This window comes from Zingiber officinale, chromosome 11B, assembly GCF_018446385.1.
Source record: "Zingiber officinale cultivar Zhangliang chromosome 11B, Zo_v1.1, whole genome shotgun sequence".
In the NCBI taxonomy this organism is placed as follows: Eukaryota; Viridiplantae; Streptophyta; class Magnoliopsida; order Zingiberales; family Zingiberaceae; genus Zingiber; species Zingiber officinale.
The window spans coordinates 39,980,049-40,052,137 of NC_056007.1; the positions used below are offsets into that span (position 1 = coordinate 39,980,049).

Consider the following 72,089-nt stretch of genomic DNA (forward strand, 5'->3'; position numbering starts at 1 on the left):
CTTGGACCCGAGGGGCCACCAAGCTCCATGGAGGCATCTCGAACACTGTTCATCTGAGATGTGACTTGTTCCTTTGTTCCTACAAAATGTGTTAGTCCCAAACACATACCCTGCAAAACAAAGTTAGCATATAATAGTCATTGTAAATAAAGTATTGACAGTCTTCGGACTGTCCGGGTCTGACTTCGGATTTCTGACCGGAAACCCTAGGTCGACCCTACGCCTACTGTTCCCTCTGCAGGGAACGCGTCCTCACCTACTCCTCTCAGGAGAGTTACCTATTGCAGTGCGATCCTTCAAATCGATTGGACTTTTGCTCAGTGCTCAATGCTTCCGGACTTTCTGCTGGACGCCCACTCCCCGACCCGTCCAGTCTTCCAACTGGTTTGCGACACCAGGACTTTCCACCTAGGGTTACCACCCCCTAGGACTTTTTCCTGAAGCCCTCGACCTGTCAAGACTTTTCGCATAGGGTTACCACTCCCTATGACCTAGGGTTACCACTCCCTATGACCTAGGGTTACCACCCCCTAGGGTTTTCCACCTGCCTAACCATAGCTAGGACTTTTGCCTAAGTACACTTAGGACTTTCCTGCAATCTCATTCAAACTGTTAGATCACAAAATAATTTAACTTTGAACCCTTTGCCATTATCAAAACACAGGTTTGATCGTCGGATGCTTCCCGCACCAACATATCTTTCCTACAAAAAAGAGTTAGTCCAAACAACCATAATATGTTTATCCTATAAAATAAAGTTAGCACAATAAGGTAGTAGTATTAATTAGATCATATCTCTCTAAGACCAAAATCTAGTCACAGTTTCAGCTTAGGTTTCCCAAATGGACCTAAGCTAGATTGACAGCTACTATTTCCTCAATCGAGAATGGGTCCTCACTAGATCTCTATTCTCGAGTGACTTACCTCACTTACCATTTATAGACTTCCTTGATGTTAGGTCCTTTAACTCACCAGGACTTCATGCCAAATTTTAACAAATCTGGACTTTGTCTTACTAGATCTCAACCAATCTAGACTTCATACCAACTATCAACCTAGCTGGACTTCCTTTTGCCAAATCTCAACTAATCTAGAATTCATACGAGCTATCAACCTAGCTGGACTTCAGCCTGGTGTTTTAGTCCTCTGGACCATCAAGTCCTGCACACTTGATAAAAAGGTTAGACAAACAACACATCTAACTTTAATCTTTTTATCATACATCAAAACCTGATTATCAAAGCAACCTACACCAACAGTACCACCTTGGGATACTTCGATAATGATCGGATCAATGCTCAGATCCTATAACTTGTTGGAACTCCAAGGTTGTTTTGGTGTGATCAACAAGTTAAGTTAGGTCCTGTGTTGTTTTAACCTTGTGTCTAAGTGTTCAGGAGCTTAGGAGCACAGGTACTCGAGCGGAAGACACAGCTAGTGAGAAGGACGGTACGCGGTGCATCCGAGGGACGAGGTGCTGTGGAAGAGTACCCCGGTGGACGAGAAGGAAGCGTGCGGTGGTTTCGAGGGACGAAAGTCGGAGCGGAAGATTGCTCGGGGATTTTATGATAAGTGCACCATCTCCTTGGTGCCTCTGGCTGTATCTCCACGTGTTGTACGGCTTGTGGACAATATTCTGGTTGTCGGTGAGGGGTATGAGTTGCTCTAGGCCCTCTTGGTGGAGGAATAGGGGTCGGAGCTTTCTCCTTAACCTAGATAGGAGAAGAGGTAACACCTTCCTTTCTACGGGCGGCTTGAGATTCTTCCACATTAATGAATTCAGTAGCACGCTCAATCAAGGAATCAAAATTAATAGGAGGATTTCTCACTAAGTCTTTAAAGAAGTCATTATCATTTAAACCCTGAGAGAAAGCACTTACTAGAATTTCAGTGGTAGCATTAGGTACGTCGATAGCTACCTGATTGAACCTTTTGATGAGGCTCGGATGGACTCTTTGAATGCTTGTTTAATTGAAAATAGACTCCAAGGAGTCTTATGATACCTCTTATTGCTGGAGAAATGGTGTAGAAAAATTTTCTTGAAGTCTTTGAATTTTCGAATAGACTTCTCTGGTAATCTTTTGAACCAGTGTTGTGCAGCTCCTCCGAGGGTAGTAAGGAACATCCGACATTTCACCCCATCCGAGAATTGTTGTAATAATGCTACATTCTTAAATTTCAATAAATGATCTTCTGGATCTGTCGTTCCAGTATACTCACCGATCTGAAGATTTTGATACTGCTTAGGAAGCGGATCATCCAGTACACTCTGAGAGAATGGGGAGATGACTTTCTCTGGTGAGCTATCACTAGTTATTATTTTGACCTTACGCTTTTCTCTGTCTGGTGCTTCACCAGAGGATTCCTGAAACACAGGCCTCCTATCCCCTGCTCCATGGGAGTGCGAAGAAAGGCTCATGGACGTCTTGTTGGGGAAACAACAGCTGGGGGAAAATATGCATGTTCCTCCTCCTCCGGTTCCTTTCCTTTTCGATGCTCAGTAGTTGAGATCGCCGGATTATGAGCTGTTGGTAGAGTAGCTCCAGTGTGAGCTTGAAGTTGTTGTTGTTATTGTTGTAAGGCTTTTTGTACGTGAGAATTGATAAGGAAATCCAGATCCTCTCGACTAATGGTAAGTAGGTTTGATTTTCCAGCCTCTTCCATCTTGCAGTCTCAGATTCATGTGAAGTTCCCACAGAAGGCGTCAAATTTGATCCTGTCTGAGAAGCTGGACAAAACGGAGAGCCAGGAGAAACAACCCACTGTTGATGGAGAATAATACCTGTAGAAAAACGATATGAGAAACCCAAAGCGGATCAAAAAAAATAGAGTCACCAAATGCCCTCCTTGCCCAAAGACCCGATGATGAGAGAGCGATCCAATCACAAAGAAAACCAAATCCGGAGATTCTGAGACCTCCTGCGCACAAGAGACCAGCCAACACTATTGTCAGTGACCTAAGACCGGGGTGGGAATCCCTGGCTAGGCCCTCCGACGCTCAAGTTAGTGATCTCTCGTAATATGGAAGGAGGAAGAAGATGAACAGTAGTTGAAAATTAGGGTTACGGATGTGCGTGATGATGTGAACTTACCTAGCCAACGGAGAGGATTCCCCTTTTTATACCACTTCATATAACCTCTGTAGTCATGAAGTAGACCCCGGTTTGTTAAAGTTTGTTGTGAGATGACGTAAGCTGCGTACTTGTGGTGAATGACTTTTTAAGGAATCTTTCTTGTACCCCAGATGTACCTTTTTTGTCATTTAGCACCTGCAAAACAATCTAAAAATACATTTCCCGCCAAAATATATAATACCTGTCATATAGTCACACATTGCAGATATCTTCATTAATTATCTTATTTGAAATATTTACCTATCTTATGAGTCCCTTTAAAGTGTTTCTATCGTTTCTTCCCGCCCCTCCTGCTTCTATTATATCATGGATTGCTCAATGTACCAATGTTCCTTGTATCGGTCGAAGTTAATCATGACTAGGTTTAGTTAAATGATTATTATTCCTCATGAGGCTTTTATCGGCAACCTTCTATGTTATTTATCTTAACTAGCTCTAGGCTATATTTTTTCAAGTATTTTTCCAAGGAATTGGTCAACTGACCGGTCTTGCCTTTCCTCCTGGGAAACATATTTCGGTCGATTCAAACCTACCTCCTTTGGAGGTATATCCCGACCGATATTAACCTACCTCCTTTGAGGTATATGACAATGGATATGGGTCTCCCTCCTGGGAAGCATATTTCGGTCGATACAAACCTACCTCCTTTGGAGGTATATCCCGGTCGATATTAGCCTACCTCCTTTGATTATCTCCTTTCCCTTCCTTATCGGGGACCCATGAAACCTAACCCATATCAATCATGTTTGATTGCCTATCATATGTCATGACATCATGCGTTGCATTCATTTTTATTATGGAAAACACAAAACTATCATGTCAGGTCATATATACATCATGTAGCTATAGCATGCTTTTCTTCTGAAAATTATTTATTTTGATGTATGTCATTAATTATCATGCATTATTTAAATTTCCTTGTAATTAAGAATAAAAAGTAATTATTATGAATGGTAAATATCCCAACAAGTGGGACTATTCCAAATGACATCCTAGGTGGATGATCATAAATTTCATAATGCCTAGATAGATATGCATGATCCCCTAGTTTAGGACAAACAAAAATATACATCTCATAAAGAATCAAAAGGTGATATGTATGTGTTTTAATACACATTAGATGCAAGTGAGATGTTAGGATGGTGAATAAAACTCAAGATGTTGATTTGATACATCTTGTTGAGTTTTAGGTTCATCAAAGCACATAGTCCATGTGATTTTCAATCATTGGGAAAGCTAATGTACAAGTCATGTGCATTGAGCCCAAAGAACATGGTTGGATATTGGTTTTGAAAATATTTTTTAAATGCTTTTGAAAACCTTGGTGAAGACTATCTTTTGATAGCATTCATCATTGAAAAGCTAGACACAAACTAGGAGAAAACATTGAAGTTTTCAAGAGTTTCAAACTTGTGTCAATCTTTGAAAATATGAAGTATTTTCATAGAGAACTATTTTTCCTTGATAGACTATACCCTAAATAATGTCTACATGAGTTTTCATGATTTTTAGAAGTTTGTAGAATTTTTGAGAAGTCTCTGAAGTCTGCTGAAATTGAATTTCAGTGAAATCAGAAACCCAATCGATCAGTCGATCGATTGGGATGGTTTTAATCGATCAGTCGATCGATTGGGAAGCCAATTCCCGCGAACAGAAGGTCAGTGAATTGATCAGTCGATCGATTGACCCAGGCTAGATCGATCAGCCGATCGATTCAGAGGGAATTTCTACAAGCAGAAGCTTGCAGAATCGATCAATGGATCGATTGATGTAGCTTCAATCGGTTGAGTCCCAACTTCAATCGTTTGGGAAGTCTGATTATGGCTGGAAAAGCCTGATTTCAGCACACTAAGCCACTTCAAGTTCCAATAACCTTCCAAACTCCTTGGAATACATTTGTATACATTTAGGGAGAGTTTTCTTGATAAAAACAGGTATAGATTGGTTAAGATAAATCAAAGTGAAGTTTAGGATGGGGTTTAGTTTCAATTTCAAATTTTGGGACCTCAAAACTTCAAGTTTTGATTTTCAAAGGTCAATAAACATTCCTAACCCTTTGGAATGCACTTGTATATATTTAGGGGGAGCTTTCATGGTGAAAGCAAGTATGGATTTGTTAAGGTAGACTTTGGTAAAGTTTAGGTTGGGGTTTCGTTTCACTATTGAATTTTGAACCTCAAAACTTCAAGTTTTGATTTTTCTAATTATTTAGAAACTCCAAGTTATTGTTGGTGCAATGACAGAAGTTTGACCATATTTTTAGGGGGAGTTACTCCTTGAATGCATGAAAATTTATTTTCAAGGACCTTGGAAGGGGGTTAAACCTTCGTGATGGACAATACTTAGGGTTGAGTATTGGGGAACAATGGAAGATAAATGGTCTCGGATGAGCATTGTGGAATAAATTACTGCTCAAGGGGGAGCATTGGATTTATGAAGGGGATCGAACCTTCATTGGTAAAGTGAAAAATGCTCTTGGATGAGTATTGAGAAGAAGATTACTACTCTAGGGGAGCATTGAACACAATGAATGGGAGTTTCATTGGAAAGTTGATGCATGCTCTAGGATGAGTATTGTGAAGTGAAGTAGAGCTCAAGGGGGAGCTTTGGAGACAATGAAGAATATGAGATCTTCATTGTAGGGTTGTTAACAACATATGAGGTTGTAAACAACGTAGAGTTACCTCTTATGGAGAAGAGTTTGTTTTCAGTTTTTGATGTGTGACAAAGGGGGAGAATGGAAGGTTAAGTTATGCCTTTATCCCAAGCAGGGGGAGTTTGCCCTCTAGGAAAGAGAGAGAATGAAAGAAACCTTCATTCATGTCTTGTCATGAAAGGGTTAAGGCTATGGGATTTAGCCTTGGTGTAAAGAAGCGATTAAGGCTATGGGATTTAGCCTTGTGATTAAGAAGAAGTTAAGGCTATGAGATTTAGCCTTGTGATAAAGAGAAGGTTAAGGCTATGGGATTTAGCCTTGGTATAAAGAAGAAGGTAAGGCTATGGGATTTAGCCTTGTGATAAAGAAGAGATTAAGGCTATGGGATTTAACCTAATTAGAGGTATTGTCAAACATCAAAAAGGAGGAGATTGTTGGGGCAATTTTAATAGGTCAAGGTTGACCAGTTTGACTAAACTTGAGTTGAATCAAGCTTGAGTCGGGATTTGAGCTTTGATGTTTGACAATATTAGGAGATTGCTGGAGCAATCGTCCGGTTATGGAGATGGTCAAAGGATTCATCAGGTTGATGAGAATACAAGTCAAGTAGGTTAGGGTTGACAGGAGACTTAACTAGGTAAGTCCTAACAGGAGGTTAGGCATCCGGAAGTCCTAATTGGAGTTTAAGCATGGGTGAAGCCCTAACTGGAGGTTAGGAAATTTGGAAAGTCCAAGTGTGATCTTGGCAAAAGAGAAAGTCCTGGTGAGGAGCCAGGCAATTGGAAAGTCCAAGTGTGATCTTGGCAAAGGAGAAAGTCCTGGTACGGAGCCAGGCAACTGGAAAGTCCAAGTGTGATCTTGGTACGGGTTGTAAGTCCAAGCATGTGGTCTTGGCAAGGTAAGTCCTAATGCGACTTGGCAAGGAGAACCCGACAACTAGGATAAGGGCGAAGGAAGCTCCTGGAGGCAAGGCATGAAGGATGGGGTGATATCCGAGGGGCGCAAGGCTGATGGAGGAGGCTAAAAGGCTAGTTCAAGGTTGGTCGGGTGTGGCCAAATACTAGGAATGGAGACCCAACAAGTCACGGTTGACCGGGAGTTGGGTTGGAGACTTTGGACTTGAGTTTGAATCAAGTCCAAGCTGGTCAATCGATCGGGCGATCGATTGAATCAGAGTCCAATCAATCGGTCGATCGATTGGACTGTACTGCGATTGTGGGAAGTCCCAATCGATCGGTCGATCGATTGGGATATGAAATTGTGAGCACAGTGGCTTTACCAATCGATCAGGCGATCGATTGGGCAGCGAGAGTTCTCGCACAGACGCGAGAACATAGAAGGGGTCTGAATCGATCGTCCGATCGATTCAGATGTTCCCAATCGATCGGCCAATTGATTGGGAAGTGACCGTTGGGCAGGAAACAAGCGATGGACGGCTGCGATGAAGCGGTGCTAACGTGGCAATCGATTGGGGTTGGTTTGGATAGATTGGGAACATTGTTTAAAGCCTGGGTGGAGTGTTTTCTTCCGTAGAACTTTGCGTTCTTCTCCTGCGGTTTTCTGCAATTTTCACCAACGATCTCCTCCGAGATTCTTGCCAGTTCTTGAGGGTTCTTGGAGTGCATCTCCAAGATTCAAGAGACAACAACAACAAGCAACAAGTAAGCAAGAAGAAGGGTGTATTTCAGTTGTATTCTTGTATTTTCTTCTTGTGTGAGTGTTGTAATGTTGTGTGTGTTTGTACGAGGCTTCTCCGCCTCCGGCTGTGACCGAGAAGGAGTATTTCATAGTGGAGGAGTGAGTCGGTGTATGGATCCTTGGATTAGTCACCTCTTCTTGAGGTGGATACCAAGTAAATCTACTTGTTAGCGTTGTGTGAGTTTTGTCTTTGTATTCCGCTACATATCATCAAGACGAAGCAAGTACAAGTGCGCGACGAACCGATATTCACCCACCCTCTAGCAGGCACAAAGGTCCCAACATTTCCATCTGCCTAACTTCACTCACTAGGACTTTCCATCTGCCTAGCTTCACTCATTAGGGTTTTCACCTGGCTTCACTCACCAGGATTTCCCACTGCCCGGCTTCACTCACCAGAACTTTCACCTGCCTGGCTTCACTCACCAGGTCTTCCCACTGCTCGGCTTCACTCACCAGGACTTTCACCTGCCTAGCTTCACTCACCAGGACTTTCACCTAACTTCACCCACTAAGATTTTCCAACTACCTAGCTTCACTCACTAGGTCTTTCACCTGGCTTCACTCACCAGGATTTTCCATCTGCCTAACCTCCAGTTAGGACTTTCCCTGTCAAGTATCTAGTCAACCCTTTGATCTACATGACTCTTCTTCATATCTAACTAGTCAACGTTGACCAGAGGGGAATTGTATTAACAATCTCCCTAAATGGACGATTACATCTGCAATCTCCATCTATTGTCAAATATCGAAACCCAAACATCAAGACTCAAACTTTAGCTAACTCAAGCTTAGTCAACTAGGTCAACCTTGACCAAAAGGATATTGCACCAACACCCCCCAGCACCAAATAATTATTCAGAGGTCGCTCACACAGATATGGGCTAACACCTGAGCCCGTGCAGCCGTGATGCCTCCGAGGGCACTCGCGGATAGCCATACCCAGATGTCAACTGGGGTAAGTGTTGTGTTTTACTGATTTTCATAATTTATTCTCGGTCGACACTTATACTTTCCTGGTTATTTGCAGTATTGGATAGAGTGTCTGGCCATGTGCCAAAGGCTTACAGTTTTGGAGGAGGAAGTCAAGAAGCTGAAGGCGTCGAGCGGCCAATCATATCCGCCTCTCAGGAGCAGACAAATGCTGTGGTGACTAAGCTGAGGGTCGATCAGGCGAAGAGCACCGAGCTGCTAGAGGTCGAGCGGGGAAAGAGCGTAGAGCAGGCCTCTCTACTGGCTCGGCTTAACAAGCAAGTCAGCACTTTTGACACCAAGATTGAATCGACTAATGCGAGGAAACTCCGGGCCATTGAAGACCTTGACCTGAAGAATAAAGAGGCTCGGGCTCTCGCTAAGAAATTAAAAGAAGCCAAAGATTTTTTGGTTGTCGAACGGAAGAGTCGGTCGGCCGAAGAAACTACCCTTCTAGGCCAACTCTCCACAAAAAATGATGAGCTGGCCACCACAAAGGATGAGTTGGAGGCCTCCTGAGCGGCCTTGAAAACTTATCAAGATGTCGAGCCTAGCCGATTTAAGACTATGAAGAGGAACTACATCCACTCGGACGCTTTCAACGACAAGGTTACCGACCGGGCACTTCGCCTATTCGACCTAGCAATTGAAGGGGTGTTCGGCCAACTCCAGGCAAGCGGCTACATCTTTGCTGCCTTATCGATTAAAGTCATTAGTCAAGACAAGCTAACTGAAGCGTTGCCCGATGATGTCTTAGATTACCTTGAGTGAGGTTGCAAGTTTCGTCTTTGTAAAATTTTGAAGTTTCACATAACTTTCCTGTACAAAAATTAGTCAGAATTCCGTTTTACTTCCCCTGTACAAAAATTTGTACATGCACAGAACTTTCCTAACAACCTATGTGTTCCTCATGAGTTAAACTTGAATTGGAAACAGAACTTAACATTCTTACTTCAAGTTCAACTCATGTGTTCTTCAGTAGTTAAAAATTAGATTGCAAATGATACTTAACATTATTAATCCAAGTTTATCCTATGTTATAGAAGTTGATCAAATATCTATTTCAAGAATTGGCTTCTAGGTTAAACATGGCGAGACACTTGGCCTTCTTGGGTATGAGATCATCCACCACTTCCTAGACAAAGTCTTTCAAAGAAATTGGATATTTAAACTTCTTACAACAACCCTAGGTTTAACTACAAAGACCTCAATAGAAGCACAAGATCAAAACACTAAATTGAAACACAAAAATGAAACACGAAAACGCTAGCCTCTTGTGTTGGTATTTCAGAATCCATACAAAGAACACAAATTAATTAATTTGAAGCGGAAATAATTAATTAGTTATACCTTTCTTTGTAGCTAAAGACCTCTTGATCTTCTATTGTATTCCTCTCCTTCTCTTAGATGTCGTGTGGGCGACGATCTACCAAGATGAAATCCACCCGAACCACTTCTTCTCCTCCAAGACTCTCGAGCCACCAAGGGATGCCAAAATAGGAAATTTCCTTCTTCTTCTTCTCCTCCAAGCAACCAGCCACCAAGTGCTTCTCCTCTTCTTCTTCTTCCTCTCCAAGCAATCGGCCACAAGGACTTTCCAATCCTTGATGCCGCCAGCCCTAAGGAAGCAAAAGAGGAGACAAGATGAAAGGTGCAGCAGACCCTTATGGGAAAGAAAACAAAGAAAGAAGAAGAAGGGAGAGGGTCGGCCACAAGGAAGAGAGGAGAGGAGGTAAGGCTTAGGTTGTATGTCTCATGAGACACCCTCTCCTTCTCTTTTATAATCCTTGGTCATGACAAAAAAGGAAAGTTTTAAAACATAATTAAAGCTTCCTTATTTGTGGCCTCCTTAAAAAAGAAAATTTTAACAACAATTAAAATCTCTCTTTTCTAAATTTCCTATTGTACATGGCAATAAAGGAAAGTTTTAAAATTAATCTCTCTCTTTTAAAATATGTAGACAACTACAAAAAAATGAAAGATTAATTAAAACTTCTCTTTTTAAATCATGGTTACAAAAAAGGAATGTTTTATCAAAAATTAAAATCTCTCTTTTAAACATTATAGATAATTACAAATAAGGAAAGATTTTAACAAAATTAAAATCTCTCATTAATCCTTTGTAGATAGCTATAAAAGGAAAGATTTTAAAAATTTAAAACTCTCTTTTAAAACCATGTGGGTGGCTATAAAAGGAAATTTTAAAATTAAAATTTCTCTTTTAAATCCTTTCATGAATAGGCCACAAAAGGAAAATTTTAACAAAATAAAATCCCCCTTTAATCCTAGTGGTGTGGCCGGCCCCATGCTTGGACACCAAGCATGGTTTGGTCGGCCACCTCTTGGGTTCCAAGCTGATGCTTGGCCGACCCCCTTGCTCCAAGCAAGGATGTGTCCGGCCCATTACTTGGGCAAGAAGTGGACTTGGTGGATACAAGACTTAATAGAGGCTATAATAAGGACCGAGAGGAGGAATTGGTTTTGGTCTCCCGATGAGCTTGAGCTTCCTGTGTTCGCCCCGAACACTCAACTCAAGTTCATCAATAATAACTCATACCACTAAAGAGTTATTATTGAGCTACCGTACCAATCTCAAATTACATTATGGGCTCCTTCTTATCATGAGTGCATTAATCTCCCTGTGTTTAAGATATTGAATGTCCATTAATCAAATAAGTTACTGACACTCACTTAATTAACATCTAGCTCCAAGAGTAGTACCACTCAACTTCATTGTCATACCAGAGTAGGTCCACCTGCAGGGTTTACATGACAATCCTTATGAGCTCCTCAAAGGGACAACATCAACCTAGATTACTAGGACACAGTTTCCTTCTATAATCAACAACACACCATATAAATAATATTATTTTCCAACCTATCGGGCCTATTGATTCAACTGAATAAATCTCATCCATTGATAAATTAAAGAAATAAATACTAAGTATATGTGCTTGTTATTATATCGGGATTAAGAGCACACACTTTCATAATAACAGAGGTCCTGTTCTTTTATGCAGTCAGTATAAAAAGAATAACCTCAAATGTACCTGCTCAATACACTCATAGTGTACTAGTGTAATTTTATAGTCAAGATAAACTAATACCAAATTACACTACAACCATTCCAATGGTTTGTTCCACTCCATCTTGGTTGTGAGCTACTATTTATAATTTATAAGGAACTGATAACATGATCTTCTGTGTGACACCACCCACCATGTTATCTACAATATAAATTAAATGGACAACTACATTTAACATAAATGCAGACATTTGACCAATGTGATTCTTATTTCAAAATAAATATTCATACAAAAAGCTAGGCTTTTAGTATACATCCTAACAATAAGATCGTTGCTTGACCACTTATCGAGACGAGGGTTTAAGGTCGTCGTTCGACCGTTGGTGAAAACTAGCATTTAAGGTCGTCGCTCGACCATTGATGAAGACTGGGCGAAGACTTGGGTTTAAGGTCGCCGCTCAACCGTTGATGTAGACCAGGGTTTAAGGTCATCACTCGACCGTTGGGGAAGACAAGGGTTTAAGGTTGTCGCTCGACCGTTGATGTAGACTAGGGTTTAAGGTCCCCACTTGATCGTTGGGGAAGACGAGGGTTTAAGGTCGCCACTCAACTATTGATGTAGATCAGGGTTTAAGGTTGTTGTTCGACCGTTGGGGAAGACGAGGGTTTAAGGTCACCGCTCGATCGTCGATGTAGGTCAGGGTTTAAGATCGCTGCTTGACCGGTGGGGAAGACGAGGGGTTAAGTTCGTCGCTCGACCGTTGATGTAGACCAAGGTTTAAGGCCACCGCTCGACTGTTGGGGAAGACGAGGATTTAAGGTCACCGCTTGACTGTTGATGTAGGACAGGGTTAAGGCCGTCGCTCGACCATTGGGGAAGACGAGGATTTAAGGTCGTCGCTCGACTGTTGATGTAGACTAGGGTTTAAGGTCGTCGCTCGACTGGTTAGGAAGACACATCTCAAGAGTGGCATTCTTCGCTTTTATTCATATTTTCCCTGCGTTCAGGAAACATACAAAAATACATGTATTAACTCGCGCACCTCTCATCCGGCCCCATAGGGATGGAGATGATTCGCACTCCACGGCCTCTCGAGCTACCTTCCCCCCTCATCCTCCAAGTAGTAGGTGCCTGAACGGAGTTTTTGTACGATCTTGAAAGGTCTCGCCCATGGGGCTTCAAGTTTGGTGACATCGTCGACCGACTTCACTTTCTTCCATACGAGATCATCGACCTGGAAGGACCTCAGGATCACCCTCCGGTTGTAGTTCTGCTTCATACGTTGCCAGTACGCCGTTATCCGAACAGCTGCTTTCGTTCGTCCACCAAGTCGAGCTCCATGAGCCTCTGTTCGGCGTTTCCTTTATCGTAGTACTACACTTGATCAAATTCTACCCTGACCTCTACGGGGATGACTACTTCGCCACCATATACCAAGTGGAAGGGGGTTACACCGGTCCCCTCCTTCGGGATCGTATGAAGAGCCCACAACACACTGGGGATCTTGTCGACCTAGCTCCCTCCGGCGTGGTCGAGCCGAGCGCGTAGAACTCTGAGGATCTCCCGATTGGCGACTTCATCTTGTCCCTTGCCTTGGGGGTAGGCCATAGAGGTGAAGGCCTGTTGGATGTCATAGCCCTCACTGTTAGCTAGAGCCCTAGAGCCAATCATTTGATGATTGTATTTTGGACTTGTTGTATTATATTCTATATAAATAAAGACATTTGATTTTTGGTTATTATACTTACTTGTATTGGTGCCAAATATACTAAGTATAATAACGTCCTTGAGTAGACGGTTCTCACCTATATCAATCGGTTAGTTGAACCGATAGTGAGATGATATAGGGAACACTACTCTTAATCATTCCTAGTCGAGTATTAACATTCAGGGACAATGTTAATACAATAAGACTAGCATGTAGGTCAACTCGATGACTTGATCTCACAAGTCATGGATATAGAGATATCAAGTTGACACATGGGTATGCATTGGAGAATGTATACTGAATGACCCGCCATGAGAAAGTATCATGGATCGTTATATGAGTGTCATATACTTTTTCATGTGGCTATTAGTATGACTACTAGTCCTTAGACCTAAAGTCACCATGGATCTCTACATAAAGAGTTATGTACTTTGGTTTCGTCAAACGTCACCCGTAACTGGGTGGACTATAATGGCGATTACTGGGTATGTAACGAATTATGCAGAGGGATGTGAGTGATGTAGATGGGATCTATCCCTCCTATATGACGGGAGCGACATCGATATTCTTGATAGAGTAAGACCACGAAGTGCATGGTCATGCCCAAATGAGTCAATATAGGATATTGTGCTCATTTGATTGAGTGAGTCTACTTGGAGTACAAGATTTAGATTAATTAGAGGATGACACGGTCTATGCCTCACATTGATCAATCTAGATGTCTAGGATAGAAGGACACTTGTCATATTTTGTGAGGAGTCACAATTAGTAGTTACAAGGTGATGTTGAATCTCAACATTCTTGTAACTTGGGTAGTAATGATGTGTTGCTAGATACCGCTCATTACTTATGCTCCTAAATGGGTTTAGGGGCATTGCCAACGTTACAAGAACCTATAGGGTCACACACTAAGGGCAATTAGATGGAGATTAGGTTCATTAGATGAACCTAAATGATTACGTTCATATGATGAACCAAATTGGATTAAGAGTAATCCAAAGTAGGCTAATTGAGTTAGACTCAATTTGGTTAATGTGTTAAGTGAGTCTAATTTGGACTTAGACTCATTTAATTAATTTAATTCAATGAATAGAGATTCATTAAATTAAAATTGACTTGAACCAATGGTTAGATTAGATCAACCAAGGGAGAGAAGTGGTCAAGTTTGACTTGACTTAAGTAGGAAGATGAAGAGTCAAGTTTTGACTTGACTTTGACTTGACCAATGCCACATCATCAAGGCTTCTTCATTTGGTCAAGTTTGACTTGACCAAATGCCACCTCATGGATGAGATCAAGAGACTTGACTCTTGATATTCCATGGGGGTTACATGCCTTGAAGTGGCCGGCCACTTTTAGGTGGAATGAAATTTCATTCAAGTGGTTGTAACTTCATCTTCTTCTTCCTCTTGAGTTTTTCTTCTTGCTCTCCCTCTCCTCCCTACTGATCTCTAAGGTTGTAAGCACATCCTTAGAGATTTTTCTCTATCTCTTGCTTGTGTGGATACACATAGAGAAGTGTCTACTTTGACACTTTCGAGATCCGGCGAACCGAGGACATGCGGGATTGCGAAGGGCTTCGCATCAAGGGTATATTCTTTCTTCATGTAGATCTAGGAGTAGATCTAAGTTGTAAACTCGTATTTGTAAATTTTGTTCTATATTCTTCGTACGAGATCCGTTGGCTAGGGTGATTCGGGGTTTCCGCGACGCGAAAAAGCGGTTTTCGCGGCCCGATAACCCAACAGTGGTATCAGAGCCACGTGCGAAGCGAGTACGAGTTTAGATTCGTATTTTTATGAAAAATATAGATCTGTAAACTTTCTGTAAATTCATGTCTCTATAGTTTTAATGGGTATTTGTCTCGTAGAAGCGAAGCACAAGTGTTTAGACACTTGTAGGCTTCGACTACCGAGAAGAATTTTTCGAAAAAGCAATGTTTCGCCCCAAAAAAAATTTTGGGACATCGGGCTTAGGCACTATTAGATCGCAAAGGAACCCTCGCGATGGTTAGATCGCGGGTAGGGGCGCTGCCCCTGGCCCCGCAAGGGGATTCGTTCCGCGATTGCGCCCGAAAACGCTAAACGGGACCGCCGGGAAAAATTTACTCATAAAATTGTAAAAATTATGAAAAATATATAATTTAGAATTATATATTAATTTTGTGATAGTCATGTCTCAAAAAGACCCAATAAGATTGGAATTGTGTTGTAATTCATATTACGACCTGCGCGTCGTTAATTGTGATGTGTGTGCTGTATTTATTTTTATTTTTATTTTCACGACCTCCGCATCGTGCCTTTCTCTTATATTCTGGTTGTAAATTAGATTTAGACTCGAATGTAACTCGAGTTTCAAAATTGTAATGTAAATTTTGAAGCGGTGGAAGGTCCACACGAGACGGAGTTACGAGGAGGGCACGAGCAACACGAGGTGGTAAACGAAAGGAGCTTGAGAAGATGTTGACCTTAGGTTGACCATCCGATCTTCTCATTGGCTTGAGAAGATCGTAGTAGGGCCATGACTAAACCACAAATTAATTTAATTAATTTCTTTTGTGTGTATGTGATGCATGCTAGTTAATTAAGTAATTAATTAGTGTCTAACGATTAGATTAGATTTAAGTCGTGCACATGATGCACCCTTCGATTAGATTAGATCTATCGAGTATATGATACGCATCATCGTTTAGATTAGATCTAAATCACGTTAACTCGTAATGCCTACCATGCCGTGATGCCTACCACTACCTCGATCGCATGTAGTTGTTGAATCTGCCAAAGCAGAGCAACACATACTATCGTGGTAGGGTACGGAGGGACAATCTTGGTCCCGCCTATCAACGCATGGGTGAGTATAACTCAATTAGATTGAGTATTCCTAGTTAACTCGATTGGATCGAGTATAACTATAGGCATTCTTCCAACAGTTGGAAAGTTAGGTCAAAATCACATATATATTAACTCTCGGGCATATTAGCCAAAGCTAACTCGAGTTATAATATAAATGCGGATTTTGATTCTATAAACAAGAGTTGCATAGAGATGTAATTGGTAATCGTTACCTACCGATCATACTAAGTCTTGGGCGTATTAGCCAAAGCTAACTCAAGGGTTAGTATGATGTGGATCTTGTCCCACATGAATTATAGAATTCAGTGGGAGCATCATTTAGTTAAAGGCCTAATTAAATGATTAAGAATATGATATTTATTTCTGCTTTTATTTCTGTTGTAGATTACCATGACGTCGAATACGAACACCTTCTCCCTACGATCTGTCCTCGAGAAGGACAAGCTCAACGGAGCAAACTTCCTGGACTGGTACAGGAACCTGAGAATAGTTCTCACCCAAGAACATAAACTGTACTGGAGCACCCATTCAGGAGGCTCCTCCGCCATCTTGCCTGCATGAAGTGGACCGAGATGCTTTCAAAGCATCAAGATGGCGCGATAGATGTGTCTTGTCTAATGCTCGCGACCATGAACTCTGAGCTTCAGAAGCAACACGAGTTAATGAGCGCTTACGATATGGTTGAACATCTTCGTCAACTGTATCAAGGTCAAGCGAGGCATGAGAGATTTGAGATCTCAAGGGCACTGTTTCAGTGCAAGATGTCAGACGGGGCTCCAGTAGGCCCATATGTACTCAAAATGATTGGGTACATAGAGAACCTACAAAGGTTGGGGTTCCCTCTTGGCCAAGAGCTGGCTACTGACCTAATCTTGCAATCCTTGCCGGATAGCTACAGTCAATCACTACAACAAAATCGCTCATAGACATCAGTGGAACAACAACGGTTTTAGGCTAAAACCGATGTCTTTGAGTATTTTACACCGGTTTTTCTAAAAACCGGTGTCTATGAGTGCAGATTTTAGCTCATAGACATCGGTTTTTTAGGCGATGTCTATGAGCGCCCTTTTTTTCGTTAATAGACATCGATTTTAACATCGGTTTTTAAAATCCGATGTTAATGAACCCAAATAAAATATTTTAATTTTCCCCACAAGCCAAAATCTGCCTAAGTGTTTTCCCTCTAAACCTAAATCTTTATCCCGCCCCTTCCTCCGCGCGACCATCTCTCTCGCGATAACCTAAACCGAAACCTAAACCTCCGACCATCCGACCATCCGACCATCTCTCTCAGCCTAAACCTAAACCTTTGACCATCTCTCTCAACCTCATCTCCCTCTTCCCCTTCCTAGATCGATGCCCCTTCCTCTCTCGATCAGGATCAAGACACGATGCCCTTCCTCCGACCATCTCCTCCAACTCCTCCCTTTAGGTGAGAAGAGGAAGCCTTCTTCGCATTTTAGTATGTTTTTTTTCCACTACACTTGTTTTTATATTCCGCAGTCAAAGACTTAGCTCTCCTTCTTGCCTTCCCAAATCCGTCGGGTTTCTCCTTCTCGATCGCCATGTCCTCCTCCCTCCTCCTCCTCCTTTCTCTCTTCTTCCCTTCCTCCCTCCCGGCATCCTCCCCGACACCGTCAAGTCTTTCTCTGTCGCTTCCAACGGCTACTTCGTCATCGATCTCTACGGAGAGTGCTACGTCGACTTCGAGTACGTCGTCTACTACGCCCCGCGCGTGTCTGGCTTCCTCGGCTACGACTCCATCTCCAACCTCGAGGGTGTCCAGATCCGGAGCTATCTCATATGGTACGGCGTCAGCTACATCAAGGTCGACCTCCCCTACTCCGATTTCGTCTACATCCAGTTCGGCTAGGTCACTCGCAAGCTCGGCATTGACCAGTTCCAGCACATACACTCTTGCAAAGGGAATCTCTCTCTGTTTCAGCGCGCCAAGAAGGTTGTCCGTTTAGTATTCGAGGTAATGCCACTGTGTAGTTTCTGCGTTTACAATCGATTTACTTTAGTCCATGAGTCAGAGAGACTTTCCAACTAGCAAATTCTGGAGTCGGACCATAATAACATTGTTCTGTGAATCTCCATACGGTTACTTCATGGAAACATGATTTTATTGCTCAGCAGACCTTTAACGCCGCTTGGTGGAACTAAGCAACATCGCCCTGCATGCTTTGATAATATTGTCCGGCCATATTTATTCAGCCTTCGAGGAACTCAACTATATCGTTCGGAAGAATTTACTGCATCTTGAGATAAATCCGATCACCATAAATATGAAGATTTATGATTTGCATATTCCCACGTGGCCATAACTTGTCTTGCTCTTTTACAGCCAGAAATAAGTGTCCCTGCTGGTAGTGTTTCATTTACGGATTCTCATCCAGAAAGACATGACAGGATATGCCATCATTGGAAAAGTGCAATAGAATGCCAGATCAAGCTATCCTATGTGACCCCAGGTCAAGGTATCTGGAATACATGCTGCATTATCCTTTGATCATTCTCAACTATCACATAAGTTGATGATGAATGATGTTATCATGGACAATGAACAGCTAAAAAAATTGGTGAAAAAGACATCATCAAATTCCTGCAAAAGAGATTTAACAACACTAGGCAAAGAAGGGTTAAGATTGTTAGTGTTGAAATAAACCTCCTTATACAAAAGTATAATCATCGGCTGTTGAGAATAAAAGGCTCTCTTAACCTCTCTTTCTTTTGCATAAAAGCTCCCTTTTTTACTCTCTAGATTTTTTGTTTCTTTTTCATTTTTTTTTCACTCCTCTCATCCTCACTTTTTCTTTTCTCACATTCCTTTTCTTTTCCATTTTTTTTCTCTCACAATCTTTTCTTTTTTCACTCTCATTTTTTATCCTCAATTGATCTTCATATACTTGCTTAGGAGTTAATGGTACAAGAGTTACAAGTTTACCATGCATCTTAAAAGAATATTTATTTGTGAACCCATCATGTATGACCCTCCTATCAAATTGTCATGGTCTACCTAAAAGCAAATGACTTGCATGCATTGGTACTACATCACAAAGAACATCATCATGATACCTACCAATGGATAATGAAACCAATACTTGCTTAGTGACCTTAACCTCCCCGCAATCATTCAACCATTGTAGTTTATAAGGTCTAGGATGTTTAGTGGTTGGTAAGCATAATTTCTCAACCAAGATAGTACTAGCAACATTAGTGCAACTTCCTCCATCTATAATCATACTACATACCTTGTCTTTGATGTGGCAACGGGTATGAAATATGTTGTCTCGTTGTTCTTCATCTTCTTCCTTCACTTGCACATTTAGAGCACGCCTAGTGACAAGGGCTTCACCTTCAATGGCATACTCTTCTACATCACTTTCCATCAATGGTGGCAAGGCATTATCATCTTCAGATTCACTCTCAGTTTTAATATCACCATTTTCTTTCAAAAGCATACTTCTTTTGTTTGGACATTGTGAAGCGATATGTCCTCTTCCCAAACACTTAAAGCATTTAATATCTCTATTTCTTGAAGATTGGATAGGTTTTTTACCTTTAACCAATGGAGAATCAGCGTCTTTATTCTTCAAAAACTCGGTCTTACTCTTTGATGCAACTTTATCATCTCTTTTGTTCCAACTAGATTTCCAAGTGGATGAATTAGAACTTTGACCATGTTTGATTGAACCCTTCCTTTTGAGTTGCCTTTCAACTTTCATGGACATATGCACCATATCTTCAAGCTCCACATAATGTTGCAACTCTACTATATTTGCAATTTCTGAATTCAAACCTTGTAAAAATCTTGCCATGGTTGCTTCTCGGTCCTCCTCCACATTGGCTCGAATCATGGCAATCTCCATCTCTTTGTGGTATTCCTCCACGGTCTTGGATCCTTGGGTTAGACTTTGTAGCCGTTGGTACAAATCTCGATAGTAATGTGATGGAATGAACCTCTTCCTCATAATTGATTTCATCTCTTCCCAAGTGCCAACGGGTCTCTCGTTGTTTATTCTCCTGCTTAGAATAACTTGATCCCACCAAATAATAGCATAATCAATAAATTCGACAGCAGCAAGTTTTACCTTCTTCTCTTCAGAGTAGTTGTGACAATCAAATACTAATTCCACTTTCTTTTCTCACTCCAAATATGCGTCTGGATCACTTTTGCCTTGAAAAGAAGGAATCTTCAATTTGATATTTCCCAAGTTTCTATCAACATAATCAGTCATCCTTCCCCTTCTACCACCAATTCTGATGCCACCAGATCTGCCACTAGAAACTCTATCATCAATGTCCTCATAAATGTCATCATCATCATCGTTGTTGTCTTCACGGTTATATTGCCTTGAAATTCGTGTGGGAACTCTACTAGCTTGACTATTTTGCAATTCAGTAATTACAACATCTTGTCTCTCCAATCTGTCGAGGATTTGATTGAATCTGATTTCCATGCGTTCCAAGTGTTGTCTCAAGGCACGTTGTTCAAGTGTTTCTCTAGGTCTTGTTTCTTCTCCACTTGTCGCCATTAATGCAATATGTTGTCACTCAATCACTCAACTCGCTAATGTTAGCTCTTTAAGGAACTTAGAATTGTGGCAATTCCTTGTAAACGATCGTTGACTGATTGAAAATCCCAAAGGTATAGGATAAAAGAAAGGAAATGATAGAAGAATGCAAATTGCAGAATTGAAAAATTAAATTAAGTTCAGAAAGGAAATTTGCTAGAATTGAATCTAGGCAAAACTTATGCGAATGCGGAACTAAGAGATAAAGATATTTGAAATAAAAACTGAAAAGGATATTGCCAGAACTTAATTTAGGCAGGTGTAGAATTAAATCTAGGCAAAACTTTAAAAGAAATGCGGAATAGGAAAGTGCAAGTATATTAGACAAAACTTTAAAGGAAATGCGGAATAGGAAAGTGCAAGTATATTAGGCAAAACTTTAAAGAAATTGCGGAATTGGAAGGTGCAAATATACTAGGCAAATTATTAAAGAAAAATGCGGAATTTGAAAGTGTAAATATAATAGGCAAAACTTTAAAAGAAATGCAGAATTGGAAAGTACTAGTATAGAAATAACAATTCCCTACACTCAACTTTTTTTTTATTTTTTTTCGATTTTTTTTTCTTTTTGAATTTCGGCCCTTTTTTTTTTGCCGAAAAAAATAAAAAAAAATTTTTGAATTTCGGCATTTTTTTTTTGCCGATTTTTTTTTAAAAATGTCAACTCTTTTTTTTTACCGAAAATAATTTGCTAGCACCAAGACGAATAAAACTCACTAGGATTGAGATGATAATGATAAGCAGATAATTTTGAACAAATTGACATAGTTTCAAGCACAAAGAGAAAAGGATAACCAAATCGATTTAGAAAAACTTGGCTCTGATACCAAATGATGTGAACCCAACGAGAGAGATATCTCAAGAACCCACAACAAATTGAAAATAGAAAGAAGGAAGGTCTAAGTCGATAAGATGGATGAAAAGAAACCTCGACCCAATGCTTAGAAAAGCACGAACCTTGGTATAGAAGATGGAAGACGCCACAACCTTGGGATTGAGGTTGATAAGTCTTCAAACGCCACAAGGAGATGCCTTGATAAGTTCAAGTTCAATGAAGAACCAACAAGCGAGAGCCTCACCGTGTTTTAGATTGAAAAATATATCCAAGATACATGTGTGGCCGTCACCCCCTTTATTTATAGCTATAAGGTGACCAAAAAACCCTAAAAGGCCAAAAGAAAGCTCATTTAGTAAAGGCCCATATAGACTACTTAGCCATTTTAAGCATATGGCATTATTACAATCCAAATAAAGGTAAAAATGAGTCCAAATTGAGCCAACATATCCATACTACATAGATATGAAACTTAAATACTAATTTAGCTCATCTAAGGCTCGAATTAGGTTGACTAAGCCGGATGACTTGCTCTTGGTCAAACCTTCTTCAATAGTAGCTTTGGCCTTCACATCTTCAATTAGCACATTAAGTGATTCCTTCATCTTTTTAGCCCTAGCCCTTGTAATTGGTCCTCCATTTATGCATAATGGATCATCATTAATATCTGGAGTGGATTGAGCATGACCCATATCACTAGCTTGTTGCGCAACTTGTTCTCTTTCATTTATTCCATCAAAGGATGTGCTAGCAACCTTAGAGATCAGTAGGGAGGAGAGGGAGAGCAAGAAGAAAACTCAAGAGGAAGAAGAAGATGGAGTTACAACCACTTGAAATGAAAAAATCAATTTTCATTCCACCTAAAAGTGGCCGGCCACTTCTAGGCATGTAAATATCAAGAGTCAAGTCTCTTGATCTCCTCCATGAGGTGGCATTTGGTCAAGTCAAACTTGACCAAATGAAGAAGCCTTGATGATGTGGCATTAGTCAAGTCAAAGTCAAGTCAAAACTTGACTCTTCATCTTCCTACTTAAGTCAAGTCAAACTTGACCACTTCTCTCCCTTGGTTGATCTAATCTAACCATTGGTTCAAGTCAATTTTAATTTAATGAATCTCTATTCATTGAATTAAATTAATTAAATGAGTCTAAGTCCAAATTAGACTCACTTAACACATGAACAAAATTGAGTCCAACTCAATTAGCCTACTTTGGATTACTCTTAATCCAATTTGGTTCATCATATGAACGTAATCATTTAGGTTCATCTAATGAACCAAATCTCCATCTAATTGCCCTTAGTGTGTGACCCTATAGGTTCTTGTAACGTTGGCAATGCCCCTAAACCCATTTAGGAGCATAAGTAATGAGCGGTATCTAGCAACACATCATTACTACCCAAGTTACAAGAATGTTGAGATCCAACATCACCTTGTGACTACTAATTGTGACTCCTCACAATATATGACAAGTGTCCTTCTATCCTAGACATCTAGATTGATCAATGTGAGGCATAGACCGTGTCATCCTCTAATCAATCTAAATCTTGAACTCTAAGTAGACTCACTCAATCAAATGAGCTCAATATCCTATATTGACTCATTTGGGCAAGGTCATGCGCTTCGTGGTCTCACTCTATCAATAATATCGATGTCACTCCCGTCATATAGGAGGGATAGTGTTGGATCGTGAAACGTCGATAGAGGGGGGGTGAATATCGATTCGAAAAATCAGCGTTAATAAGAGTTAAGTGCAGCGAAATAATAAAGACTGAGACAAACTGAACACAGTGTTTTTTACTTCGTTCGGAGCCTGTGACGACTCCTACTCGAAGGCCCGTACTCCGTGAGTACTTTCATTGGGCAATTCACTAGCAATTCGAAATAATGATTACAAAAATAGTACAATGAATGCTAATGAAAATTAAAACAAATACCGACAAGAAAGAAAAAGGAAGGAGCGTAGTGTCGGAGCTTTGTTAGTGTCGCAGAAGCGCAGAGCAGTAGAAGACTTTTCTTTTTCCGTTGTTGTACTGAAGCACCCCTCTGACCCTTCTTTTATATGATGCTCGGGGCGCCCTGAATTCCTTCCGGGCGCCCTGTTGAGACGTGGCAAGTCCAACCAGCGAGCTCCAAGTGGCGACGCGCGATCAGGATGATTTTTGCCTCCAGGGCGCCCGGGTGCCTCCAGGGCGCCCGGGTGCCTCCCGGGCGCCCGGACCACCTTTTTTCCAGCGAACAGCTTTCCTGCAAAACAAGGTTAGTCCGAGACAAAATAGATCCTACAAAATAAAGTGTTAGCATAATTACAGTTCAACAAAGTAATAGCAAAGAGTATGACTTAGATTCCGTCTTTCCGAGACCGGAATCTAGTCACGATCTCGACTTAGATATCCGAAATGGATCTAAGCCGGATCGACGCCTAATGTTCCCTTCCCGGGAACGCGTCTTCACAGTCACTCCCCTCCAGTGACTTACCTCACTTACCTACCAGACGTCCGGTCATCCCTTCGACCCGTCTGGACTTCTTGCCAGCTATCCGGTCAGCCCGTCGACCTAGCTGGGCTTCGTGCCCGACATCCGGTCAGCCCGTCGACCTAGCTGGGCTTCGTGCCCGACATCCGGTCAGCCCGTCGACCTGTCTGGACTTCTCCTGCACACTCGATCAAAGTGTCAGACAACAACAAACTAACTTAACCTGATTTGTCATTCATCAAAACCTGGGTTAAATCATTAGTGCTAACCGCACCAATAACCTCCCCCTTTTTGATGGAATGACAACCTGGTTAAGTTAGTGAAAACATATGCACGAAAACACAAAAAGGGTTTTTAAGTTAGTTTGTATTTTCAACTCTGGTTTAGCTAACTTAACCACCTAACCCTCCCCCTTTGGCATTCATCAAAAATAAGCATTGATTATATAAGCATAGATTTTTGAAATGTCAAGATAAGCAGATAAAGAGAAATAATGTCAAGATAATCTAGGGGAGTTTAAACTTTTTAAAAACTTGTTTAAAGCATTAGCTTTTAGATTTTAGAAAATAGCTAAGTCTAAATAGACAAAATCTCAAACACAAGTGTATAAGTTTTAAATTTCAAGATTAAATTTTCAAAACTAGTTTCAATTTTGAAATGCTTTTCAAATAAGTTTTTGAAACTCAATTTTGAAACTTAATTTGAAATGCTAAGAAATTTATTTTTCAACACTAAGTAAAAGATTAAAAAAAATGATTTTGAGAAACTTAGGTTTTGAAAAACTTTAATTTCCACAATTTTCAAAGCAATTTTGAAACTAACTTTCAAATTGTCACAATTAAGTAAAATCAAATTTTGAGAACTAGATTTTTGAATTTAATTTTCAAAACTAAGTTAAATCTGATATTCAAAATCAATTTAAAAAATGAAACCTCAAAACAACTTGATTTAGTTTGCAAACATAGTTTTAAAATATTCAAAGTAGACAAAGGAGTTTTAAAAATTCTTTTTCAGAATCAACTTTTCAAAAAAAATTTGCATATTTTTAATCAAGTTGAAAAAATAATTTTAAAGTTTAATTTGAAGAACTGAAGTCGTTTTATTTCTCCCCCTGAACTTGACATTAAATCAAATGTCTAACCAGTTTGTTACTGACTGACTTATCAAAAGATAGCAGCTTTCACTTGGTTAATCAAGTTAAGGTCAACCTTAACTTGATTAATATATACTTTGTATTTAACGCCCAGACTTATGTCGATGCACTGAAATAAGCATCTTAAGTCTTAGGCAAGTGGCCTATGCATCTCACCCCTTTCTATGTTCGTCAAACACAAGAAAGGTAAGCATAGGGTTTTGGTGAGATGCTCAAAACTAGTCCTGTGGGTACATGTTCTCTAAGGATTTTGAACTAGTCTAAGGCTAAAACTTTATTTAAAAATCTAAAAATAGGAAAGTTTTGAAAACCAAATATGTTTTATCCTATAATTTGAAAACAATCAATTTTGAAAATGTTTTTGAAATTTGAAACTCCTAGTCTATTAGACACATCCCTAGTTTTCTACGTAAATGGCTAAATTCATTTTCAGGAAGTGGTTTAGTGAATATGTCAGCTAAGTTTGACTTGGACTCAATGTATTTGAGCTCAATGTCACCCTTAGTAACATGATCCCTGATAAAGTGGTGTCTGATTTCAATGTGTTTGGTTCTTGAATGATGCACTGGATTTTTTGTTAAATTTATTGAGCTAATATTGTCAATTAAAACTTTTACATTTGTGATTTTTAAGTTGAAATATTTTAAGGTGTGCATCATCCATAATAATTGGGCTACATATTCTCTTATGGCTATGTATTCTGACTCAGTTGTAGATAGTGCAACACAATGTTGCTTTCTACTGAACCAGCTAACAAGTGATGGGCCTAGTAGTTGACATCCACCACTTGTGCTTTTGCGGTCTAATTTGCATCCAGCATAATCTAAATCAGAATATCCTATTAATTCAAAGTCACTGGTTCTAGGATACCAAATCCCTACGTTTGTTGTTCCCTTAAGATATCTAAAAATCCTTTTGACTTGAGTCAAATGGGATTCTTTAGCACAGGTTTGGTATCTTGCACACATACTAACTGCAAATAAGATATCAGGTCGACTTGCAGTTAAGTAGAGTAGACTGCCTATTGCACTTCTATAATACTTTAGATCTACTGGTTTTCCATTTAGGTCATTGTCTAAGATTGTGTTTACTACCATGGGTGTTTTTATTTCTTTTGTATTTTCCATTCCGAACTTTTTAAGTAATTCTTTAGTGTATTTTTGTTGATAAATATAATTTCCTTCATTTGTTTGTTTAATTTGTAATCCTAGAAAATATGACAATTTTCCTACTAAACTCATTTCAAATTCTTGTTCCATCAGGTTGATAAATTCTTCTAAAAAGTCTGAGTTAGTTGAACCAAATATTATATCATCTACATATATTTGTGCTATAAATATGTCATTTTTTAGTAATTTAACAAACAAGGTTGGATCAATTTGACCTTGGTTGAATCCTTTGGATGTTAAGTAAGATGTCAGCCTTTCATACCATGCCCTAGGTGCTTGTTTAAGTCCATATAATGCTTTCTTTAATTTAAAAACATAATCAGGATGTTCTAGATTTTCAAATCCAGGAGGCTGACCTACATAAACTTCTTCTTTTATTAGTCCATTGAGAAAGGCTGATTTAACATCCATTTGATATAGTTTGAATCCCTTATGGGCTGCATAACTTAGTAACATTCTAATGGATTCTAATCTGACTACTGGAGCATAGGTTTCATCGTAGTCAAGTCCTTCAACTTGACTGAACCCTTTGGCAACTAGCCTAGCTTTATTCCTAGTAATTTCCCCAGATTCACTTAATTTGTTTCTAAATACCCATTTTGTTTCTATTATTTTCTTGTCTTTAGGTGGTGGTACTAGATCCCAAACTTCATTACGCTCAAATTGAGCTAGTTCCTCTTGCATAGCGATGATCCAATATGGATCAAGTAGGGATTCAGCTACAGTTTTGGGTTCAATTTTTGAAATCAGGGAAATTTGACTTAGGTTCCTAAATGATGATCTGGTCTGAACCCTAGGTCTGGGTCACCAATTATTTGATCAGTTGGATGGTTAGGGTTGATTCTTATAGTTCTAGGAGGTTGATTTGCTTGAGTGTGTTCGTCTTCTTCATGATCTAGGGATTGATTGGTTTCTTCAGTATTATTATTTTCAACAGGTTGAAGTTGAGTTTGTTCTTGGGTTTCTTCAAATTTTACATTTGTGGTTTCCTCGATTTTTTAGCGTAATTTTATTATATATTCTGTAACCCCTACTGTTTAGAGAATATCCTACAAAAATTTCATTTTCTACTTTAGAGGTAAATTTTCCTAAGTGTTCTCTAGTATTTAAGATGTAGGCTGGACATCCAAATACTTTGAAATATTTTATGTTGGGTTGTTTGTTATAGAATATTTCAAAGAAGGTTTTATTATGTCTTTTATTTAATGTTGTTCTATTTTGCACATAGCAGGCTGTACTTACAGCTTCTGCCAAAAAAATTTAGGTAGGTTATATTCATTTAACATAATTCTAGAGGCTTCTAGTAAAGTTCTATTTTTTTCTTTCTACAATTCCATTTTGTTGGGGGGTTTTAGGACACGAAAATTCGTGATGGTAGCCATTCTCAAGATAGAACTTGTTGAAATTATGATTTTTAAATTCTCCCCCGTTGTCACTTCTAATTCTTTTAATTTTAATATCTTTTTCGTTTTCAATTTGTTTGCAAAAGTTTGAAAAGATTTCAAAAGTTTCGTCTTTATGTTTTAAGAATTTAACCCAAGTAAACCTAGAATAGTCATCTATTATTACTAAGCAGTATAAGTTTCTATTTATAGATTTAACCCCATGGGAGTCAAAAAGGTCTAAATGTAGAAGTTCTAATATCGAGTGGGTTTGTGGTTGATTGGTTGGTTTGTGAGTGGATTTTGTTTGTTTACCTTGTTGACAAGCATTACATATGGTTGAATCTAGGTAAGCCTCTCACTTGTCCATTTAATTTGCTTATATTTCTAAAATTGGTATGAGACATTCTCCTATGCCATAACCAAGTCTCTTCTTTTTGTGTTAAATAACACTTAATTGAAAAGGTGGTTAAGTTGATAGCATAGATGTTGTCTTTGTAAACCCTTTTAGGCTTATAGTAGGATTATCTAGATGTTTAATTAAACACTCTGTGGATAGAAATTTAACCTTATACCTAGTATCACACAATTGACTTTTACTCAGGAGATTGTATTTAAAATTTTCGACAAGTAGAACATTTGTAATTATGAAGTCTATTTTTAATTCAATATTACCTATTCTGATTACCTTGAGTTTGCCGTTGTTTCCAAAGGCAACTGTTCCTAAGCTTTTGTAAGTGAGTTGAGTGAACTTGGTGTGATCTCCAGTCATGTGTTTGGAGCAACCACTGTCCAAAATCCACTTGGTTTCCTACAATGAGTAGAAATTAAAGTTAATTTACAATAATTTTAAATAGTTTTTAAAGTTAATTTAATTTTTAAAATATTTCTTAAAGTTAATTTAAAATAATTTTTAAAGTTAATTTAATTTTTAAATTATTTTTTTTTAAAGTTAATTTAAAATAATTTTTAAAGTTAATTTAATAATTTTTAAAGTTAATTAAAAGTAAATTAATCGTAATTCATTTTAGTTATTTAATTCGAAATTTAATTAGTTCAAAATTTAACTTAACTAATTCAGTTCGAAATTTAATTTGATTAATTTAATTTGAAATTTAATTTAATTAATTTAATTCGAAATTTAATTTAAATTTGAAATTCGAATTTTAATTTTGATCCTTAGTCATCTCACCCGATTTAAGTTTTCAATCAGGGAATCCTATAATTCTGTGAGATGAGTTGGATTTTAATTATGGAGTTTTGGTTTAACTTGTGTTAGATTCAGTTTTAGCTTTGGTCTCTACAAACAGGTATTCTTCGGATAAACTTCTAAGCTTGGTGAGTCACATGGACGTCATTAGAAGTAACCCACCTTTCGAGGTTTTCCGAATAGTTCTATCCACGGAGCTTAGTACTAAACCTTGGTCTAACTGGTTAGGATTCATTTAAGGGTAGCTTCGGTCAGTTCCACTTGGCCAAATGCACCAGATCGAAACCATATCTTTCTAGACATGCGATGTCCAAGCTTCCCTAACGTACTATCATCCAAAAAACTTCACCAGTACCATGATTCAAGTTAAACTTGGTCTCTTTTTAACTAATCCTGATTACCCTGCCGGGTTAGTTTGTTTAGGTTACCCTATCGGGTAAGTTAGTTTTGGAGGTGCCAGCTATTCTGGAGCCTAATTTAAATTTTGGTTTTAGGTTTGTGTCGATTCCTTTTATAGTTATAATTAACTTGGTGATAATTTATATTTTGTTGAGTTTTAATATTTTTAAATTTTGTTTTCTTTGATTTGTGTTTTGGGTTTTGATTTAGTTTATTCGAGTTAATATAGTATATTTTTTTTTAGGTATGTAATATTGATTAATTCCTACTTGCGTGGTCAAACACGCTTTCGGAACCCAAGCTTGATTAGTTGATTTGTATTGGGTTATTAATGATTTAAAAGTTTTATTTGAATTCGACTTGTACCCAAGTCCGGTTTTATTATAACATGCCTTTTGATTGTTCAGGATTAAGTCTAGATTTTTTGATCTTGTAGTGAATTTCTTTAGTATTTCTTTTAAGTTATTAATTTCTGATTTTAATGTTGAGTTCTCTTCAAGTATTATATCTTGAGTTGGATTAAAAAATTTTATTTGTTCCTTGAGGTCTTGATTTTCCTCAATGAGTGATTTGTTTTCATTTTCTATTTTAATTAACTTACTATTTAAGTAAGAAATAATTTTAAAGAATTTTTTGTTTAAATTAAAATATACCTCATCCGGGCCTTCGGAAACGAGTACGGACTCGTGGCTTGATTCGGGTTCAGACCCGTCTTCATCTTTCGACTCATCTTCTGTTTCAGATTCACGGGCCATCAGCGCGAGGTGGCTCTGGTGTTTCTGCTCTTCTCCCTCCGATTCGTCCGAGGAGTCGTCCCACGTTGCTTTGAGGGCCTTCTTTTTGGTTGGCTTCGGTTTGTCGAACTTCAGTCTTGGGCATTGTTGCATCCGAAGCACGTCACGTTCTTTTGTTCCGAGGGAGAACTGATCTTTTGAAGGTCCTTCTTGCTGAAGCTTCTTTTTCTCCTGGTGAACAATTTTCTTACCAGGTTCACCAGGTGTTCTTCGTCTTCGGAATCTTGATCAGAATCTTCTTCAGATTCAGGCTTGCTCTTCTTTTCTTTGGATGAGCCTGCAAATAAAGCAATACCTTTCTCGGCTCCAGCATTAGTTTGTTCATGTAATTCTAACTCACAGAAAAACTCGTCTAATTTTAACTTAGATAAATTTTTCGAAATTTTGTAGGCATCTACGATTGATGCCCACAAGCTATTACGAGGAAAGGCATTTAGTGCGTACCTTATTAAGTCTCTGTTTTCCATCTGGTGGCCTATCGCGTGGAGTCCGTTAAGGACGTCCTTGATTCTTGCATGCAGTTGACTTGCCGTTTCCCCTTCCTTTGCGTCGCTTGTTCCTTCGTGCAACTCGATCAGTTTGTCCCACAATTCTTTAGCATTCTGATGTGATCCAACCCGGTTCATCTCTTCTCGTGTTAGGCCGCAGTGTAGCGTATTGATCACTTTGTTTTCTGTCGACGTCTTTTTCCTCATGTCCGGAGTCCACTGTTTCGTGTCTAGTGGATTTCCGGAGTTGTCGGTTGGAGCTCGGTAGGCCTTTATAACGCTGAACCACTAATCGTAGTCTGTCTTTATGTATACTTCCATTCTTTTCTTCCAGTACGAGAAGTCATCCCCGTTGAATAAGGGAGGTCATACTGTGCTAAATCCTTCTAGTTGAGACATCCTGCACACAAGTAAACAAAGAGAAAAAAAATATTCCAGGACTTGGTCTTGGATTAATAGTGCGGGAAAAAATAATAGCTGTATCTAAATTGGTGTTGCACCAATTTAGATTTAATTGCAACGAGAAGAAAAGTTTCTAAATTAATAATAATATCAACTTAGAATTAGGCATAAAGCAAAAAGAAAAAAAATATGTTCACCCCCTGTCTGATTGGTGGTTGCACCAAATCAGAGCGGTACCTGCTCTGATACTATTTATTGGATCGTGAAACGTCGATATCGATTCGAAAAATAAGAGTTAAGTGCAGCGGAATAATAAAGACTGAGACAAACTGAACACAGTATTTTTTACTTCGTTCGGAGCCTGTGACGACTCCTACTCGAAGGCCCGTACTCTGTGAGTACTTTCGTTGGGCAATTCACTAGAAATTCAAAATAATGACTACAAAAATAGTACAATGAATGCTAATGAAAATTAAAACAAATACCGACAAGAAAGAAAAAGAAATGAGCGTAGCGTCGGAGCTTTGTTAGTGTCGCAGAAGCGCAGAGCAGTAGAAGACTTTTCTTTTTCCGTTGTTGTACTGAAGCACCCCTCTGACCCTTCTTTTATATGATGCTCGGGGCGCCCTGGATTCCTTCCGGGCACCCTGGTGAGACGTGGCAAGTCCAACCAGCGAGCTCCAAGTGGCGACACGCGATCAGGATGATTTTTGCCTCCAGGGCGCCCGGGTGCCTCCCGAGCGCCCGAACCTCTGGGCGCCCGGACCACCATTTTTCCAGCGAACAGTTTTCCTGCAAAACAAGGTTAGTCCGAGACAAAATAGATCCTGCAAAATAAAGTGTTAGCATAATTACATTTCAACAAAGTAATAGCAAAGAGTATGACTTAGATTCCGTCTTTCCGAGATCGGAATCTAGTCACGATCTCGACTTAGATATCCGAAATGGATCTAAGCCGGATCGACGCCTAATGTTCCCTTCCCGGGAAAGCGTCCTCGCAGTCACTCCCCTCCAGTGACTTACCTCACTTACCTGCCAGACGTCCGGTCAGCCCTTCGACCCGTCTGGACTTCTCGCCAGCTATCCGGTCAGCCCGTCGACCTAGCTGGACTTCTCGCCAGCTATCCGGTTAGCCCGTCGACCTAGCTGGGCTTCGTGCCAGACATCCGGTCAGCCCGTCGACCTGTCTGGACTTCTCCTGCACACTCGATCAAACTGTCAGACAACAACAAACTAACTTAACCTGATTTGTCATTTATCAAAACCTGGGTTAAATCGTTAGTGTTAACCGCACCAACAGATAGATCCCATCTACATCACTCACATCCCTCTACATAATTCGTTACATACCCAGTAATCGTCTTTATAGTCCACCCAGTTACGGGTGACGTTTGACGAAACCAAAGTACATAACTCCTTATGTAGGGATCCATGGTGACTTCAAGTCTAAGGGCTAGTAGTCATACTAATAGCCACATGAGAAAGTATATGACACTCATATAACGCTCCATGATACTTTCTCATGGCGGGTCATTCAGTATACATTCTCCAATGCATACCCATGTCTCAACTTAATATCTCTATATCCATGACTTGTGAGATCAAGTCATCAAGTTGACCTACATGCTAGTCTTATTGCATTAACATTGTCCCTGAATGTTAATACTCGACTAGGAATGATTAAAAGTAGTGTTCCCTATATCATCTCACTATCGGTTCAACTAACCGATTGATATAGGTGAGAACCGTCTACTCAAGGACGTTTTTATAATAAGTTTATTTGGCACTAATACAAGTAAGTATAATAACCAAAAATCAAATGCCTTTATTTATATAGAATATGATACAACAAGTCCAAAATACAATCATCAAATGATTGGCTCTAGGGCTCTAGCTAACAATCTTAGCACCATTGCACTTACTAAATGTAAGTCTTCTAGGGACCGACCACAAATTCTCTTTTTGTTTTTCTTTTGAAGACATCAGCAGTATTTTGCCTGAGGAATCGGGCTTTGAGCCCCTTCCCCGGGATGTGCAGCTAAAGCTATCATTACCTGCGACAACCGAAGATAGGATTCCTCGTTGTCGAGCTACTGACTACTCGCTAACACTCGTTTCGTTCATTCGTTATAGAATCACTCACACTTCGTACCTCCGAAGCATTCATTCGATTCTCACTTCAATAGTGAGCTCGTTGGTAGTTGGCTTAGGTTCCTGTGCAGAGTTTGAATCACCAATTAATGCAAAATACGAACCCCATTGCGATCATCCTGGTCGGTCTAGAAGCTAGCATCACTGTAACCCTTTACAGCTAGCTCATCATCGCCTCCATATATCAAGAAATATTCTTTAGTCCTTCTTAAGTACTTAAGAATATTCTTGACCACTATCCAGTGACTTTCACCTGAATATGATTGGTATCTGCTTGTCATTCTCAAAGCATACGAGACATCAGGTCGAGTACATAGCATGGCGTACATGATCGATCCTATGGATGAGGCATAAGGGATCTGATCCATGCGGTCTCTCTCCTCTCTAGAAGAGGGACCTTGAGTCTTCGAAAGACTCACGCCATGTGACATCGGCAAAAATCCCTTTTTGGAATTTTGCATGGCAAATTGTAGGAGTACCTTGTCAATGTATGTACTCTGACTTAGGCCAAGCAATCTCTTAGATCTATCTCTATAGATCTGTATCCCTAGAATACGGGATGCCTCACCTAAGTCCTTCATTGAGAAGCAACTCCCTAGCCATGTCTTGACAGCCTGAAGCATAGGGATGTCCTTCCCAATCAGCAGTATGTCTTCCACATACAATATGAGGAAGGGATCTTCGTTCATCTTCGTTCTTGATGAAACCAAACTATTTGATTACATCATCGAATCGAAGATTCCAGCTCCAAGAAGTTTGCTTTAGTCCATAAATGGACCTATGCAGCTTCCATACTTTGCTAGTATACTGTGGATCTACAAAACCCTCAGGTTGTGTCATGTACACATCCTCGAGTAGGTTTCCATTCAGAAACGCGGTTTTGACATCCTTCTGCCATATCTCATAGTCATGGTAGGCTGCAATAGCAAGCATGATCCGAATGGACTTAAATATCGCTACTGGAGAAAAGGTTTCATCATAGTCAATACCATGAATCTGCTTGAAACCTTTAGCTACCAAGCGACCCTTATAGATAAGTCCATCCATGTCAGTCTTTCTCTTAAAGACCCACTTACACCCAATGGATTTTATCCCTTCATGTGGATCGACCAAAGTCCATACTTGGTTGGTGTACATGGATTCCATTTCGGATCTCATGGCCTCTAACCATTTCTTGGAATCTGTCTCATCACAGCTTCCTGATAGGTGGTAGGCTCATCCTCTATGAGCACAATGTCATTATGGTCAGATAAGAGAAATTAGTATCTCTCAGGCTGACGACATACCCTATCAGACCTGCGAAGAGGTATGTCTACTTGAACAGGTTGTTGTTCCTCAACTCCTTGTGGAACAACATCATCCACAACACTTTGTGGTTCCAGTTCAATTTCCATCGAGGCATCAATGCTATTGTTCACATCTTGAACTTCTTCAAGATCGAACGCGCTCCCACTAGTCTTTCTAGAAACAAAGTCCCCTTCTAGAAAGACCCCAGTCTTTGCCACAACTACCTTGTGCTGACTGGGAATGTAGAAGTAATATCCCTTAATTTCCTTGGGATATCCAATGAAAAAGCACTTATCGGATTTGGGTCCTAATTTATCTGAGACTTAACGTCGAACGTAAGCCTCACAACCCCAAATCCTCATGAAAGACACCTGGGCATCTCTCCCAGTCCATATCCTATATGGTGTCTTTATCACGGTCTTGGATGGAACTCGGTTGAGTATAAAAGTTGTCGTGTCTAAAGCATAGCCCCAAAGGTATGTCGGAAGATCTGTGTGACTCATCATAGATCGTACCATATCTAATAAGGTGCGATTCCTCCTTTCGGATACACCATTCCACTGTGGTGTTCCAGGAGAAGTGAGTTAGGATAGAATCTCACACGCAGCTAGATAGTCACGGAACTCATGGCTAAGGTATTCTCCACCTCAATCGGATCGAAGTATCTTAATACTCTTGCCAAGTTGATTCTGTACTTCATTCTTGAATTCTTTGAACTTTTCAAAGTATTCAGACTTATGTGTCATCAAGTACACATAAACATATCTACTGAAGTCATCAGTAAATGTGATGAAGTACCTATAACCACCTCTAGCAGCGACATTGAAAGGGCCACATACATCACTATGTATAAGTCCTAACAAATCAGTCGCTCTCTCGCTGTGCCCACGAAAGGGAGTCTTGGTCATCTTGCCTCGTAGGCATGACTCGCATATCTCATATGATTCAAAATCAAATGAGTCCAGCAAATCATCCTTATGGAGCTGGGATAAGCGCTTGTCATTTATATGACCTAAGCGACAGTGCCAGAGGTAGGTTTGGTTCATGTCATTTGACTTGAACCTCTTGATATTTATGTTATAGATAGGGCTCTCAAGGTCTAGAATATAGAATCCGTTTATCAGAGGTGCACTACAATAGAACATATCGTTTAAATAGACGGAACAACATTTGTTCTTTATAGTAAACGAGAAACCTTTCTTGTCCAAACAAGAAACTGATATAATGTTCTTAGTTAATGCAGGCACATAACAACAATTGACTAACTCTAGTACAAGCCCAGAGGGCAGAGATAGAAAGTAAGTCCCTACAGCAACAGCAGCAACCCGTGCTCCATTGCCTACTCGTAGGTCCACCTCACCCTTTATCAATGCCCTGCTATTTCTCAGCGCCTGCACATCAGTACAAATGTGAGAAGCACATCCAGTATCTAATACCCATGATGTAGAAATAGATAGATTGACTTCTATAACATATATACTGGAAGTCTCACTTCGCTTCTTCTTAAGATCCTCCAAGTATACCTTGCGGCCTCTTCCAATGCCCATTCGACCACCGGTGGGGCGGTAGCATCCGCAACCCTCCTTTAGGCTTGATGCCTTGCCTTTGCCCTGGCTGGGACTTTCTCACCTGGCTTGCCCTTGCCCTTATGTTTACGAACCATCGAGCAGTGTTGTCTAGCCTTCTTAAGGTTTAGCTCGGCAGTTCTTAACATGCTAAGCTCGGACGATGGCTTGTCAATCTCTCATATTGTAGTTTAGAACGAATTGACTATAGCTATCCGGCAAGGATTGCAAGATTAGGTCAGTGACTCTTGGCCAAGAGGGAACCCCAACCTTTGTAGGTTCTCTATGTACCCAATCATTTTGAGTACATGGGCTCCTACGAGCCGTCGACATCTTGCACTGAAACAGTGCCCTTGAGATCTCAAATCTCTCATGCTCGCTTGATATAATTGACGAAGATGTTCAACCATATCGTAAGCACCCATTAACTCGTGTTGCTTCGAACCTCCGAGTTCATGGTCGCGAGCATTAGACAAGACACATCTAATCGTCATCTTGATGCTTCTTGAAAGCATCTCGGCCACCAAGGCGGGAGGAGCCCCGGAATGGGTCGCTCGAACGTATAGTTTACGCTCGGTGAGAACTATTCTCGTGTTCTGTGCCGATCCCGGAAGTTTGCTCCGTTGAGCTTGTCCTTCTCGAGGACAGATCGCAGGGAGAAGGTGTTCGTATTCGACGTCATGGTAATCTACAACAGAAATAAAAGCAGAAATAAATATCATCTTCTTAATCATTTAATTAGGCCTTTAACTAAATGATGCTCCCACTGACTTCTATAATTCATGTGGGGCAAGATCCACATCATACTAACCCTTGAGTTAGCTTTGGCTAATACGCCCAAGACTTAGTATGATCGGTAGGTAACGATTATCAATTACATATCTCTGCAACTCTTGTTTATAGAATCAAAATCCGCATTTATATTAAAACTCGAGTTAGCTTTGGCTAATACGCCCAAGAATTAATATATATGTGATTTTGACCTAACTTTCCAACCGTTGGAAGAATGTGTATAGTTATACTCGATCCAACCGAGTTAACTAAGAATACTCAATCTAATTGAGCTGTACTCACCCATGCGTTGATAGGCAGGATCAAGATTGTCCCTCCGTACCCTACCAAGATAGTCAACAACTACATGTGATCGAGGTAGTGGTAGGTATCACGGCATGGTAGGCATTATGAGTTGACGTGATTTAGATCTAATCTAAACGATGATGCGTATCATATACTCGATAGATCTAATCTAATCGAAGGGTGCATCATGTGCACGACTTAGATCTAATCTAATCGTTAGGCACTAATTAATTACTTAATTAACTAGCATGCATCACATACACACAAAAGCAATTAATTAAATAATTTTGTGATTATGTCATGGCCCTACTACGATCTTCTCAAGCCAATGAGAAGATCGGATGGTCAACCTAAGGTCAACAGCTTCTCAAGTTCCTTCCGTTGACCACCTCGTGTTGCTCGCGCCCTCCTCGTAACTCCGTCTTGAGTGGACCTTCCACCGCTTCAAAATTTACATTACATTTTGAAACTCGAGTTACATTCGAGTCTAAATCTAATTTACAACCGGAATATAAAAGAAAGGCACGACACGTAGGTCGTGAATATAAAATAAAATAAACACAAACACATAACGGCACACAGACCGTAATATGAATTACAACACAATTCCAATCTTATTAGGTCTTTTTGGGCCATGACTATCACAAAATTAATATATAATTCTAAATTATATATTTTTCATCATTTTCTGTAATTTTCATATTTTTTTTACAATTTTATGAGTAAATTTTTCCCGGCGGTCCCCTTGCGGGGCCAGGGGCAGCGCCCCTACCCGCGATCTAACCATTGCGAGGGTTCCTTTGCGATCCAATAGCGCCTAAGCCCGTTGTCCCAAAAATTTTGGGGCGAAACATTGTCGTTTCGAAAAATTCTTCTTGGTAGTCGAAGCCTACAAGTGTCTAAACACTTGTGCTTCGCTTCTACGAGAAAAATACCCATTAAAACTATAAAAACATGAATTTACAGAAAGTTTACAGATCTATATTTTTCATAAAAATATGAATCTAAACTCGTACTCGCTTTGCACGTGGCTCTGATACCACTGTTGGGTTTTTCGCGTCGCGGAAACCCCGAATCACCCTAGCCAACGGATCTCGTGCGAAGAGTATAGAACGAAAATTTATGAGTACGAGTTTACAACTTAGATCTACTCCTAGACCTACATGAAGAAAGATTTATACCTTCGATGCGAAGCCCTTCGCAATCCTGCTTGTCCTCAGTTCGCCGGATCTCGAAAGTGTCAAAGTAGACACTTCTCTATGTGTATCCACACAAGCAAGAGATGGAGAAAAATCTCTAAGGATGTGCTAGCAACCTTAGAGATCAGTAGGGAGGAGAGGGAGAGCAAGAAGAAAACTCAAGAGGAAGAAGAAGATGGAGTTACAACCACTTGAAATGAAAAAATCAATTTTCATTCCACCTAAAAGTGGCCGGCCACTTCAAGGCATGTAACCCCCATGGAATATCAAGAGTCAAGTCTCTTGATCTCCTCCATGAGGTGGCATTTGGTCAAGTCAAACTTGACCAAATGAAGAAGCCTTGATGATGTGGCATTGGTCAAGTCAAAGTCAAGTCAAAACTTGACTCTTCATCTTCCTACTTAAGTCAAGTCAAACTTGACCACTTCTCTCCCTTGGTTGATCTAATCTAACCATTGGTTCAAGTCAATTTTAATTTAATGCATCTCTATTCATTGAATTAAATTAATTAAATAAGTCTAAGTCCAAATTAGACTCACTTAACACATGAACCAAATTGAGTCCAACTCAATTAGCCTACTTTGGATTACTCTTAATACAATTTGGTTCATCATATGAACGTAATCATTTAGGTTCATCTAATGAACCTAATCTCCATCTAATTGCCCTTAGTGTGTGACCCTATAGGTTCTTGTAACGTTGGCAATGCCCCTAAACCCATTTAGGAGCATAAATAATGAGCGGTATCTAGCAACACATCATTACTACCCAAGTTACAAGAATGTTGAGATACAACATCACCTTGTGACTACTAATTGTGACTCCTCACAATATATGACAAATGTTCTTCTATCCTAGACATCTAGATTGATCAATGTGAGCATCATGGCATCCTCTAATCAATCTAAATCTTGAACTCAAGTAGACTCACTCAATCAAATGAGCTCAATATCCTATATCGACTCATTTGGGCAACTTATTGGTCTCACTCTATCAAGAATATCGATGTCACCCCCGCTCATATAGGAGGATAGATCCCATCTACATCACTCACATCCTCCTGTATAATTCGTTACATACCCAGTGAATCGTCTTTATAGTTCACCCGCCACGGGTGACGTTTATGAAACCAAAGTACATAACTCCATAGGATCCATGGTGACTTGTGTCTAAGGACTAGTAGTTAATAGCCACATGAGAAAGTATATACACTCATATAACGATCGATGATACTTTCTCACGGGTCATTCAAGATACATTCTCCAATCGTACCCATGTCAACTTGATATCTCTATATCCATGACTTGTGAGATCAAGTCATCGAGTTGACCTACATGCTAGTCTTATTGCATTAACATTGTCCCTAAATATTAATACTCGACTAGGAATGATTAAGAGTAGTGTTCCCTATATCATCTCACTATCGGTTCAACTAACCGATTGATATAAGTGAGAACCGTCTACTCAATGACGTTATTATACTTAGTTTATTTGGCACCAATACAAGTAAGTATAATAACCAAAAACCAAATGCCTTTATTTATATAGAATATGATACAACAAGTCCAAAATACAATCATCAAATGATTGGCTCTAGCTAACAGTATCCGAAATAGACCCCATGTCGAGATGCCGTCTCGAATCAAAGTCCTGCAATGCATGATATACAGATTTAGCTAATTACATAAATTAATTAGCTAAATCAAATCTCTGGCTAAAATTTAATCCATTGAACAACTAGGGTTAACTTTGTTAAACCTAATCGTTCCACTAATCGATTAGATTAAAATCTAAACCAAAATCATCCTAAACTCACCCAAATATGAATCTATCATCTAACCATTCATGAACAACTAATTCATCCCTAATTCAATGCATTTACCTAAATTATCAGTTGTTATTAATTCTGTTAACAAATTCCAGATCACAGAACAAAAATCTCACCTACTGAAACCAATCGGATCAAGAAGGAAATCATGGATCAACGTGCCGCCCTACACCTTACCTCAATCTCACAACCCTAATTGATCCACAACTCGGTGAGTTTGTTGCTGGAAAAAGATGTAGCTACTAGTACCTGTGGCTTCTGTGGCAGCAACACAAACGATTTCCAACTTCAGATCAACAAGCATCAGGAACTAGGGCAGATGACAAATCAAAAGGAAAGGTGATTGAGGTTGGCTTACCCTCGAATCCCCGAACACTTCCTCATGCCGAAGATCTAGGGCACGGCATCGACAGGGCGGAGTCGCACAGGGCAGAGGGGCGGTGGCGCTGCTCGGGGTCGAGAGACGGTAGCAGCGTTAGGGACGACGAGCTCCTCCTCACCTCGATCAGTGATCCAAAAAGGGGACGGGGAACATAGGTCGGCAGAGGAGGAGAGAAGCATCGGCGTCGAGTTGGCTAGGGCACGGGATAGAGGAATCGAGCGGTGTCAGGCAGAAGAGAGGAGGATGGGAAAGGGCTGCCGACGTGTGAAGGCTCGGGATGGGTTTGGCGAGGATGAAGAGGAGGGGAAGATGATCGGGGTGTGTCGCCGTGTGAGGGAGAGGGAAGAAAGGGTCACGAGAGGGGAGAAGGAGGGGGGATCGGGCGTTTAGGGCACGGGTGAGAACAAAGGGAAAAAGAAAAAGAAAAAGAAAAGGAAAAAATTCAATTTTTCAATGTTAAATTGGGCTACTTTAAACATGTTCCCCGTGATTTAATATTTATCCCCGTAATCTATACCATACGGTTTTCGAAAAATTTCAAGAAAATTTTTAAAAATTCCGGAAAACTCCCTTTTTGGTTATTCACCCTTTTTCGGTATTTTACAGTTATGATATTTTTGACAGGACAAGCATGTGGCTACCGTTCGAATGACATCTTCTTGGAGGGTCGGCCAAAAATACCCGGCTAGGAGTATCTTACGAGCTAATGCACGATCGTCTGGATGGCCTCCGCAGAAATCTTGGTTCACCTCCCGCAGAATGTATTCGATATCTTTCGATCCGACGTATTTGAATAGGGGCTTAGAGAATGCCCTCTTATAAAGCTGGTTAGTAGATTTAACAATTAGTATTATCTTTACTTACCATTTAAATCTCACATGCCTTTTGTTCTTTGATTTCTATGCCATTTGTTTCAAATTGATTTTATTTTGCAGTTTCCTACTGTGAGTTTCCTGCTCTTGAATTCGAGAATTTGAAGACTTTTGACACATCCAAATCATTTGATATACAAGTGTCTTTGGAAGAAGGTCCAACAATTATCTGTCCCTACTCGAAAAGAAACTTTATGTATAGCAAATTGTCTTTGTAAGTTTAAGGCTGTAGCATATCATGCAAAGGTACTTGTAGACTGAAGTTCATTTTATTTCCTCCATGTTGCTCGGTAGTTGTTGGAATGCCTTCTTTCTTTGCTACATACATAAGAGAGAAATTCATGAGAATGTTTTTTATTCTGAAAGTGGAGAACACATTGCCTTATCAAGGTAGGTATAATCAATTGAATGTGTTGCTTCTTGATAGAGTTTCAAAATATAAAGCAAAGGCATTTTGGGAGTTGGTGAGTAGACAAAATCAAAGCCAAAGGTGAATTGATCTTTGCATCACATTCACTAGTCATTCTCATGTTTTAGAAAGGCCTGGTCCAACTCAAACTTCTGAATCACGAAGTGCACATTTAACCTATGGGCCTTTGGTAACAGAAAACACAAGTTTCATTGAAGGTATTTTGGTCTTTCTGTCATGCAAGTTAAACTTGCTATTTTATTGTTTAATCAAGGCAATGAATACCAACACAGCTTTATCTGTAACATCATCCTTAATTTTTAAACTACATATCAAATGATTTTCTTTTTCTAAACTTTTTTAATTTTGGTGAGATCACAAATAAATATACTTGAATATATGAGAATATGCAATATGACTGGCATATTTCAGTTGTTATTTTCTTACTCAAATATTTTCTTATTTTGTCTAAGTTGAAATATTCTGTAGCTACCAAAAACCCATCTCCATCTGAGACATGTCCATCATGAATTTCATCAAGGCTCTGTACAGGTAATTTCTGTATTATACTAGTTTGTAGTACCAAATGAGTAAGGGAATGACTTTGGCTTTTACGTAGCATCATTTTTGTGAACATAAATATCTAACCCGTGGTTAATCTTTATTCTTCCCTCTTCAATATTCTCACAGATTAGGTTATTGTAGCAACAATTGCTTTTGGGATGGGAATTGATAAGTCCAATGTTCAAAGAATCATCCATTATGGATGGCCACAGGTATAATAGGACAATGTCTGACAAATGATATTATTGTCTAGACTCTAATGCTTTTCTTGCTAAGGACACGCTGATTTTTTTTTGACCCATTTGACAAATTAGGGTTGGTTCAGTCCAATTATTTTTGAATATTTGGCACAATCTACATGATCCATGGGGGCGCTGGGGCGAGCGAATCGCCTTTTGCCACATGTGAAATCTTTATAAAGATTCAAAATATTTACTTCTATTATTAAAAAATTTTCAGCATTCTTCTTTTAATTTTTAGCAATGGTATCAAAGAGTTCGTGAACAATAATTCAACCTAAGTTAGTGTAAGTTAAAATAATTAATTATTCATTATTATTTTTATTATATCGTGTGTGTATTTTATTTATTTGTTTTTATATTTATTAGACTAATATAGGTTATTGTAATATGAACAAGAATAATAAAAAGAGATAAAATGTTGATGAACACGCTCCTCATTCTTCATTCTTTAATCATGATGTGTTGGGTGGCAAATTTGTTAGATGGTGACAGATTAGCTATAATAATGTGATGTGGATGACTCATGTAAGAGGAGGGTATATGGATTTCAACGTGATCACACTTTGGAAGATCAAAGAATTAAAGTTTTAACAAATTTGCTCTAATAAGAAGAACAAAGAATTATCATAAGAAATTGAAGACATGCATGCTACTAGCAAGAGGATGGAAGAAAAAAATTATTAAAGGGAAATGGAAATTGGAATCGTAATGTGTGATTGCATGTATCTCAAGACAATGTGAATATTTATTTATCTCAATAGTAATTGTATTGTAGTTTTGGATTTAGAAATTAATTTTTTTAATATTTTTAAAATTTGTGATTGTTTGTTGCAAAATAATATGTAGATATGCCTGGTTAGTTTGCCCGGTCGGTCTCTTCATCTGACCGTCAGACTTCTCTGCCTGCTCGAGATCTTCGCCCGGCCTGTCAGCTCACCCGTTCGGCTAGTCTCTCTGACAGCCCGACCTATCTACTCGGCCGATCTACTTTGGCTGACTTGCTTGTCCTGACCTGTCTGCTTAGCCCGTCTGCTTCGCCCGACCTACCTATATGCTCGGCTAGTCTGCTTCGCCAGACCTGTCTGCTCAGCCGGTCTATCTTTCGCCAGACCTGTCTGTCCTCTCGACACCAGATCGCCCGACCTACCTCTCATCAAGCCTTTCTGTCCACTCGGTCAGCCTTTCTGCTCGATCGACCTTTCTGATCTGCCGCGCCCACTCGTCCTGCTCAGCCGATCAGCCCGATCTGTCAACACTGTGCAGACTGCCTTCATCGCTTGGCAGAAACCAGCCCCTGCTGGGAGCCTGAGATTGTCAGCTCAGGTCATCTCAGTTGTAAGTTGAATTTAATTCGAGTATTTAAATTCGGCTAATACCCTATATATCTCTGGCAACAGATTGTTTGTGTCCAACAATCTTGAAATAGATTTGCTTCTGTTGAGATGGCCACGGAACGAAATGTTGATGTGCAACAGACTCAACACGTGCAAGCCCCCTCCGCCCCGATTGGAACTGTGTCAATCAACCACGAGGAAAAATCAGAGAAGTTCAGTGGATTGAACTTCAAGAGGTGGTAGCAGAAGATGCTCTTCTACTTGACCACGCTCAATCTGGCTCGGTTCTTGACCGAGGACCCTCCCAAGTGAGCTGAGGATGCTGATACACAGACCATCAGTATAGTGGAGGCATGGACTCATTCTGAGTTCCTTTGCCAAAATTACATCCTCAACTGCCTTACCGACTCGTTGTACGCTGTGTATAGCATGAAGAGAACGACTAAGCAGTTATGGGAGTCCCTGGACAAGAAATACAAGACGGAGGATGCAGGGGCAAAGAAGTTCATCATGGGCCGATTCTTGGACTACAAGATGGTTGACTCCAAGACGGTGATCAGCCAAGTCCAAGAGCTTTAGGTGATCTTGCATGAGATCCACTAAGAAGGGATGGCTCTGAGTGAAACCTTCCAGGTAGCTGCTATCATTGAGAAGCTACCTCCCGACTAGAAGGACTTCAAGAACTACCTGAAGCACAAGCGGAAGGAGATGAATTTGGAGGAACTCACTGTTCGACTTCGCATCGAAGAAGACAACAAGAGTTCAAAGAGGAAACTGTCCTCCCAGGATACTGTGAAAGCCAACATGGTCGAGCACGGTCAAAGCTCGAAATGGAAGAACCCCAAGTCTTCCAAGATGGGACCCAAGGTGGCATCAACAAGAAGAAGTTCTCTGGGAAGTGCTTCAACTGTGACAAAGTGGGTCACAAATCTTCGGAGTGCAGAAAGCCAAAGAAGAAGCAAGAGGCCAACCTGAACGAGAGACCAGAAATTGACGACCTCTGCGCTGTGGTCTCTGAGTTGAACCTGATCGGTTCAAACCCGCGACAATGGTGGATCAATACTGGAGCCCCCAAACATATATGCTGCAACAAGGAGCTGCTCCACAACATCGAAGAAGTCACTGGAGACAAATTGTTCATGGGGAACTCAGCAACCTCAGACATCATGGTCCAAGGAAAGGTGGTGCTGAAGATGACCTCGAGCAAGGATCTCACTCTAAATAATGTGTTGTATGTTCCGGAGATTCGAAAGAATCTAGTGTCCGAATCACTATTAAGTAAGAATGGCTTTCACATTGTCTTTGAGTCGAACAGAGTTGTATTGTCCAATAATGGAGTGTTTATAGGAAGGGGCTATGTATCTGATAGGTTGTTTAAGCTCAATGTAATGACGATTAGGCCTAAGATAGATAAAACTGAAAGCTCTTCCACTTATATGCTTGGGTCTTCGTGTTTGTGGCATGGTAGACTAGGACATGTTAACTACGATGTATTGCGTAGATTAATTAATATGCAAAGCATACCTACATTCCACCTTGACCCAAAACACAAGTGTGAGATTTGTGTTGAAGAGAAAATGACAAGGTTATCCTTTCAACATATTGAAAGAAGTGATGAAACACTTGACCTAATCCACACTGATGTGTGCGACCAAAAAGGTACGGTAACACGTGGTGGTAATAAATACTTCATCACTTTTGTAGATGATAACACAAAATATTGTTATGTGTATCTTCTTAAAAGTAAGGATAAAGCTATAGAGAAATTTGCTCTCTATAAGAATGAGGTTGAAAACCAACTTAATAGGAAAATTAAGGTGGTTCGAAGTGACTGAGGCGGTGAATATGTATCACCGTTTGCTAAGTTGTGTGCTGAACATGGGATCAAACATGAAACAACAGCCTCTTATACTCCTCGGTAAAACGGAGTTGCTGAGCAAAAGAATCGAACTCTAAAGTGTTGGGACCTTGACATCTGCTAGAGGGGGAGGGGAGGGGGGGTGAATAGCGTCTCAGCCAAATCGATTGCTTCCTATAATGTTAGTTCATATCAAAAATACAAAAACAAATACTAACAAGAGAAAGCAAATCTAACACGTTGATTTAACGTGGTTCGGAGATAAAGCTCCTACTCCACGGCAGCCCGTAAGGTGGACGATCCTAATCCGTCGGTGGATGTCTCCTCGAAAAAAATCCGGCTAGCTCAAGCTCCTTGTCGGTGGAGAAACCTCACCACAAACACTTGAATATAAGCACACCGATCACACGAAGGTTTGGGAGACTCTAATAGGATTTAACCAAGTATATTTCGTCAATCATGCCCAAGCACCCCGAGTTCTATTAAATAGAGCTCGAGAGGAAAACACAAAGTTATTTTCCCGCTACCAGTCGACTGGTCCTTTAAGTGAAGCCGACCGTTACCCAACGGCCGGCTACCAGTCGACTGCTACAGTGTACCAGTCGACTGCAACAGTAACCAGTCGACTGCTACAGTGCTGCTATAGTGTCGCAACAGTACTGTTGCATTGTTGCTATATTACTACTATAGTGTCGCTACAGTACTGCTATAGTAAATCCTAAAACACGTAGAATTTTACCCTGAGTACAATCACTTAGCACTCATCCTAACCCGACCAACCTAGACCTAGCCTACTAGCCTCCTCCATCAGCCTCGCGTCCCTCCGATGTCTCCCCATCCTTCACGTCTTGCCTTTTGGAGCTTCCTTCGGCCTTGTCCATATTGTCGGACCTTCCTTTGCCAAGAGGCTTCACACCTCCGGAACTTCATCCATTGCCAAGTCACACTTGGACTTACATTGCCAAGACTACATGCTTGGACTTACACCGCCAAGACTCATCCTTGGGCTTTCCTCCTTTGCCAAGATCACACTTGGACTTTCCTTGTTGTACCTGTATCCTGCACACTCACAATGCATATCAAATACAACAATAAACCTAACTTAAACCTTTGCCCAAACATCAAAACCTAGGGCACCTAGATTGCTCTAACATAAAGGAGATGATGAATGCTCTTCTATTGAGCTCTGGATTACCAGAGTCTATGTGGAGAGAAGTTGTGTTAACAGCTAATTACCTTTTAAATAAGGTGCCCTGGAAGAAAATAGATAAGAGCCCTTATGAGTTGTGGAATGGAAGACAACCGTCCTACAAATATTTACGAATATGGGGGTGTCTTGCCAAAGTGTTGGTGTCTGATTCGAAAAGGATTAAGATAGGACCAAAGACTGTTGATTGCATATTTATTGGATATGCACAAAATAGCACTGCGTATAGATTTTGTGTGTATGAGTCACACATACTAGAGATATACAAGAACTCGATAATCGAATCGAGAAATACCTCGTTCTTCGAGCATGTGTTTCCGTATAAGACTCGAGAGGATGCTAGCTCCTTAAAACGGACAAATGAAACACAAGGCGAAGAAGAAGATGATGATGACGAGGAACCCGTGGAGGTTGAGCCTAGACGGAGTAAAAGAGCTCGGATAGAAAAATCTTATGGATCAGATTTTATCACTTTTATGTTGGAGAGTGAGCCCTGAAGTTACTCAGAAGCTGTAGGCTCTTCTGATGGACCTCACTAGAAAGAGACAATTGCATCTGAGATAGAATCTATCTTGCAATATCACACTTGGGAACTTGTGGATCTTCCTCCGGGAAGTAAACCACTAGGTTGCAAGTGGATCTTCAAGAAGAAAATGAAATTAGATGGCACAATCGATAAATACAAGGCCAGATTGGTAATCAAAGGATACCTACAACGAGAAGACCTTGATTACTTTGATACATACTCTCTGGTGTCGAGAATAACTTCCATTAGAGTATTGTTGGCTATTGCCACTCTATGGAATCGTGAAATACATCAAATGAATGTAAAAATAGCCTTTCTAAATGGGGATTTAGAAGAGGAAATCTACATGGACCAACCTGAGGGGTTTTCTGTGCCAGGACAGAAAAATAAGTTATGTAGATTGGTGAAGTCATTATATGACTTGAAACAAGCACCAAAGTAGTGGCATGAGAAATTTGATAATGCCATGAAGGAATGTGGATTCAAGATCAATGAATGTGATAAATGTGTCTACATGAGAGCCACAGAGAGTGACTATGTCATCTTGTGCCTCTATGTAGATGACATACTTATCATTGGAAGTAATGATAAGATAATCAAATCCACTAAAGATATGTTGAACTCAAAATTTAACATGAAATACATGGGCCTAGCTGATGTGATTCTAGGAATCAAAATTTGTAGAACGACAGAAGGACTTGTTCTTAGTCAGTCCCATTACGTGGACAAGATTCTTGAGAAATTCACCAAGGGTGATACTACGTTGGCACGAATGTCGATATATACGAGTTAACATCTATCGAAAAATCAAGGTGAAAGTATCTCTCAGATAGAGTACTCTCAAGTGATTGGAAGTATGATGTACTTGATGAGTTGTACATGACCTGACTTGGTCTACGTAGTAAGCAAACTGAGTAGATACACGAGTAATCCCGGTGTTGAGCACTGAAAAGGTATATAACAAGAGTACGGAGGTACTTGAAGTGTACTCGTGAATATTGATAACACTATACAAGATATCCTGCTGTGATCGAAGGATACAACGATGCAAGTTGGATATCTGATATAAAAGACTCTAAGTCTACGAGTAGATTTATCTTCACTCTAGCAGATGCAGCCATTTCCTGGAAATCTTCTAAGCAAATCATAATAACCAGATCCACGATGGAATCTGAGTTTGTAGCTCTTGACAAATGTGGTGAAGAGGATGAATGACTACGACAATTCTTAGAAGATATTCCACGATGGCTGAAACCTGTGCTGGCGATTTGCATACATTGCGATAGTCAATCAACAATCGGTCGGACACAAATCCATTTGTATAATGTTAAGTCTAGACATATATGTCATAGACATAATACCATTAGATAACTTGTCACGCCCCAGAGGAGTCCCTGTCCGAAGAAATTTCGGCAGCATCTCCCCTGTACGGCGGACAATCTGAAACTTCTACATAACACACATACCTCAGCCACAGGCGGCTGGAATCATAACAATAAATAAAAGCAAAACACCACGCAGTTAATATAATTTATTCAGCCTCTGGTTGTCACAACCACACAGTTAATAATAGTAAACAAAAACCATCGTTCTCTGACTCGAAATCCACCCTACTCCACTACACTCGTAAAGCTCAAATCCGACGAACTCACCTCTTCTGCCGTCCAGGCAGGCATGTAGTAGAATAAAATCCAAAATCATACCAAAAATCCATCAACATCTCAAAATCCATACAAAGTCCAAGTATCCAAACAAACCAAGTCTATAACATAGTCAAAAAGGAAACAAACAAAACTAGTAGATCCGTAAGTCTTCGGGTCTTCAGGGGACCAGCAACTAGAACTATCTCCTGACAGCATCATCCTGAAATATAACAACAATGGAGGCGGGGTGAGTCCAACACTCAGCAGGTACAATTGATATACAAATAGAGGTACACAAGCCAGTCATGGCATAAAACCTAAGTATCAGACAATCTCGATACACATGACTGAAACCAAAAGTCCAGAACCTAGTCCTAACCTCAGTAAAACATGGTATGTCACTTATTCTAGAAACTAAGATACTCATGGTAATAAAGTACTCATGGCAACAAGATACTCATGGTAACAAATCACGAGATATAGGTACGGATACTTCACAGGCGACAAATCTAACATGCTATGGATATCAAACAGTGACATACCAAAGGCAAACATGTTCATTGCTTGTAGTTATAAAATACTATGCATATCCAATGACAATATCATAAAAGATAAGTCAAGAGGTACCCGCCTCAAATGTAGATCGTGTGTCCTCTAATCAGAGCTCTTGTCTCAAATCAGAACCCTGAAATAAATATACAATCAATCACTTAGGGTTATCACAGATCGGATAATGCAAGTCAAAACCTGAATAAATCCAATCTAACGATCTCATCCTTTTCTTCCAAAATCCATCCAACACTTGATAATCATTTTCTGTTAATATAATCCACCTTAACTCTACCTCAGACCTAATTCAATATTTAGATCAATAACAACTCAACACGAAACTTACCCAAATTCTGATGCCTCAGTGCTGCTCCAATCCTGAGGAATCTACTGCCAAATTTCTGGCCGCGGCATCCTGGAATTACTGATCCCTAAATCAAATACCCAATTTAGCCCTAATTCAACACATATATCAACTAATCAAATAATCCAAATTCATTATGATCTACATCCAAAACCAATTACCTACTCCTTACCTCAATTCACCACCAAGTGACCGTTGTGGAATACGGCCCAAGAAGTTCACCGTTGAAGCTGGATCGCCGGAACCGTGAATCACCCGTAATCCGTATTAACCGAAATTATACTGACCACACAAGCATAAAAATCTGATACGAACCATACACACCAACTTCTGAAACCTCAACTGAAGCAAAAATCACTACAGCAAATACCAAAAGCCCTAAATTAGAAATATCATCACAACCATATCAATGTTTCCAACCAAAAGACTAAATCCAAATACTCACCCAAACATAAATGCCCGATTTGTCGAGTCACTGCCGGATGTGGCTGCAGTCGGATAACGTCGGAAACTAATGGCCGGAACAAAACTCTAAATCCAGTGGTCGTCACCGAGAAGAGCAACAACCCTAAGGCACGGTAGATGGTTGCTGGACTTTGGCGTCGACAGTGGACAATGGGGCAGAGGGCAGAGGAAGAAGAAGGTGGCGTTGGCGCTCAGGCAGCGACCGACGCTAGGTAGAGAAGAAGGGCAATGGCGTTGGGAACTCCACGGCGAGAGCTACGGTGGCGTCGGCACGGGGTGGTCGGCAGTGGCGCCGGCTCTGTCCGGTGCGGCGACGACACTCTGCAAAGGAAGAGGCGTCGGCGGTGTGGCTCAGATCCACCGCACAGTGGTCGACGCTCGCTCTAGGGCACGGCTGGGCGGAGGAGAAGTGGTGTTCGGCTCGGTAGAGAAGAGAAGGAAGAGAAGAGGACTAGGGCTCGGCGACAAAGAGAAGAGGAAGGGAACCGCCGAGTGGTGGTTAGGGCGAGGAGAGGCACGGCTCGGTGTCGGGGAGAAGAAGTGAATGGCGACAACAAAAAACGAAGAAAAAGGAGATAAATAAAGAAAAGGAATTAATAAATTCAACTTTTCCTCATTTAAATAGGGTAGCCAAAATAGGCTTTTCCAGACCCCATTTTTGTCCCCGTTAACTCGTCCGTACGAGCTCCGAAAAACCCCCAAAAATTGTCCAAAAATTCCGAAAAATTTCCTTATTCATATTCTCCTATTTCCGATATTTTACATAACTACTCTCAACGGGAGTTATCTCTATTGACTATGTGAAGTCAAAAGATAACCTAATGGATCCGCTAACCAAGGGGTTAAATCGAGAGTTAGTTGCAAGCTCATCAAGAGGAATGAGCTTGATGCCATTGTCAGCGATCGGTGCAGAGGGCACCCAACCTATGCTGACTGGAGATCCTAAGAACTAGGTTCAAAGGGACAACTAATCTGCACTGACAAGACACACTGTAGGAGGATCTCCCAATGAAACAATGACTAGATCAGGGTAAGTCGATGGGCTTTTAATGATCAAGAAGAGTAGATGGCAACTCTTGAGGGATCACCTATGTGAGAAAGAAGTGGGGCCGCTTCGAAGAGAATTGGAGGCACAATTCTTAAAGTTTCTCACAGAACCAGGTGTGTTCATGGCTAAGAACGAACACACTCATGAGAACTGAGTTGTATCAGGGAGAGTCTTGGGTGAGATTTGTCATTGCTTACACAGACGACAGTATAGTTCAAGGACATCGTGTCTACTATCAGCCAGTAAGCAACCAGATCTTCACAAGGGAAGGTTCAAAGGGTAAAACCTACCTATCCTATACTTAACTCAACAACTGAATGCTATCACTTACCCTATATCCATTCATGTGGGAGATTGTTGAATAAGTGAATGGAGAAAAAATGGAAGAGGAAAGATGCTCCATTGTGAATGGGACTTTAGTCCCACATTGGAAGTTTCATGGTATTTTTGTTGGTTTATATTGATTCACATACATTGAGGATGTGAACAAATGCATGGGAGAGGCTCTCTCTCATGCGTGGGTGCATAGGAGGTGGGGGGGGTACATATCCAGGGTCCGGATTGCACTGAACCAAGTTGACTCATGTGTGAGCGCGAGCTGCGCACACGAATACCGGATCAGTCGGGATAAAATTTGCTCAAGTGGAACAACCAACATTTTACCACGTAGATCTTTTGCTGTTGTGAAATGGATGCATTAAATTCGAGATTAATGCAGAATAAAACTGGCCGAGTAATAATGAGTGAAATGGTGGCCGTTTCACTGCTCGGCTAATAATGACCATTAAGATCATTAACTCTAGCCATTGATCTGAGCTCCTATATAAGGAGGCTCCGATCATAGGCAAAACTCACAACAAGCAAAGCAAAGGCTCTCCATTTTCTTCCTCCTCTATCGTGCAACTCTTGCTTGGCAGAGTGCCCGTGGTAGCAATCGGGTGCCACTCAGTTCGTCGTGACCACCAGTGCTTGGTGAAGTCCAAGGTCAACCGTTGTTTCCTGGGAAACCGACGACCCTTGTAAGCTTTGAAGAACAGCTAGAGTGGGTGAATATGTTTCAAGGAAACTATGACTCGCAGGCCTTGGTCAGCTCGGTCTTTTCATCCGACCGTCAAACTTCTCTGCCCGCTCAAGATCTTCACCCGATCTGTTAGCTCACCCGGTCGGCCAGTCTCTCTGACAGCCCTACCTGTCTGCTCGATGTTACGATTCCGTAAGTGCACGGATTCATCGTCAGTAATATAAAAGATTGTCGAACCCACAAGGACTGGTTATAAGCACTAGTGAAGGCACACTTAGGATTAACTACACTATCGATGATTGTAGGTAATCTAAGAGAAGAGATCGGAAAGCGGGGAAGAGAACTAGCAACAAGAGGGAATCGACCTGGTTAATGAAGAGCTCTAGAAGTTTAGTTTCATTGTGGTGTATTGATATTCCTTATATTATCCTATACTCATTGTCCTTCATCTTGTATTCGCCGGAAGCTAAAGCAACTATCTTCGAGCACCAGACAGAGGCAATCCCTACGAAATCCTGTCACAGTTAACCCTCCTGTCATGAGGGCACCTCGGTAGATCACAAGGACATGACTCTTACTGATGTTATCAAGAATAGAAATAAGAAGCTAGGTTTGGTCTCTTACTTCCTTGCAAAGGAGTCACCTCTCCTTTCGAAGAAGTACCCAAGATGTCCATGAACGGGTTACCCTTGTCACTAGGGCCCCTTGGGAGTACGATTTAAGGCATTCCCTCTATGAGGTTGGCAATTCCTACACAATCAATCAACATGACAAAGAAATCGAGGAATTGAAACAAAGCAAGCGAGATCATCCAATGAATATAAACATGATATGAGTTTTACATCAAACTAATCCACAATTACTCTCTCGTCCTAGAACAAAGACTCTACTCCATAGATGCTAGAGAGGAACCCGAAGACATAGAGAAACTAAACATATAATCCTTAAAAAACGAAGAGAGAAGGAAGAAGTATGCTTATCCAATGATGATGAGTGATCTCCGGATCCAATCCTTTACTTCTGGAGTTGAGGTGGTGATGGAAGATCGCTAAATCGATGTCCTGGATGGTGTGGAACGGCACCAGTATGAAACTCCTCTTGACGGCTCACCTCCCGGCTCTCCCCCATGAGAAAAGGGGTTAAAACCCCTTTTATAGACTAGGGTACGGCGCGGCGGCACGGTTGTGCAAGGATGGCACGACCATGCCCTGACTGGGCTCTGGATGCGCTACACGGCCGTGCCAATTGGCACAGCTGTGTGATGCTGGGGCTCGGTTCTGGGTGACACGGCCGTGCAGGGTCGCACGACGGTGTGCTGCTTGGCCTCGGTCATAGGGTGCACGGTCGTGTGATGCTCCGCCTCTAGTTTGGCCGCACGGCCGTGCAAGGGTTGCACGGTCGTGCATATCTTCCCTTCTGTCTGGCCACACGGTCGTGTAAGGTTTGCACGGCCGTGTTCTCTGGTTCACTCCGGTGCGTCAACAAATGTTGTTTTCACTCTGAAAGTTGTCCTTGTCAACACAAAACCAAACAAAGAGTAGATATCCATACAAAAGAATATATACGATGAATATACGATAAAAGAGGCGATCATAAAAAAAATATGTATGTATAAAGCAAGTGAATGTGCATAAAAGCATGCATAAACCATCAAAATATTTACGCACATCACACCCCCAGACTTGAACCTTTGCTTGCCCTCAAGCAAAACACTACAAACTATGTTTATGAGCGCTTGACAGTGTTTCATAATCCCTAGTGCATTCGCCTAACTCTATCAACTAGTTTCATTGATAAGCATGATTGTGAAGTTTCCTAAGTATGGCCTAAGCATAAGTTCTTTGTGCTCGGTGCAATAACTAGCTCAAACTCTTCAAGTTTCAATTCTTTGTCCTAGTCAAGTCGTCATATGATTAAGTTCCTAATGTTCGCGGTGATAGGCACTTATCTGCCACACACTTGGTTCATTTTTCTTAAGTTACACAAGGTCTTAAAGGATAGTTCTCGGAATTAAGAGAAAAATAACATTCATTTCCCCAATAACCTAATTCGGTCTCAAAGGGGTGAATTGTTAGTTTCCACTCACGACAACTGTTTTTTTATCCCTTATTATTATTATTATTTTATTTTTTATTTATATATATATATTTTTTGTTGGTGCTGTGTAGCACTAATCACACATGCGGGATGCAAATGTTGGGATTTAGAGTTTTTCAAATGAGCTTTCATGATCCAAGGTTGTCCAGTAACCAAAATGTAAATAAGAAATCCCCATGGGAGCACAAGTACTAACCAATTCGGATGAATCATAACTATTCCAAAAATATTTCTACTATTCAGGCCTAAGTACTTAGGTGTAGTGTAAATAAGATCCTTAAGGTTAGGCCAAAACTTATACCAAACTCCGTACAATACTTAGCTTATTTCATGCTACTAGAGATAGAGAAAGGAGATATACCAAACATATTAACACTATCTTGACAACTCATAAACTAAGAAAATGCTAGTCATTTTGCTATCGGACAAGTAGCAGAAAAGTAGAAGATTTGATGTATTCAAATATATCTCAAAACCAGAAATGTGAATAAACAAAACAAAGTGCAAATGAGATATAAGTAAAACATGAAACAAGAAAAATGCAGAAAGTAGGCTAAAAATAAAAATATGCAAAAGCAGAAAGAAAATGCAAAAAGAAAAGAAAACACGAAGACTCGACTCAACTTGTGCAGATAGATACAACACCCCCCCCAGACTTAGACTTTTCATCGTCCCGATGAAATCAATACTGTGGCGGGCCTGGGGGATAAGGGGGTCCCCGATGTGTGTCAGGTGGAAATCTAGGCATACCAAGAAGTGGCCAAGGTGTTGATGATATTGATATAGGGCATCTACTTGTTGTCTAGTGATATCCATATCATCCATAAAATTTCTCATTCTCTCTTGGTCAATATCGTAGTCCTAAAAGAACCCTGTCACCTGACTATAGAAGTTCCTAGTGAACCGAAAATGATCCTGTACCTCCCTAAATTGGTCGTCAGATAACTTGAAGCAACCCTCCAATGATTGTTGTTGGGTATTTTGCTTCTCATGAAGGGAATCCAAAGAGGTACAGAAGTCAAAAAAATCAAAACTAAAGGATCCTGTGCCATATGCAAAAGAGTGTCGAGGAGGGTCCGGATGTCCGGAAGGCTGCGGGAACCCTGATGACGAGGGCTCTTGGTGGTACTCGTGTTCTTCAACAAGGGAGGGTACATTCTCGGGGTGTAAATCAATGATCACCCAATTCGCGGGGTTGCGAACTGAAGTGCGCTCGGGGCAAGGAAGGGGTAATGGAAAACCATTGGTTCTAGGGAAAGCAAATTCATTCTCATCCCGACAAATCATCCTCATAGCAAGACAAGAATCTATATCGATCTTGTCATTTCCATGAATCACCTATAATCCATCAAGCTCACAACCCAAATTGAATGCCACTTGGGTGATCAATCCTCCAAACAATATCATCCCCGAAGATGCCCTAGCTGCCTTCCACAAAGTTTGCAAGAAATAAAACCCCGAATCAAAATCAACTTTATTTAACATCGCCCAAAGAGAATACAATTCTATCTTCCTAACCACCCCATCACTCTCTCCTCTACCAAAGATCGTTTTGCTCATTACTCAGTGAAGGTATCTAAAGGTCGGGTTTTGCATGCGGGATGCTTTGGCTCTAGAGGGTTCATAAGTGTCATTTGATCCGGTTATCAATGTCCAAAATTCATTCCACCTAATTTTATCATCAAATCCTCGGGCACCACTAATGGGTAAACCAAAACAATTATTGAAATCACTAAAATTCCACCGAACTTCTTTATTAATCATTCTAAAAGTAATGACCCCTACAAAGTCATCCTCAGAAGAAAATTTAACATCAAGTGAGCTCAAAAAATCAAGGACTAGGCGGGGATAGGTCGGTGCATAAGCGTACATAATATCATTCCAATCTAAAGAGCTTATCATCCAATCTACATTATCCCTAATTCCTAACATGTCCATAGTAGTAGTATCCATATATTTAGTGCATGTGATTTTCCTAGTGACAAGGATATCATATCTAACTTTTTGTTCATGATTTCTAAAAATGATATTGAACTCGTTTTTGTTACCTTCGTCGCGTGCCACCCTTTTTCCTTTGTCTTTTGAAGTGGAAGCCTTCCATTTGCCTTTGTCCCCTCCCGGTGCATCTCCTTTGCCAGATCCACCGCTTCCCCAACAAAGTCTCTTCAAGATCTGTGACATGGTGTAAGGCTTTGAGGAGTTTCTTGTGGAAATGGGTCTTGAGGGTGGAAAGGGAGGAGAAAGAAGGGAAAATACGGAAGTTCCCTCTCTTTTCAGATTTGTGGCTTGAAGAAGTTTTAGATCTAGGTGTAGGTCTAAGAAAAAGTGAGCTCTAGAGGTGGAAAATCAGGGTTTGATGATGTATAGTAGAGAGAGAAAGGCTTTTGGAAGAGAGGGAGATGAAAATAGGGTTTTTAGAGGGGTAGGGCGCACACGGGCAAAGGCACTATCGTGTCTTATAGACACGACTGGGTTAGGTATGACCCCACACGACCATGCCGATTGGCACGACCTTATCCATTCTCCTTTCGGCCAAGGTCGCACGACCATGCCGGTTGGCATGGCCCAGTCCTTCCTCGTCTCTGGGCACATCTCACGGCCGTGCTATAACACCCATAAGATCTCTAATATTTTTATATGAATTTTATCATGATTAGAATGGACCTTAGGTGAATTTTTCCAAAAATAAGAGGAAATAGAACTAAAAAGAGGCACGGCTCAGTCCTTCCTCGTCTCTGGGCACGTCTCACGGCCGTGCTGTAACACCCATAAGATCTCTAATAATTTCATATGAATTTTATCATGATTAGAATGGACCTTAGGTGAATTTTTCCAAAAATAAGAAGAAATAGAACTAAAAAGAGGCATGACCAAGGTTTGAACCTTGGACCTCTTGTTGGATGCATGCATGTGTTAACCAGTAGCCCCAGCAAGGGTGTGCGGTTAGAAAGAGGAGGGAAATGATAGTTAAAGGTAGGAAAGGTGAAGGCTCCCTTCACTTAGGAGGAAAAGTTAGAGTTTTCATCTTCTTCCACCAATGAAAATTTCATTTGTCTTCTTCTTTTCAAGAATAGGAATAAGAGAGCTAAGGGAAGAAAAAATCATTTTCTCTTCTTCTCCTCATTAGGAATAAATAGGAAAATAGGAAAGAAAACTTCATTTTGCTTCCCTCTTCCTCCTTCCTCCTCCTCTCCACTGAAATCAAGCCCTCACCATCACCCTTGCCGAAACCAAGCCAAAGGAGTTCTCCTAGGGAAACTTCACAAAAGCAAGGGTACTTTCATTAGTAAAACAAGCGAAAGGATGTAAGTAATCCCCTCACCTGCAGTACAAGTAGCTTTCGCACGTTTTTTCTCTTAAAAGTTCTTGAAAACCTAGGATCTTGCCTTGTAAATTCGGCCAAGGTAAGGTTAAGAGGCTATCTATTGTTACTAAACGTGTCCATGCTTCATGTGGTTTAAAAATTTAGAATCACACCTCCTATAAGTTTCGGCCATGAAGTGATAAAGGGTTTAGAGAAAAATTTGAAACCTAACTATGCTTGAATATGACTCCTCATGATGTATGATATTCTATATGATGTTAGTTTAGGTATTTCATGCCTTATGTTACTCAAAATTTAGAACCATGTTCTATAGGTTTCGGACAAGTAAAGATAAAAGGTCTAGAAGAAGTTTAAAAACCTAACATTACTTGATTATGAGTCCTCATGATATGTAGACCATTATATGATGATAGTATAAATTTTTCATGCTTCATGTTGCTTAGAAATTCATGCTATGTTCTTAAAGTTTCGGCCAAAGAAAGATAAGGGGATTAGAGACACTTTAAGATCCAACTATGTTTGTTTATTAGTCTTCATGATATGTAGACTATTATATGATGTTAGTATAAATTTTTCATGCTTCATGTTGCTTAGAAATTCATGCGATGTTCTTAAAGTTTCGGCCAAAGAAAGATAAGGGGATTGGAGACACTTTAAGACCTCAACTATGTTTGTTTAATTGTCCTCATGATATGTAGACCATTATATGATGTTAGTATAAATTTTTCATGCTTCATGTTGCTTAGAAATTCATGTCATCCTCTTAGGGTTTCGGCCATGGTTGGAACTTGAGGGTTAGGACCTCATTTATGCTCCCTAAGGGTCTCACATGTTATGTTAAGTATTAGGAGAATTTAAGTTATGGATTTCATGTTTTAAGTTGCTTGAAAAACCTATGTGTCATGATTATGAGGTTCGGCCAAGACAAGAAAATGAGGTTAAGAAGCTACCTAGGATTCCTAAGGGGCTCACATGTTATGTTAAGTATTATGAGAACTTACGTTATTGATTTCATGTTTTTATGTTGCTTGAAAACCTATGCTTCATACCTAAATGTTTCGGCCAAGTTGTGATTAGGGTTTGCATAAAGTTTAAAAACCCAACTATGCATAATAATGACTCTTTATGATACAATATGAATTTTATGTCACCATGTTAATTGATATGTGCACTTATGCCATTATGCTATGCCATGCTATATGTTATGTGTATATATGTCATCATGTTATGTGCTCTCTATGACATGCCATATGATATGGGCACTTTGTGCCATCATGTTATGTTTTATGCAAGGTTTATGTATGAGGAAAAGCCTAAGAGATGCTTCCCTTAAGATGGGATTAAGAGCACTCTTCATGATAGCTTAAGAGATGCTTCCCTTAAATTGGGATTAAGAGCACTCTTCATGATTATGACAAGAAATATGATATGCTATGATATGACAAGGAACATGATATGTTATGATATGATAAGAAACATGTATGCTATTTTACTTTTGTTTGGCTTGTACTAAGGGTGGGCTCCATAAGCGCCCCTAGGTCGATGGTCTATGAAACGGGCCTAGTAAAAGGGATGGGATCCTATGTTGCCCCTAGGTCGATGGTCTATGAAACGGGCTTAGTTCCTAGTAGGTTCAAGATTAGCTACCTTGGATCTACTTAGGATGCGCGCATTCATGTATGTATGTGGTACAAAGCCGGACCTTCATGATGATATTATGTTTAAGTATTTATGTAAGATATGTTTTCTAAAGGACATCTTGCATATATTCATTTCATGATACATGTTTTCAAAAGAACATATTGCATCTACAAGTTCATGTTATATGGTTTCCTTTATGTTTATTTAAGATGCTCTTGAAAATATGTCTATGATATTTAGATGATCATGCTACTACTTTATGTTTATGCTCTCACATGCTATGTTATGATTTATTTATGATCATGCTACTACTTTATGTTTATGCTCTCACATGCTATGCTATGATTTACTTATGATCATGCTACAAATTTATGTTTATGTAAGTTTTCTTTCATACCTAGATATGAGTTGAATGAGCATGTTACCACTTTATGATTAATGCATGAGTATGGTTTTGTGAGTAGGAAGGGATCTTACTAAGCCTATGTGCTTATAGTTTAAATTTCCCTTCTACTGCAGAAAAAGAAAAAGAATGGCTAAATTAATGGGAGCAGCAGGAATGGCAAGGATGTGTGTGGAAGTGGCATGGTAGAAAGAAGATCTATTTTATGTTTCAAGACTTATTTACTCTTTAAGTTTTGCTTATGAACTATTTCCTACTAGATGATTTTGGATGGTTATTACTTGATGTGAACTTATGTTTCATGCTTTATCTTTTAGCAAGATGATAATGTTGCAAGTAGTGAATATTGAATCAAGTTATATGCACTAGCATATTGACACGTTTATTATGTTACATGATTTTATAGCTCACATGCCATGTTTTATTAGTGGTTAGTATGCTTTTATGATAGCATGATTAGTAGTTAGTTTCTTACATACACTTCCGCTGCCATGAGTTTATATTTATGAATGCACGTATGTATGTTTTAAGTAACCCCGTCCTTCCTAAGGTAGTAGTGGCGGGGCGGGCGTTACAGTTTGGTATCTGAGCAGGTCTGCCTTTCCACTACACACACATCAAGCCTCCATCCTGCCGCTCCAATTAAGAATTTCTATGCCTACTCCATTTCTTTTATGCATGATAAGAAATGCTTTAATCTAAGTATGCATGCCTACGCTATTCTTTTATGTATGATAAGAAATGCTTTAATTTAAGTATGCATGCCTACTCTATTTTTAATTATGATAATTCATAGTTTTAGTCTAAGTATGCATGATGGTAGGTTAGGAATAATGATAACTTATGCTACCTTTGTTGTCATTTATGAAGATAAGCATGGCTAGAAGACGCAATACCAGAGCTGATGAGACAGTACCTCCACCTGATCTGATGCATGTAGTCACTGAACTTCAGCGTAGGTCATAGAACAACAACAAGTGATAAATACTCTGATGAATCAACAGGGGAATCCTGCCACCCCACCAGGGAATCAGAACGTGATGCCAGTTATACCTACAGCTGTACTAGTACCACCGGCACCTGTACCACCGGTAGGCCCAGGCCCATTGGTTCGACAGGAGGCGTACCTGATTCAGTGGCAGAGGCTGAAGCCGGAAGTTTTCTCTGGTAACTGTGAGTCATGGGACGCCCAAGCCTGGTTCAAGACTGTAGAGAGTATAGTGGAACTTCTGGATTGGCCTGAACATGAGAAAGTCAAGTGTGCATCGTTCTGTCTTACGGGCGATGCCAGAATATGGTGGGACAGAGTTAAAGCGAAGAGACAAGTAAATCAAATGAGATGGACGGACTTCGAGACTGAATTCTTCGAAGAATTTTTCCACATGCATGTGACAAACAAGCACTACGACGAGTTCACCGAGTTCCGGCAAGGTGACCTACCAGATAATGAAGCTGTGAAGAGATTCAACCGTCTAGCGAGCCTATGCCCAGAGTTGGTTGGCACAGAAAGAGAAAGGGTCAGACTTAAGCTGAAGATGCTCAGACCCGAGATAGCTCTGAATGTGGCCGGCGGAGTTAATAGACCGCAGACTGCCGAAGAGCTAATCAGCAGTGCCCTGATCACCGAACACTATCTGAAGGCGCTGAATGAGGGCAAGAGTCAAGTCCAACCCGAAGGACAGAAAGCTCAAAGCACCAGAACTAGCTGGAAAGGAAACCACAGTGGCAAGAGAAAGCAATGGAACGACTCTAAGGGTGGTCCAGCAAGCAAGCAACCTACGTTCCCTCAGTGTACCACATGTGGGAAAAAGCATCCAGGAATATGCCGTATAAGCACAAATAGGTGCTACAACTGTGGATTGGAAGGACATATGGCCAGAAACTATCCTACCCAGATCCCCCACAGCTACACCAGATACAGGCTGCTATAGAAGGGACTTTGATAAGCTAAGGGAGACTGGAAGCTCCGCCAGTTACGACGAATGCCAGAATCTTCTCTCTCACCAAGGAAGATGTGGCGAATGCTTCTACCGTCGTCACAGGTCAGATATTTATTTTCAGTCAGCATGCTACTGTATTATTTGATACTGGGGCGGGCAACGCACTCGTTCGTCTCTACACTGTTCACAAGAAAGATAGACATGCCACCCCAAACCTTAGATTGCAAGTTCTTAACGACCCTACCGTCGGGAGAGGTGATGCCATCCACTCATATGCTGCGAGCCGCACCCCTCAGAATTGCAGACATGATCTGATAGTGCTTAACATGCAGGATTATGATATTATATTGGGCATGAATTTCCTGAGCAAGTACAGTGCTTCGATAGAGTGCCGTAAGAGAAAAGTGATTTTCCGGCCTGAAGCAGAACCGATGTTTGAATTTATTGAGAAGCCAAGAGAAATTATGTGCTACGGGGTCGAAAATATGTCCGGACAGCTCTCTACCCTAACTATAGCACCGACGCTGTTCGACGATATATTGGGGAAGCAAACCCGTGACCCAAGCATCCAAAGGATCAAGCAAGAAGTCTTAGAGGGAAAGAATGATGGTTTCCGTATCGCTAACAGTGGAATATTATACCTCAGGGATCGTTTATATATTCCCGACGATCCAGAGTTGCGAAAGAAGATACTGGAAGAAGCCCATGCAACACCCTATGCGATGCATCCTGGATCCACCAAGATGTACCAAGACCTGAAAAAGAAATTCTGGTGGTTCGGTATGAAAAGAGACGTAGCTCAATATGTCAGTACCTGTCTGACCTGCCAGAGGGTTAAAGTAGAACACTAGACACCCGGAGGAGTACTGCAGCCAATCCAAATTCCGGAATGAAAATGGGAAGATATCTCTATGGACTTCATTTCAGGATTACCCAAAACGACAAACGGCTACGAGATGGTCATTTTATTTCACATTTCTGGGAATGTGTTCAGAAGGCTCTTGGCACAAAGCTATTGTTCAGTACTGTCTTCCACCCTCAGACCGACGGACAAACAGAAAGGGTGAACCAAGTACTAGAAGATATGTTACGAGCTTGTGCCTTAGACTTCAAGGGGAGCTGGTGCCGATATCTATGCTTAGCAGAATTCACCTACAACAATAGCTACCAAGCTACTATTGGAATGGTGCCTTATGGGGCCTTGTACGGGAGGAAATGTAGATCTCCTATATGCTGGTACGAAGGTGATGAAAAGAAGGAGATGGGATTCCAAACAGATTTTATTGACTACACCACTCGTGCGATACAGAACATTCACCAAAGAATAGAGACTGCTCAGAGTCGGCAGAAGAATTATGCAGATAAGCGATGTAGGCCGTTGGAATTTAGTGTCGGGGATTCGGTATTTCTCAAGGTAGCTCCTATGAAAGGAGTGATGAGGTTCGGAAAGAAGGGAAAGCTGAGTCCGCGCTACGTGGGACCATATCGGATTCAGAAAAAAATCGGCAAGGTAGCTTACGAGATAGAGCTGCCTTAGGAGATGTCGGCTATCCACAACGTGTTCCATGTTTCGATGCTAAAGAAATGTATTCCGAACACAGATCAAGTGATCAAATCACAGACAGTGCAAGTTCAAGAGCACCTAAATTATGAGAGCCGACCGGCTCAGATATTAGACCGAGATGTCAAGAGACTAAGGAACAAAGAGGTGCCCTTAGTAAAGGTCCTGTGGCAAAATCAACGGTTCGAAGAAGCCACTTGGGAACGCGAAGACGATATGAAACAAAAGTACCCAGAGTTATTTTAAGTTCGAGGATGAACTTTTATGAGGTATGGGGGACTGTAACACCCATAAGATCTCTAATAATTTCATATGAATTTTATCATGATTAGAATGGACCTTAGGTGAATTTTTCCAAAAATAAGAGGAAATAGAACTAAAAAGAGGCATGACCAAGATTTGAACCTTGGACCTCTTGTTGGATGCATGCATGTGTTAACCAGTAGCCCCAGCAGGGGTGTGCTATTAGAAAGAGGAGGGAAATGATAGTTAAAGGTAGGAAAGGTGAAGGCTCCCTTCACTTAGGAGGAAAAGTTAGAGTTTTCTTCTTCTTCCACCAATGAAAATTTCATTTGTCTTCTTCTTTTCATGAATAGGAATAAGAGAGCTAAGGGAAGAAAAGATCATTTTCTCTTCTTCTCCTCATTAGGAATAAATAGGAAAATGGGAAAGAAAACTTCATTTTGCTTCCCTCTTCCTCCTTCCTCCTCCTCTCCACCGAAATCAAGCCCTCACCATCACCCTTGCCGAAACCAAGCCAAAGGAGTTCTCCTAGGGAAACTTCACAAAAGCAAGGGTACTTTCATTAGTAAAACAAGCGAAAGGATGTAAGTAATCCCCTCACCTGTAGTACAAGTAGCTTTCGCACGTTTTTACGCTTAAAAGTTCTTGAAAACCTAGGATCTTGCCTTGTAAATTCGGCCAAGGTAAGGTTAAGAGGCTATCTATTGTTACTAAAAGTTTCCATGCTTCATGTGGTTTAAAAATTTAGAATCACACCTCCTATAAGTTTCGGCCATGAAATGATAAAGGGTTTAGAGAAAAATTTGAAACCTAACTATGCTTGATTATGACTCCTCATGATGAATGATATTCTATATGATGTTAGTTTAGGTATTTCATGCCTTATGTTACTCAAAAGTTAGAACCATGTTCTATAGGTTTCGGACAAGTAAAGATAAAAGGTCTAGAATAAATTTAAAAACCTAACATTACTTGATTATAAGTCCTCATGATATGTAGACCATTATATGATGATAGTATAAATTTTTCATGCTTCATGTTGCTTAGAAATTCATGCCATGTTCTTAAAGTTTCGGCCAAAGAAAAATAAGGGGATTAGAGACACTTTAAGATCTCAACTATGTTTGTTTATTAGTCTTCATGATATGTAGACTATTATATGATGTTAGTATAAATTTTACATGCTTCATGTTGCTTAGAAATTCATGCCATGTTCTTAATGTTTCGGCCAAAGAAAGATAAGGGGATTGGAGACACTTTAAGACCTCAACTATGTTTGTTTAATTGTCCTCATGATATGTAGACCATTATATGATGTTAGTATAAATTTTTCATGATTCATGTTGCTTAGAAATTCATGTCATCCTCTTAGGGTTTCGGCCATGGTTGGAACTTGAGGGTTAGGACCTCATTTATGCTCCCTAAGGGTCACACATGTTATGTTAAGTATTAGGAGAATTTAAGTTATGGATTTCATGTTTTAAATTGCTTGAAAAACCTATGTTTCATGATTATGAGGTTCGGCCAAGACAAGAAAATGGGGTTAAGAAGCTACCTAGGATTCCTAAGGGGCTCACATGTTATGTTAAGTATTATGAAACTTAGGTTATTGATTTCATGTTTTTATGTTGCTTGAAAACCTATGCTTCATACCTAAATGTTTCGGACAAGTTGTGATTAGGGTTTGCATAAAGTTTAAAAACCCAACTATGCATGATAATGACTCTTTATGATACAATATGAATTTTATGTCACCATGTTAATTAATATGTGCACTTATGCCATTATGCTATGCCATGCTATATGTTATGTGTATATATGTCATCATGTTATGTGTTCTCTATGACATGCCATATGATATGGGCACTTTGTACCATCATGTTATGTTTTATGCAAGACTTATGTATGAGGAAAAGCCTAAGAGATGCTTCCCTTAAGATGGGATTAAGAGCACTCTTCATGATAGCTTAAGAGATGCTTCCCTTAAGTTGGGATTAAGAGCACTCTTCATGATTATGACAAGAAATATGATATGCTATGATATGACAAGGAACATGATATGCTATGATATGATAAGAAACATGTATGCTATTTTACTTTTGTATGACTTGTACTAAGGGTGGGCTCCATAAGCGCCCCTAGTTCGTTGGTCTATGAAACGGGCCTAGTAAAAGGGATGGGCTCCTAAGTTGCCTCTAGGTCGATGGTCTATGAAACGGGCTTAGTTCCTAGTAGGTTCAAGATTAGCTACCTTGGATCTACTTAGGATGCGCATTCATGTATGTATGTGGTACAAAGCCGGACCTTCATGATGATATTATGTTTAAGTATTTATGTAAGATATGTTTTCTAAAGGACATCTTGCATATATTCATTTCATGATACATGTTTTCAAAAGAACATCTTGCATCTACAAGTTCATGTTATATGGTTTCCTTTATGTTTATTTAAGATGCTCTTGAAAATACGTCTATGATATTTAGATGATCATGCTACTACTTTATGTTTTATGCTCTCACATGCTATGTTATGATTTATTTATGATCATGCTACTACTCTATGTTTATGCTCTCACATGCTATGTTATGATTTATTTATGATCATGCTAATACTTTATGTTTATGCTCTTACATGCTATGTTATGATTTACTTATGATCATGCTACAAATTTATGTTTATGTAAGTTTTCTTTCATACCTAGATATGAGTTGAATGAGCATGTTACCACTTTATGATTAATGCATGAGTATGGTTTTGTGAGTAGGAAGGGATCTTACTAAGCCTATGTACTTATAGTTTAAATTTCCCTTGTACTGCAGAAAAAGGAAAAGAATGGCTAAATTAAAGGGAGCAGTAGGAATGGCAAGGATGTGTGTGGAAGTGGCATGGTGAAAGAAGATCTATTTTATCTTTCAAGACTTATTTACTCTTTAAGTTTTGCTTATGAACTATTTTCCTACTAGATGATTTTGGATGGTTATTACTTGATGTGAACTTATGTTTCATGCTTTATGTTTTAGCAAGATGATAATGTTGCAAGTAGTGAATATTGAATCAAGTTATTGCACTAGCATGTTGACACGTTTATTATGTTACATGATTTTATAGTTCACATGCCATGTTTTATTAGTGGTTATTATGCTTTTATGATAGCATGATTAGTAGTTAGTTTCTTACATACACTTCCGCTGCCATGAGTTTATATTTATGAATGCACGTATGTATGTTTTAAGTAACCCCGTCCTTCCTAAGGTAGTAGTGGAGGGACGGGCGTTACACGTGCCAATTGGCACGGCCTGAGCCTTCTCCTTCTCGGGCACTCTCGTATGGCCGTGCCGAATGGCACGGCCTGTGCCCTCCTTCTATATACATAGGCCACATGGTCGTGCAAGGTTGCACGGGCCGTGGCCTCCATTCTACTGTCAGCTTCGTACGACCGTGTGGGATCACACGACCGACTCCTTTAGGCTTACGGTGAATCGTCTTTCGCTCTTTCGGTCCCTCTAACGCCTCCACACCCATGAAATGCTCACGACCAACTCGTGGAGGCTCTACACATCCTTAAAACGAATTTTCAAAAGTGAAGAAATAAAAAAAAATGCTCAAAACAACGATCTAGAATGAAAGAAAACCCCTTGGGTTGCCTCCCAAGAAGTGCTTGTTTTAGGTCTTTAGCTCGACCCCGTTTCAGTCAATGTGGGTTGAACCCGTGGAAGTACGACTCTCCTCCAAGGGTTAATGCTCCAGTCTGTGCCTTCATTTTCTCTCGTGCATGACAAATGTACTTCTTATTGCTTGCTGGAGGGGAACTCTCTTGGACACTACACTCCTCAACTTTGTTTATGTTGATTTTGCTAGAATTTCCCTGAGAAGAGGGGTTTCACATGGAGGAATCAGATAAGTCAAACTCAATCTTTTCTTTGCCGATCTCCAAGGATAATCTGTGACTTTTCACATCAATGATGGCTCCAGCTGTGGCAAAGAATGGTCTTCCAAGGATGATCGGTATCTTGAGGTCTTCCTCCATATCCAAGATAATGAAATCTGTGGGAACTACACATCCACCCACTTCTACTGGCACGTCTTCCACTATTCCCATTGGGTATCTGCATGAATGGTCAGCTAGTTGCAGTGCCATAGTGGTCAGTTTAATGTTTTGGAGGCCCAGCTTCTCTCATAAAGAGTACGGAAGTAGCTAACGCTGGCCCCCAAGTCGTAGAAAGCTCTCGGTATCAGTTTAGATCCAATCTTGCACGGTATGGAGAAACTTCCTGGATCCTGAAGCTTTGGGGGAGAATTTTCCATAAGGAGAGCGCTGCAATTCTCTGTCAATGCTACGGTCTCGAAGTCGCCCTTCCACCTCCTATTAGATAAAATACCCTTTAAGAACTTCGCGAACTTCGACATTTCATGCAGTGCATCTATCAGTGGCACTTCTATGCAAATCTCCTTGATCTTCTTCAGGAATCGGTTGAACTCTTCATCCTTCTGGGAGGTTATCAGTTTCTGAGGGAAGGAAATCGTCTGATTCTATGGGGGAACTTGAAGAGTTTCTTCAACTTTTTTAGTACCCTCCTCTCCATCCCTGTTTTAAGTCTGATTGGGCATTAGGAGAGAGGGATCCTTCTCTGAGTCAAGTTCCTTCTGGGTAATGATTTGGGGGTTTCTCACAATACGTCCGCTGCTCAACTCAATACGATTTCAATGTTCCACTGGATTTACATTTGGCTTCCCTGGAAATGTTCTCTGTGCTCTTGAGATGGATTGGGCTATCTGGCTGTCTTGCATCTTTTGGTGCTTCTCAGAATTCTCCATTCTTTAAGTTAACAGCTTGATCTCATTCTTCATCTCCTTTTGCTCTAAGAGAGCTTCTTCAAGCATCTTTTCAATTCTGGACAATTGTGAGGGTTGCTGTTGAAAAGTTTGTTGTCCAGCTGAGTAGTTTTGCTGCCCAGGTGAGTAGCTCTGTTGTCCAGGTTGATAGCTCTGCTTTGCTGGCCCTTGATCCTGATTGTTCCGATATGAGAAGTTTGGGTGATTCCTCCAACCTGGATTGTATGTATTGGAGTACGGATTATTTTTCCTTTGGTTGTAGCTGACTATTGCATCACACTGTTTAAGTTGGTTTATCTGTGCTTGTATTGGCCCTAGGGGGAAAGTATCTTGAGCATGATCCATACTTCCGCAGATTTCGCAAACATAAACTATCACATTGACCGTATTGTCGTTGTTTCCCATGGCCTCAAATTTCTTGGTCAAAGCATCCAGTTTTGCAGACATGAGAGTTACTGCATCTACGTCAAATTTCCCTGACGCTTTTATTGGGTTCCCTGAGAAAGAACCACTAGATCTTTCTGATGCCCACTGATGGTGATTCTGTGCCACATTCTCTATGATCTCTTCAGCTTCATCAAGGCTCTTGTTCATCAGTGCTCCTCCTACCGCAGAATTGAGAGATACCTTTGTGTAATAGTTGATTCTGTTATAGAAGGTGTGCAGGACCAACCATTTCTCAAGGCCATGATGGGGGCACTGTCTCAGCATGTTCTTGAATCTGTCCCAGGCTTCAAATAATGATTCTAAGTCTATCTGTTTGAAGCTTGCAATCAAGTTCCTCATGTGGGTAGTTTTGCTTGGTGGATAAAATTTGTTCAGAAATTTCTGCTCACACTGTTCCCAAGATGTAATGATGTTTGCTGGAAGGGAATTTAGCCACTGCTTGGCTCTGTCTTTCAGGGAAAATCCGAAGAGCAATAACCTTACTGACTCTGGAGGGACTCCGTTCACTTTCATGGTGTCTCAGATCTCGTAGAAAAGTTCTAAGTGGTGGTTTGGATCATCATGCGGTCCTCCTCTAAATTGATTCTGTTGAACCATATGAATTACTGCAGGCTTGATCTCAAAGTTGTTAGCTTCGATTGGTGGTCGAGTGATGCTAGACCGAACCCCTCGTGCATAAGGTGCTGCATGATCCTTTAATAATTTATCATCCATCTCTGAAGACTCCTGTGCTGCTTAGAATGCCTTCTGTAGGTTTCTTCTACTCAGGAAAGTCCTATCAATCTCTGGATCAAACGGTAGGAGTTGTCCTGAAAAATTAGCTCTTCTCATGGAAAAATAAAATATGGACTATAGTAAAGAAGAGAAATGAATTTTTTTTTATCTCTAAATGCAAACTAAGGAGAGATTAAGGAAAAGAAAATAAAGTCTAGTCTAATCTAGTACGACTATCATCAATGTTATAGGCGCAGTTCCTGGCAACAGCGCCAAAAACTTGTTACGATTTCGCAAGTGCACGGATTCGTCGTGAGTAATATAAAAGATTGTCGAACCCACAAGGACTGGTTATAAGCACTAGTGAAGGCACACTTAGGATTAGTTACACTATCGATGGTTGTAGGTAATCTAAGAGAAGAGATCGTAAAGCGGGGAAGAGAACTAGCAACAAGAGGGAATCAACCTGGTTAATGAAGATCTCTAGGAGTTCGGTTTCATTGTGGTGGTATTGATGTTCCTCATATTATCCTATACTCATTGTCCTTCGGCATGCATTTGCCGGAAGCTAAAATAACTATCTTTGAGCACCAGACAGAGGCAATCCCTATGAAATCCTATCACGGTTAACCCTCCTGTCACGAGGGTGCCTCGAAAGATCGCAAGAACATGACTCTTACTGATGTTATCAAGAATAGAAATAAGAAGCTAGGTTTGGTCTCTTACTTCCTTGTGAAGGAGTCACCTCTCCTTTCGAAGAAGTACTCAAGATGTTTGTGAACGGGTTACTCCTGTCACTAGGGCCCCTTGGGAGTACGATCTAAGACATTCCCTCTACGAGGTTGGCAATTCCTACACAATCAATCAACACGACAAAGAAATCGAGGAATTGAAACAAAATAAGCGAGATCATCCAATGAATATAAACATGATATAAGTTTTACATCAAACCAATCCACAATTACTCCCTCATCCTAGAACAAAGACTCTACTCCGTAGACGCTAGAGAGGAACCCGAAGAAATAGAGAAACTAAATAAACAATCCTCAAAAAACGAAGAGAGAAGGAAGAAGTATGCTTATCCAATGACGATGAGTGATCTCCGGATCCAATCCTTTGCTTCTAGAGTTGAGGTGGTGATGGAAGGTCGCTGAATCGCCTCCCGGCTCTCCCCCTTGAGAAAAGGGGTTAAACCCCCTTTTATAGACTAGGGCACGACGCGGCGGCATGACCGTGCAAGGATGGCACGGGCGTGCCCTAACTAGGCTCTGGATGCGCTACACGGCCGTGCCAATTGGCACGGCCGTGTGATGCTGGGGCTCGGTTCTGGGTGACATGGTCGTGCAGGGTCGCATGGTCATGTGCTGCTTGGCCTCGGTCATGGGGTGCACGGCCGTGTAGGTTTGCACGGCCGTGTGATGCTCCGCCTCTGGTTTGGCTGCAAGGCCGTGCAAGGGTTGCACGGCCGTGCATATCTTCCCTTCTGTCTAGCCACACGACCGTGCAAGGTTTGCACGGCCGTGTTCTCTGGTTCGCTCCGGTGTGTCGACAAAATGTTATTTTCACTCCGAAAGTTGTCCCTGTCAACACAAAACTAAAGAAAGAGCAGATATTCATACAAAAGAATATATACGATGAATATACGATAAAAGAGGTGTTCATACAAAGAATACGTACGTATAAAGCAAGTGAATGTGCGTAAAAGTATGCATAAACCATCATAATATTTACGCACATCACTCGGCCGATCTGCTTCGCCCAACCTGCTTGTCCAAACTTGTCTGCTCGGCCGGTCTGCTTCACCCGACCTGCCTGTCTGCTCGGCCGGTCTGCTCGGCCGGTCTGTCTTTCGCTAGACCTGTCTGTCCGCTCGACACCAGATCACCCGACCTACCTCTCATCAAGCCTGTCTGCCCGTTCGGTCAGCCTTTCTGTCCGGTCGGCCTTTCTGATCTACTGCATCCGCTCATACTACTCGGTCGATCAACTCTATCTGTCAACACTGTGCACACTGCCTTCATCACTTGGCAGAAACCAGTCTCTACTGGCAGTCTAAGATTATCAACTCAGGTCATCTCAGCTGTAAGTTGAATTTAATTTAAGTATTTAAATTCGGCTAATACTCTATATATCTCCGACAACAGATTGTTTGTGTCCAACATTAAAAACCTAAGTTCCCCTTTATATACTTAGGACTTAGGGTTAATTGATTAAACCGTAACTTAATTCTTCAATCAACTTCCTCTTAGTGGTTATTCTAAACAAACTTTTTTTTAGCCCATTAGATTCATCCCCTTCAAACGTGTTATACAGAATCCGTTTAAATCCCAAAATTTTTTTAAAAAATCTAATAAGGTTATTTGTCT

At 40.4% G+C, this 72,089-nt stretch overlaps 1 long non-coding RNA gene and 1 other non-coding gene across 2 annotated transcripts; one reads left to right on the forward strand and one right to left on the reverse strand.

Annotated features, from left to right (window-relative positions):
- Positions 1–39,720: 39,720 nt before the first annotated feature.
- On the reverse strand, positions 39,721–40,827 carry LOC122034608. The gene is made up of 3 exons (XR_006126741.1): positions 40,394–40,827; positions 40,152–40,293; positions 39,721–39,857 (listed from the first exon to the last, which is right to left on the reverse strand). It is a non-coding gene; the product is annotated as an uncharacterized LOC122034608 (long non-coding RNA).
- Positions 40,828–69,244: 28,417 nt separating this feature from the next.
- Positions 69,245–69,354, forward strand: LOC122035570. The gene has a single exon (XR_006127110.1). It is a non-coding gene; the product is annotated as a small nucleolar RNA R71 (small nucleolar RNA).
- The last annotated feature ends 2,735 nt before the right edge of the window (positions 69,355–72,089 follow it).